General features: G+C 39.9%; 3 protein-coding genes across 3 annotated transcripts; 1 reads left to right on the top strand and 2 right to left on the bottom strand.

Moving 5' to 3' along the window:
* The first annotated feature begins 33,272 nt into the window (after window positions 1-33,272).
* LOC138873678 (uncharacterized) lies at window positions 33,273-33,740 on the top strand. The gene has a single exon (XM_070152155.1). It carries the CDS (start codon window positions 33,273-33,275, stop codon window positions 33,738-33,740), a length of 468 nt encoding a protein of 155 aa, XP_070008256.1.
* Window positions 33,741-42,903: 9,163 nt separating this feature from the next.
* On the bottom strand, window positions 42,904-43,383 carry LOC138873677 (uncharacterized). Its single transcript, XM_070152154.1, has one exon. The coding sequence runs from the start codon at window positions 43,381-43,383 to the stop codon at window positions 42,904-42,906; it is 480 nt and encodes a 159-aa protein (XP_070008255.1).
* A 22,951-nt stretch (window positions 43,384-66,334) lies between these two features.
* Window positions 66,335-67,650, bottom strand: LOC104243411 (large ribosomal subunit protein uL4c). The gene is made up of 2 exons (XM_009798590.2): window positions 66,717-67,650; window positions 66,335-66,630 (listed from the first exon to the last, which is right to left on the bottom strand). Exons 1-2 carry the CDS (start codon window positions 67,525-67,527, stop codon window positions 66,593-66,595), a joined length of 849 nt encoding a protein of 282 aa, XP_009796892.1. The 5' UTR covers window positions 67,528-67,650; the 3' UTR covers window positions 66,335-66,592.
* Between the last annotated feature and the right edge of the window lie 4,439 nt (window positions 67,651-72,089).

Here is a 72,089-nt window from a genome sequence, read left to right as displayed (position 1 = left end):
TCTCAATATTTCTTCCGGACAAACATTTCCAATTGCATATTATTCTGAGACCCATGAACATAAGACAATAATAATTCTCATGGGGAATCAAGAATATAGACACCCCTACTATTTCTATGAATAGAGTAATTTATGGAAACTATGCGTTTGCTCGTTTCTTCAGTATAATTTGGACCATGCCAAAAGAAAGAAGGGAGGACCTTAACATACCTGTTCCTGAAATTATTTGAACGGGATGAAGCTTCTGCTTCTGAATCCTTGAACGAAATTGTGGTTCAAAATTTTGGCTAAGGATTTTGGATTGTTTGGATGAAATGGTTCCTGTTCAACGTTCTTGGTTTCAAACCAAGAACAGATTGTTGGTTAGATCCTCTTTATAAGGAGGTGAGATCAAGTCTCATGGATAATTGACAGAGAATGGACCAACGTTCTATTGCAAAGTTAAGCCTTTAAGCTGAAATGAAATGGGAATTTGAAATTCAGAAAGCAACATTTTGTTGCAAGCCTTCAAAATGAAATGATTGATATCCAAAGTCTTGAAAAAATGAAAGGAATTTGTATCCATTTGACACCTAATCAAGGAATGACTCTTAGTCATTTCTTGATAATGTGTCTAGTTTCCACGTGGGGTGGGGGTGGAATATTAATTTCTTATCCACTTATTAGTTAACTGGGTAATGTCCTGTTACCCGATAATTAATCAATTACCCGTATAATTTAATAGTTACCACAAATTACTTAAAATTCTATTTATTTTTAAAATATATCATATATACTTTATATATTATACTATTGTGGTCATATGGTACCTTGCATGGTACTAGTTCATAATTATCGGGTATTATCGCTCGACCCGTATTTTATTCCAAATTGTCCACTTTCAACGAAACTCATTTTCTTTAATCTGCGTACCCCTTTATCTTTCATAACACTTACTTATTGCTTGTTATAAATAGCGTAAGTACGTTAATGTCTCATCCCCGAGTCTACGTCGGTTAACTGAAAACAAAATTTTAACGTACGAAAACGTGAGATGTAACACGGACGATGGCAAAATGGAGCACGGGAGAAACTCATTTCTCTCTCGTATAGGGAATGAAGATATGATACTGGTGGAAGTAGGGGATACATTTTTACGGTCTTCTCGAGCAAACGAAGAAGCAAACAATGAGGCATTGCTGGTGAAGATGGTTTTGCTCGATGAACGCAGGGACTTGACATACGTGAGGATAGTGGCTCAAAATAAATGGATGGAAAGATATTATGATCGGAGGGCCAATCTCTGTTACTTCAAAGTTGGAGACTTGGTTTTGAGAAAGGTCATGCATAGCACTTGGGAAATCAACATTGGGAAGTTGGGTCAAACAGGGGAAGGTCCCTACCGGGTTTCAGGTGTCAACGGAAAAGGATCATACGAGTTGGAAAATCAAGATGGAGTCAAATTTCCCAACAATTATAATGTGACTCACCTCAAAAGGTATTACTGCTAATGGATCCTATCAATACTGACAGCATGTGCTGCACTGTTTTTCCCTTCGACCAGTTTTTGTCCCAATCGGATTTTTCTGGCAAGGTTTTTAGCGAGGCATCATACTACGAAAGAAGTTCCATTGGCAAGATTAAGACCATTAAATGACAAGGCATTAAAATAATAAACTACTATGGATGGTTAAATAATCTTTATCTCGATGGCGAATTCCTAATGGGAAGAAAAACTTGCCATCGAAACAAAAACTATTTAACACTTCACAAGTTGTTTCCACAATTTAAGTAATACCTCAAGTGTTCTAATTCGCATACTTCGCATTCGAACACTAAAGGGGTATAGTATAAGATACGACTGCAAAACTGCCACGAAAACCGAGGAATGCAAGAACTAGGAACAATAATGTTCATCGCGATGGGAAACTCCATGGCTAGCCCAGAACAAAATAGACTGTGCAAGTTATCCAGATGTATTGACAATTTCTTTTTTCCTTTAGCAAACGAATGCTTATGTACTTTTAAATATAGAAGGAATAAAATAAAGTCCTTTTATTTTTATCTTGTTTCTTGTCCAAACGATGAGTTGATTTTATCATTTGAAAGTTAACAAAAAACTTCAAATGCGTGTGCCAGAATAAACACGAGACGTCCTCTTCAAGATCACCGTAAACATAATAAGGCCCATTCTTATGAAACCCCATAGTAAAGGGTTGATTTAAGAAGGATTTGTGTCCGAAATCAGAATTTATCGGATGAAAATATAGCCGAATCTCTAACTAATCTGACACAAAGAAAATGTATTTTCCACCACACTTTAAGGAAAATACGTCTATATTTATCAAAAATTCAAACTCAATGAAAAGTTTGGCATAATTACAAAGTACAAAAAAGAAAAAAGAAAAAAGGGAAAACAACTAAAGGAAAGGAAGAAAGAATCAAAGCATTATCACCGCCGGAGCCTGGAGGGAGATAGGCATATGTGCCCCCCCCCCCGGGGTGAAGGAATGCAGATCAGCTGCTGGTTCAGGGCCTGAATCTTCATCATCATCATTTTCTTCAAACTCCTCTTCGGATCCCGAATATTCGGAACTGGTGTAGTCATTGTAATAGGCCGAGCAGGAAGATTTTCTCGAGCAGTTAGCTCTAGTTCTCGCACCTTGACGATACAATCATCAATATCGATGATGCCCACTTTGGAATCTTCCAAGGTTTTTCTCCTCATACAGTACATTGCATAGTTTTCTCAAATGCCAGGGAATCCTCCTGGTACTAGAGATTTACCTTAAGTCTGTGAACCTCGGCCTGAAGACTGTCTCTCTTGAATCTCTTGGCGCCAAAGCTAGAATCAGAATCACGAGTTGTAGATAGATGAATCCGGTTTTGCTCCATGATCTTCTTAAACCTTTCTTCAATTTTGGCCCCCTTCTCATCGGCAACATTGGTTTCCTCAGTTTTGGAGCTCAAGGTTGTCTTCAAGTTATTCACTTGTTCCTCAAAGGCAGACTCACGCTCGGTAATAGTAAGTACAGTATCTTAGAGCTCGGCCCACTTAACCTTAGACTCTTGGAGTTGTTCATGTAATGAAGTGGCTTCTTGGTTGTGGGCTATCATCTATTGTTCACTTTGCTGCAACCGGGCCTCAAGCTAGCCTGCCTCAGCAACTTTTAACTCCAACACTGGGAGGCGCACAACAAGTCTGTCCCTTTCAGCCATCAGTTGATCCCACTCGAAGGCAAGTCCTTGCTTATCAAGGCAAGCCCTCGGAAGCAAGAAAGTTGTCCTGTAAATAAGGATATTAAGGTTAGAAATCCTGCTGCAGCAGATAAATAGAAAATAAGTGATAAGAAAGCAAGTATGACACCGCTGCCGCATTATGCATAGCATTATTCAACAAGCACATTGCTGAAATGGAGCGTATTTTCTTCCTATCTTTTTTGAAGCCAGTAGAATCAGGTGGTTCCCAAGCTCCACTGGCTTGGACAGCAGATGGCACTCCTTAGATACCGAAAGAGTATCACTCCTTCTCTCTCGGGGATCTGGGGAAGGGGTGAGTAATTGTGCCCCAAATTCCCATGGTCAGGAGACCATGGAGGAGAAGCACCCTCCTCTCAAACTTATATTGTCGGTGGAGGATATACAAGGGGTGCTGGTGGAGAAAGTGCAGCTGGTGTTGAGGGGTGTAAAGTTGTCGGCATTGAAGGTTGAGAAGCAGTTACGGCAGGAGCAACACTGATTATTAGTTGATCAGTGTTTGAAGGTAGAAGAGGACCGGGGTCCGAACTGCTTAGATCGGAGACAAGAACGGGGGAAGGAAACCAAGAATCATGTTTTCCACCAAATCCATCTCACCCCAAAGAGCTTGGACCTCTTCTACGGTCGGGTTTTGGAGCTCTCCCAGTTGAGCATCCGGTTGAGCTGATGAAGATATTCTTTTTCTTTGAAGGGGAGCCGCTTCATCACTAGATTCCCCATCCTATACAACGACCACTATGGCCGGCACGGTCGTTACTTTCTTTATTTTCTTGTTTGATCCCCAATCGAGGAGGATCGTCATTTTTTTAGTTGCTTGTTCTCAAGCTGACGACTTCGAGAGGAAGAACCCTCACCGGAACAAGATCTATGGGCATTGCTTCAGGCGAGGGCACTTTGTAGCACCCTCGTGACCCCCTTGCGGTCAGCCAAAAATGTCAACCTCGGGGTAGGTGACAGAGCCCTGTGGGAGTCTTGAGTCAAGCGAAAAATGGGTTTAGCAAATTTACCTATGTTCATATAAAGACAAAAGTAAGAATGACTTGGGTTACCATGGTTCTTGGCCTTCCACCCATATTTGTAAGCCATTTCCTTCCATTAGTGAGATTTTGGTGTTGCAATTTCCTAAATCTTCTGAACCCATTAGTCCAGGCCTTGAACCCATGGTGGTTCCCACCGAGTACCTGAAACAAAACAAATGAAGAGGTCAAACTTAATGAAAAATAATCTTTTCATGAGAAAGGAAATTAATTAAAAAGTTACAAAAACGGTTCCACGACTCAGTAAAAGGCAGAGTTGTGACTGAGATGATGTTCTTGGTGGAGATAATGACAAATCGCTCCATCCACCCGCATTGTTGTCATTGTCCAAACTGGTGAGAAGAACGTGATGGCCACGTTTGCTGGAGTTTATTACTCTCCCACAAAATTTTTTGGGGGAGTAGAGATTCATCATGTGTTATAGTGTTAAGGTTTGTCCAGTCTCTGTGCACAACTAGCATAGGAAAGCCACTGTTCGCCATATAGAAGGGCCTACTTGTGTTAAGCAAATCCGATATCGATAGCAAAATTCTAAAATTGCGGGTTCAAGCCCTTCATTTGACCCCAGAGAAAATAGGCCCAAGGTGAAGGGATACGTATAGGTATACATAAAACCTTCCTTGGAGAAGGTAACCCGCTCTATCATATCCATAGCAAGGATGATAAGGTTTGGGCAGTTGCAGTTCTCCTTCATAGTAGGAATACTGGAAAGGCGAATAGATGAGGGATACCTACTAACGGCCCAAGTCTATGGAGATGCAAATGGAACCTTCTCTTGGAAGTCATTAACGGTATTCATGTGTTTGGGTATGATGGTGTTTATAGTGGGAGGCTCATAATCAACGTCAGATTCTTTGTCTTTGTTTATCTTCGGGCCTCCACCGAAGAGAAGACCAGAGTTTCTAAAAGATGCAGTAGAAGAATGTAAAAGACAGTAAAACTATTAAAAAAAATTATAGAAAATGAAAGTTTTCTATGCAGGAGGAGATTGAGTGCAGAGAAGACGATTAACTTATGGAAATTTTGGAACTGAAAGATGTAAAATGATGAGTAGAAGTAAAGATATAGGCGACAAAAATCGTGGTCGAGATTATGTTGAGAATCGGAAAAAATATTGTTGAATCGTTTGGCAACACGTGTTTGGGGTATTAAATGCGAGAGGACGTGCGTCCTTTCAAGCGCCAAAGACTATTTAGGAGATTTCCCGCCAAGAAAGAGATCTTCACCAACTTTCTGGTGACACAAAGGTATGTCAGCGGGAAGCAGAGGGACTATCTCTAAGGTAATTTTTTTTTAATAAATGGTCGAATGATAGCATGACACATAAAGCCGAAGAAATGTAAAAGGCGAATCAAGTTACAACCAGTACCGGGAACAACATCTGCAATTGACATCAGAGTAAACCTCGAAGGGAGCATGGCCAACGGGGGGAGATGGTATTGCCATCGGATAGCATTCAATGAAGAATATCCTCTAACATTAAATGGGCAGGCATTGTAGAGAATACTTGCATTCATGTCCTGCCGTTACATATTCATCAATGACTCCTTTATTATCATTTAAGTGAGGCTTGATCTAAGGATCTTGTGTCCCTAGGTAAGGCTATAAATAGCAGGCACAACAGCCATTGTAAACACGAAATTCATGGCAAAACATATGTTGTATTTAATTTTTGCTCTCAATTAAACAACTTTATTTCTTCTTTTACATTGCTCTCATTTTTGTCCTCGGAGACACTACTCTCGGAGCCAGACTCGTCGTCTTCTTCAATTTCAATTGCTAAGTCTTACTTTTAATCCTATTTCATTATCAGATCTTATTAGTTCGCTTGTCTATAAACCATTTAACAAATTCAACTATACTGTTTTGCGGGTAAACGATTATAATTAACCTCATCATTTTTTCTTTTAACATATGGCATATACTTATTATAAATTCAAGTATTTATCCAAATAACCTTAGTTATATCACATTCCAAAAAAAACATAAATCTTGATTCTTTTTAAAAATAATAGTTTAACAATATATGTGTAATACTAAATATATACTATATTAAAAGCACAAGGCCCTTAGCGAAATGTCGTTCGCCTTTTTTACCCTCTAAAAATAGAATTTACATTAGACAAAAAAAGTCTTTTAGTTATTTTTCTAATATTTAGGACTTTTAAACCAACTATAATCTTTACTATTGAATCTATTTCCTTATTTAAATTATGTAAGAATCCTAAATATTTAAGAATTTAAAATCAACTAAACTTTTCCATATTAAACTTTTACTTATTCCAACTATAACCAACTATGCACTAACACGCTTTGGCCTAAGTATTCTCATACCAAATAGAAAATTTTCACTATTTCTTCCGTTTCCATTTGAAATGCTTGGACTAAAATAAATTAAAAGATAAATTAAAATTAAAGAATTTATTTAATCTATCTATACTATATTAAAAGCACGAAGGCCCTTAGCGAAATGTCGTTTGCCTTTTTTATCCTTTTAAAATAGAGCTCACACTAGACAAAATAGTCATTTAATTATTATCTTAATATTTAGGACTTTAAAAGAAACTAAAATTTGATTATTAGATTTTTCCTTATTGAATTAAATAAGAAACCCCAATATTAAGGACTTTAAAATAGATATTATTTAAGAGAATTAATTAAGAGTATTACGTTTCTTTTCCTTGTATACTCACGTGATTTCCATAGAAATATGTTTACATTGATTCCTCTTATTAGGGAACCTATAATTCTAACATTACCTAATTAAATATTTGTTCTAATTATTAAATGTAGTTTTCAATATTACATAAAATCGATAAAGAGAATAATATTATGCTCGAGTAGGAGAATAGTTTGAAAATAATTTGTATCTTCTATACTATCAAAAAAGCATAAAATCTCAACAAATAATTAAGTCTTTGAATTAATAAAGCAACGGAAAAGTCAATTCAATTTTGTTTTAAAATTATTATGTAAGTAAACTTATTTGTCAAGTTGATAAAACTCTTAAGGTACACAAATTATTTTACACAATAAGAGCAATTGCCGTGAAAGAAATAAGAAAATAGAGAAAAATTTATTATAATATAGTATTAAAAGTTAAATTGCTAAAATGTTAAGTTGAAGCAATAAGGATATAACCCAAGACAAAAAAAAATTACAAAAATTACCCTTATCATTTTTCTTTCTTTTTATATTTATTTTAATAAATGTAGCTCCCTATATTTTTCATATCGTATTACATCATTTTTTATAATTCAATATTAGCTATTTCATACTTTATATTGTTATTTATCTATGGGTTTCTAGGAGCTATAGTTCTATCTCTACGCTCACAAATTTCTAAAAGACCCAAAGATTCAAATTCTTCAATTTATTTTATTATCTTTGAATAATTATTTTAAAGTATTTTTTTGTTATTTGTTTATAGTATTTGGTAATATAATTTTTAAAAATTATATATTTATTGATATAGGTACACGCGCAAAGCGCGTACCCTAATACTAGTAATAATCAAAATTGGGTCCTTCAAAAACAATAAATTACTAATCTACTATACAAATAGTTACTAGTAATAATACAGATACTACTGAATCCCAACGAACAAGCGAAAATTATGAAGTTAAACTACAGGTGCGTGGAGGCCTTCGTTTTCTTCAGTAGCAAAAGTGTGATTTGATTTCATTTACGCAAATTCAGGGAGAAATTAATTTACTAATAGAATAAGAGTCTTTTTGGAGTCCTTAGATAGAAGACAATGCAACTGAAAAGCCCTAGTCCTCAGACCCAACTCTCTACACCAAACACACTTGCTTAATCTATGGAATGTTAGCCGTTTGGAGCTTTTTCTCGTTACCTCTTGCACATTTTTTTCCACTCAGAAAACGTTTATCAACTGAACTTGTGAGTTAAAGTTCAGGTAAAAACAAAGATCTATTGAGGAATTTTATGAAGAAAATCCCACATAAAGTTATCTGGAGAACTGGAAAAAACAAAAAGAAGTTATAAAAAATGAAGGACGCCTAAAATATGCAGATTCATACTTGACTGATCAAGAATGAAGTAAGAGCTGTTCACACTTCAAACTTACAAAGAGGTTTTTTCACGAGAAGAATTGATTTGGAGATTTCATACATCTTTTACATTCGTTGCCCAACGTAACTATAAAAAAAACATGTGATATCTCCTGTACTACTTACTTGGTCAACATATACTTCAGTTATTTTTTCTGTTTTCAGACAATTCAGTTATTTTTGCTTTTGTCTTTTTCAGGTTCTCAGTTTTCTCCCATTATGAAAATTGTGTTTTTTCCACTGCTAGATTTATGGATTTAACTTATATGCTACAAATGATTTTTACACTATCAAATATTTCATTTTAAGCTACAACTTTATTTTTGTATTTCTTATATAGTAAATTATAGAGAGTTACACATTGTCTTAAGTCATTTTAATCTGAGAGTGTAAGGAATTGTACAAAATCAGTACATCGAATTTAGAACACTATTTTGTTAGCCATATACTACCTCCGATCTTCTATCTTTTATGATTTTTGACACCTCTTAAAAATAAAAAATTAATAACCTAGTGGTTGCTACCAGCATTGAAGCTCCAACTACCATGGATTCAGAAGTGGATCCAGACTTTAAAGTTTATGGGTTCCTATAGTTATCTCAAGTTATCAATTGGGTTCACAATCAATTATTTATAGATATTTTAATGAATTTTTAATACATATACAAGAATTGTGCAAAAGCTACTGGGTTCCCGGGCCACTGCATGAATTTACACCACGTAAGACCCATTAAAGGGTGAAGCGCTCTATACCATTATTTTCATACTTAGAGTGCGAACCGGATACCTCTAGTATATAGTTAAGGGAGAAACGAAATACTCAACACGCGTTTGTAATATGAAAGTGGTTTCTGGTTGAGAACATCAAGTTAACGACCATACTAATTACTATTAACTTCTTAAAATTTTACTTGATTGGACGACTAACGGCCAAAAACAAAGTGCAATGACGATCCCATACAGTCAAGTGTTATAATTATTTTAATTAACTAAAAGTATCTCTTATATTGTTAGATATACGCTATTTTTCAGTTAACCTACTTTCTCATGGCAAAATCATTTGCTGCATTAATCCATTGATGGGGCAAGAGATCTCCATATAATGCCTCTAAGATAGGATTCTTAGTCCAAACTATGAAGTGACATCATGCACTGACTACGATGAACTATATATAAAATGAATCAGAATTTGTTACCGGATCGAACATCATATTACAAGTATTCATCGGCGATATTTCAAAGACATGCAGGAAACAGAAGAGCATGATATAGGGATAGATAGCCAGTTGGGATGTTCTTTTGTTTCAGTTCACTCTCAACTGAAAACGGACAAAGTTATCGTCAATGAGAAGGTAATTAATTTAAAAAGGAACAAACAGAGATGGCAGCTATTGTCTACCGACAGAAGATAGAAACAAGGGAATTGGGAAAAGCCTCATCATTTAAGAATTACAGCAATTCAAGAAACTAAAAAACTGAAAACTAACAATTGGTTAGTAACACATGATCCTCGTTACATGGTTAAACAAGAAAAATTCACATTTTAGACCAAGTTTTGATAAATACAGAGAAAGATTAGACAACATAAATTAATACTGACCCTATTGGAGAATGACCGGACACCAATTTCTACCCAGAAACGAACTTGAATTACACTAAGAAACACAAGACTAAATTAATACATCAAAAGAAGGTATTGTTAGAGGTTTTTTGAGGGTAGAAAGAGGATGAAACCATCTCCATTAAATCAACTTCATTGTTTCCTCCTGATGATGAGGAAGCTTGATTCATCATATTTCCATACGCGAAGCTCCCACTATAAGGTAAAGAAGTAGTAGGTGAAGTAGAAGTACGATCCAGAAGATAGGAAAGATAAAGGTCAGAACAATTATAAGACTGGTCATCAGCCATGTACATATTTGGCTCAAGATACAAATTGCAGCCATCTTGACCGTTATCGGTCTGATTGTCATTCTTTGAATAGTTAAATCCAAAGGAGTTGAAGCCATATGAGCTTGATGATGAATTATTGTCTAGGACTTTACCATTGTTTTCCATCAATGAGTTTCTTCCAAATAAATTTTGCATGAAGTTCATTTCTTCATCATATGTTTGACTAGTGAGCAAAGATGGGGAATCATCATCAGAATAGGGTGGGGTTGCATTGGTCATTGGTGTCATGGTGGTGGTAAGAGGAGAATCATCACTGAAATACTTGCTTCTAATATAATCTTGGAGAATATTGGACCGATATTTGGACTCATTTGGGCCGTCTTTTTCTTGTTTCTTCAACTTGTTTCTCCTCGAATTTTGCCTTCTTTTTGTGGCATTCCAGTGATTCTTAATTGCATTCTCGGTCCTTCCAGGAATTCGTTTTGCAATCTCTGCCCATTTGTTTCCAATTTGTTTATGTGCTTCCACTAACATCAATTCTTCTTCTTCACTCCATGTGTCTTTCTGAAACACAACAAATCAGATTAATAACATTTCCAATTAGGTGAAATCACTTTTACAACGGTTTTTTATGCTTTATAACATGAAAATAGAGGCTTGAAATCGGTGTAAGACGCAATGTGTATATATATATATATACTAAATTTATAAGTCAAGATGCACATACTAAAAATAAACCCTAGACACTTTATTGAAGGAAACTATTGTGATCAAAGAAACAGAAGAGATTTAAATGGTAAAAAAAAAAAGCATCTCTCCCCGAAAAAGAAAAAAGAGAATCACCCAGAAGTCAAGGTATATTCAGAAAACCTTGACTAGTCTCTGAAAGAGGTATTACTTCGTTCAAAAAATGGACTTTTCTCTAGACCAGTCAAAAAAAAAATCAAACATTTTGGTAAATAAAATGTAGATGCTTGCCTGGTCAAAGGATAACAGATGGGGTAAATGTTACTATTAACTTATAAAATTAATGTTCTTAGATTACCCTCGCAGTTATACATCAAAGGATATAAAAAGATGAAATAAAACATCACTCCCTGAGTAGTTCGGGAAGTGTTAGCCTTGATTAAAAAATAAAAAATAAAAGCGTATTATTAGAAGACAGTGAAGAAGAAAAAAAAAACACCTTTATATCTGGACGCAAATGGTTATGCCATCTCTCGCGACATTGTTTTCCTGCTCTTCCGACCATATTCTCAGCTATCTGAGCCCATCTCCTCATTCCAAACTGCTTTACCAACTTTACTAATTTCCTTCATAAGCCAAAAAGAGTTACAGAAAAAGTTAAGTTCAAACTGTTTTTTCGAATGTCAGAAAATCATGAAAACAGAAATGAAACTTTGGACATAACAAAGACAGAAAATAAAATAATTCTATTTTGTCTTTTGTTGCTTTAGACCAAATTAAAGATGATAACTATGCCATCATCACCTGTCTTCTTCCTCCGTCCACTGACCCTTGACCACTACAGTAGTAGAAGAAGCCCCTTCTTTTGCCTTTTTTCCGGTCTCTTTTGAATTCTTTTCAGATGATATCATCTCGTCAGCTATGCCATTCTGTTGATTATTCCAGCCAACAGAATTTTGTTCATTGAAGAAAATGCCGGGTTCTGGAAAACTTGTCCAAGAAAACACTTTTTCATGACTACTACTGCCACTTGCAGAGTCGCTATAAGATGAAAAATCATAGAAACCACCACGTTGATGTGGAAAAACGCTTTCGTTTTGTTGGGAAGAAAACTGAATTTGATTACTCCATAAGAACCTATTAATGGCTGTTAATGGAGGACCTTGTTGAAATATTGGAAGGTTATTTGGTACATTTTGAAATGGTTGATAAGCACTTCCATCTCCTCCTCCACCTTCCATGGAAGAACAAATGTAAGTAATAAGAGGAAAATGAAGTGAATTTACGCTTAAGAAAATTTCTTTGCGAAAGAGGAAAATTATTCGAGGTCTCCTCTTGGTTTAGAAAAGATGGCCATAACAAGTGCTGAAGAAAGAGCTTATAGTAAGCCTTGGAATGGGTTGAGTCAATGTCAACCGTTGATCTTAGAGCTTCCCATCCAACGGTTTAAACGAAGAGATGGATATAACTCCTGAGCTTCCTCTTAGGACAAAAGTAGAAAGAGAAGTGGAGAGATTAGGGGGTGGGTTAATAAATTCTCGATAATTATCATTTTCCGTAAATGCTTAATACATGGAGAATTTATTTTGTTAACATTGCAGACATGCCGTTGTATGAAATACATTCAAGTCCATTCACAAAAAAATTAGCTCCACAGGTAAATGATGGTAGGCTATAATTACGTATATTACTTGTGTGACGACCCGGTCAGTCATCTCATGAGTTACCGTTCCGTTTTCCCCATTTCAGCTTCTTTATGCTTCGTTATCCGTGTTTTATGTGATCGAGTTGATTAGTTCGAGTTCGGAGAGGATTTGGTAAGAAATGAGACACTTAGTCTCTTTTAAGAAGGCTTAAGTTGGAAAAGTCAACCGGATGTTAACTTATGTGTTAGAAGGCTCGGAAGTGAGTTCCGATGGTTCAGTTAGCTTCGGGAGGTGATTTGTGACTTAGGAGCGCGATCGGAATGGGTTTTGGAGTTGTAGAGAAGATTTAGGTTTGAATTGGCGAAAATGATATTTCGGCAAATTCCGGTTGTTAGGCGAGATTTTGATATAGGGTTCGGAATGGAATTCTGAGAGTTGCAGTAGCTTCATTGTGTCATTTGGAATGTGTGTGCAAACTTTCAGGCCATTCGGACGATATTTGATAGACCTTTTGATCAAAAGCATAATTTAAGAGTTCTTGGGGTTCTTAGGCTTGAATCCTATGTTAAATTGGTGATTTAATGTTGTTGTGAGCGTTCCGAAGTTTTGAGCAAGTTTGAACGATGTCATGGGATGTGTTGGTACAATTGGTTTGAAGTTCCGGGAGTTCCGGGTAGGTTCCGGGATGTTTTAGTGCAAAAATCATAGTTGTAGCAGGTCTACAGGGGTTGCAGGCCCCGGAACTCACTCACGCGGTCCGCACAAAAATATGTGCGCCCGCGTTGAGTGTTGTGCGGACCGCACAAAAGCGGTCGCGGCCGTGGTAGGTGTCGCGCGGACCGCACAAAAGCGGGCACGGCCGCGGTGAAGAACCCTCTCGCTGGTCCAACTTCGGAAGCTCATATCTTTTGATCTACAAGGAATATTGAAATGATTCAAACACAAAGTTGTAGCCCTTCGTGTCTAGTTTCCAGAAAGATAACGATGTCGCAATTTGGACATCTGTAAAAAAAGTTATGGCTAAAATACTAAAGCCTTTCACTGCAGAGGAAGGCATGTGCGGCCGCGGTTGCGTTTGCGCGGACCGCACTGGCTTGCGCGGACCGCGGTCATTTTGGTGTGGCCCGCGGTAGCTGAAACCTGAGGGATACCTATAAATACGAGGTCTTGGGTTTTATTTAATATTTTAACCTAGAGAGCTCGAATTTTGGCGATTTATCGAAGATTTTTCAGGAAATTCATCGGGGTAAGTGATTTTAACTCAGATTTGGCTAGAATACATGAATCTATCACTGAATTCAACATTTAATTCGTGATTTGAGATGGAATTTGGGAAGAAAATTGTGAAACCTTTCAAAAATGTAAAATGATGATTTGAAGGACCAAATGATATCGAAATTGGATAATTTTGGTATGGTTAGACTCGTGAAGGTATGAGGATTCTGAAAATGTAAATTTTACCCGATTCCAAGACGTGGGCTCGGGGCTCGGGTTTTGCTAATTTCGAGATTTTTGATATTTTTCGAATGTTTTTGCTTGGGCTTTGTTCCCTTAGCATATTGTGACGTATTCGTCCTGATTTTGGATAGATTCGACGCGCGTAGAGGCCAATTCGAGGGGCAAAGGCGTCGCGAGCTAGAGAATTAGCCAGTTCGTGGTGAGTAATGGTTGTAAATGATGTCATGAGGGTTTGAAACCTCGGATTGCACATCGTAGTGTTATATTGAGGCAAGATACGCGCTGGATGATGAGCGTGGGGTCTTTCACTACTGGGGATTGTGACTTGGTCCATCCCGATTGATGATTTTACAGAATATTTGACTGAAATTCATTTGTTATCATCATGATTTGGGATGATTGCCATGTTTGGGCTTCGTGCCAACTATTTGAACCCTTCGGGGATTTCTTTATCACTGTTTCCTCACTGTTTGACGTATTATTTGAACTCAGTCCTATTGATATCTACTGTGTTACAATCTCGGCCACTTTTACTCAGATTTGAAACGTAAATGATATTTCTACATCATGTTTTGGGCTGAGAACTACTGTTTTACTAATGCCCAAGGGGCTTGTGATGATTTTTGGACTGAGTGAGGCCGAGGGCCATATGTGAGGATATGCTGAGTGATATGAGGCCGAGGGCCTGAGATACTTTATATGCCACGAGGTGGCTTGAGTGATGTGAGGCCGAGTGCCGAGTGATGATGCCACGAGGTGGCTTGATATAGCGCTTGGGCCGTAAGGGGCCCCTCCGGAGTCTGCACATCCACAGTGAGCGCGGGTACCCATTGTCCTGAGTGATTCATGCTATGCCCGAGGGGCTGATATGAGTGATTGTGAGGTATCCCGAGGGGCTGATACTATTCCGAGAGTGAGCCCGAAGGGCTGATACTATTCCGAGAGTGAGCCCGAGGGGCTGATACTATGCTGAGTGATTGATACTGTGCCCGAGGGGCGGATTTCTACTTGTTATTTACCTGTTAAATTACCTATTTTACTTGTTTTAAAAAGGAATATCATTTGATTCTTCACTGATTTACTGCTTTAAGTGATTTTACTGCTTAATATGGAATTGCTTTGTGTCTTTACGTGTTTTCATACTTTCATCCATTATTTATAATTGTTACTCACTGAGTCGGAGTACTCACATTACTCCCTGCACCATGTGTGCAGATTCAAGCATTGCAGAGTCCGCTCCTGAGTGCTGATTTCTCCCAGTCTAGGCAGTGATTTGGAGACTACGAGGTAGCTGTTGGCGTTCGCAGCCCCGTGCCTTCCTTATCCTATCATTTCCATGTTTTTTTTCTTTTCTGAACTATTGTATCGGATTTTGTGTTCAGTAGACTTGTATCCGGACTTCTTAGTTGCTCATGACTTGTGACACCCCGGTTTAGGCTGTGTCGGGATGGTTCCTGCTGTTGTCAACGTTAAAATTCTGCAATTTATGAGCGTTATATTATATGTTATTACTGTTTATGATGATTAACTGTTTAAAAGAGGTATTCCGTTTTGGTCTAGCTGGCCTTGTCTTCACGAGAGGCGCCATCATGACCGGGTTCGGGGATTGAGTCGTGACAAGTTGGTATCAGAGCCTAGGTTACATAGGTCTCACGAGTTATGAGTAGGTTTAGTAGAGTCTCGTGGATCGGTATGGAGATGTCTGTATTTATCCTCGAGAGGCTGCAGAACCTTTAGGAAAAAACATCATATTCTTGAAACTCCTATCGTGCGAACTTGTTGATCTGAATGCTAAACTTCTGTTATTCGATTCTCTCGCATATGGCAAGGACTCGCGCTACTGGACGAGGTGGACGACCACCAGTGCCACCCACTGAGGCCACTAGAGGTTGTGGACGCGGTCGTGGACGTGGCAGAGGCAGAGCAGCGAGGGCAGCACCTGTTGACCCACCAGCTGCCCCAGCTCCAGATCAAGATCCAGCTATGGATGCTCCAGCAGCACCAGTTCAGGCACCAGCTGTGCCTATCGTGGTTCCGGGTCTTCAGGAGGCCTTGGCACAGATCTTATCAGTTTGCACTGGCCTGGCTTAGGCAGTTTCAGCCACTATAGCAGCAGCTACTTCACAAGCCGGTTGAGACAATCAGACCCCCGCTGCTCGCACACTTGAGCAGGTAGTGCAGGGACTACAGACACCGGGGCACCTCCAGCTCAGCGGGTTGCACCAGCTCAAGAGTTTGTTGTGCCAGTTATGCCGGATGATGAGCAGCGTCATCTTGAGAGGTTTGGTAGACTCCAGCCTCCGTCATTCAGTGGTGCCGAGGGCGAGGATGCCCAGGGTTTTCTTGATAAGTGTCAGTGGATGCTCCGTACAGCAGGGATTCTTGAGACTAGTGGTGTGGCATTTACCACCTTTCAATTTACTGGGGAAACCTTCACATGGTGGGAGGCGTATGAGAGGCGTAGGCCGGTTGGAGCAGCTCCCCTTACTTGGCAGCAGTTCTCCACTCTCTTCTTGGAGAAGTATGTGTCGCAGTCCCGCAGAAAGGAGCTGCGTAGACAGTTTGAGTGGTTGCGACAGGGGGATATGACTGTGTCACAGTATGAGTCGAGGTTTTCTGAGTTGGCTCATCATGCCATTTGGATGGTTCCGATAGATCGTGAGAGGATCAGGAGATTTGTTGATGGCCTTAACTATCACCTCCGTATTCTTATGACCCGAGAGAGGGTGTTGGGTGCTACGCTCGAGGAGGTGGTCGATATAGCTCGTGAGATTGAGACGGTTCACCGTCAGGATCGAGAGGAGAGGGAGGCCAAGAAGCCTCGAGGATCTGGCAGTTATAGTAGTGCTTCTTCGAGGGGCCAGTTTCAGCATGGTAGAGGCCGTTCTTTCAGGCATGCTTAGTCAGCCCGCCTAGAGTATCACGGGGCATCTTCGGGTCATGGTCATCATGGATCTCAGCGGGGCCAGTCATCACTCAATGCCCTTCCAGCCCAGAGTTTATCTTGTGTCGTGTCAGCTCAGGGTTCTTCTATGCCTAGTGCATTAGTTGGTCACTCCGGTGCGAGGGTTTCCCTTCAGTCCCCTTCTCCAGCACCTAGGAGTTGTTTTGAGTGTGGAGAGTTTGGGCATGTGTGGAGGCAGTGTCCTCGTCGTGTTGCTAGTTCATCCCAACAGAGGGGTCAGCCCTCGACTTCTGCTCCAGTTACTTCACCACCCGCCCAGCCAGCTAGGGGTGGAGGTCATACAGCAAGGGGTCGCCCCAGAGGGGGAGGTCGATCAGGGGGCGGTCAGGCCCGTTTCTATGCACTTCCTGGCAGGCCAGATGCTGTTGCTTCAGATGATGTCATTACAAGCATTGTTTTAGTCTGCCACAGAGATGCCTCTGTATTATTTGATCCCGGTTCCACCTTTTCTTATGTGTCATCATACTTTGCTCATTATTTGGGTACGCCCATGAGTTTCTTGCTTTACCTATTCATGTATCTACCCTAGTGGGTGATACTGTTGTTGTAGACCGTGTGTACCGGTCATGTGTGGTGACTATTAGGGGTCTGGAGACCCGAGTGGATCTATTGCTGTTGAGCATGGTGGATTTTGATGTCATTTTGGGCATGGATTGGCTATCTCCATGTCGTGCTATTCTAGACTATCATGCTAAGACAGTCACTTTGGCTATGCCGGGTGTACCGCGGATCGAGTGGCGTGGTGTGACTGATTATATCCCTAGTAGAGTGATCTCTTTCTTGAAGTCCCAGCGTATGGTTGGGAAGGGTTGCCTTTCATATCTAGTATTTGTAAGGGATGTTGGAGCTGAGACTCCTAGTATCGATTCTGTCCCAATTGTGAGGGATTTTCCCGATGTGTTTCCTGCAGACCTATCGGGCATGCCACCGGACAGGGACATTGATTTTGGTATTGACTTGGTGCTGGGCACTCAGCCTATTTCTATTCCGCCATATCGTATGGCACCAGCAGAGTTGAAAGAATTGAAAGAACAGCTTCAGGAACTCCTAGATAAGGGGTTCATTCGGACTAGTGTGTCCCCTTAGGGTGCACCGGTTTTATTTGTGAAGAAGAAGGATGGCACGATGAGAATGTGCATTGATTATAGGCAATTAAACAAAGTAACAATTAAGAACAAGTATCCTTTGCCTCGCATTGATGATTTATTTGATCAGCTTCAGGGAGCGAGGGTATTCTTCAAAATTGATCTCCGTTCGGGTTATCACCAGTTAAAGATCAGGGATTCAGATATTCTTAAGACTACTTTCAGGAACAGATATGGTCATTGTGAGTTTCTTGTTATGTCTTTCCGGCTAACCAATGCCCCAGCAGCATTCATGCATTTGATGAACAGCGTATTCCGGCCTTATCTTGATTCGTTCGTGATAGTATTCATTGATGATATCCTAGTGTACTCGCATAGTCAAGAGGAGCACGCGGAGCATTTGAGAGTTGTGTTGCAGAGATTGAGGGAGGAGAAGCTTTATGCAAAGTTCTCCAAGTGTGAGTTTTGGCTCAGTACAGTGGCTTTCTTGGGACATGTGGTGTCCAGCGAGGGTATTCAGGTTGACACAAGGAAGATAGAGGCTGTTCAGAGTTGGCCTAGACCGTCCTTAGCCACAGAGATTTCGTATCTTTCTTGGGTTGGCAGGCTATTATCGCCGGTTTGTTCAGGGATTTTCATCCATTGCATCGCCCTTGACCAAGTTGACTCAGAAGGGTGCTCCATTTGTATGGTCGGACGAGTGTGAGGAGAGCTTTCAGAAGCTCAAGACAGTCTTGACCATAGCTTTAGTGTTGGTTTTGCCATCAGCTTCGGGTTCATATACTGTGTATTGTGATGCTTCGAGAGTTGGGATTGGTTGTGTGTTGATGCAGGGGGTAGAGTTATTGCTTATGCTTCTCGTCAGTTGAAGCCCCATGAGAAGAACTACCTCGTTCATGATTTGGAGTTGGCTGCCATAGTTCATGCATTGAAGATTTGGAGGCATTACTTGTATGACGTATCTTGTGAGGTGTTCACTGATCATCGCAGTCTTCAGCATTTGTTCAAGCAAAAAGATTTTAATTTGAGGTAGCGGAGATGGTTGGAGTTGCTTAAGGATTATGATATCACTATTCTATACCATATGGGAAAGGACAATGTGGTGGCCGATGCATTGAGCCGAAAGGCAGTGAGTATCGGGAGTTTGGCATATATTCCAGCTGGGGAGAGACCCCTAGCAGTTGATGTTCAGGCCTTGGCTAATCGGTTCGTGAGATGGGATATTTCGGAGCCCAGTCGGGTGTTGGCATGTGTGGTTTCTCGGTCTTCCTTATATGATCGTATCAGAGAGTGGCAGTATGATGATCCGTATTTTCTTGTCCTTAAAGACAGAGTCCAGGATGATGATGCCAGAGATGTGACCATCGGTGATGATGGTGTGTTGAGGATACAGGGCCGGATTTGTGTGCCCAATGTGGATGGCTTAGAGAGTTGATTCTGGAGGAGGACCATAGCTCGCGGTTTTCCATTCATCCGGGTGCCGCGAAGATGTATCAGGATTTGAGGGCAGCACTATTGGTGGAGAAGAATGAAGAAAGATATTATGGGATTTGTAGTTCGGTGTCTCAATTGTCAGCAGGTGAAATATGAGCATCAGAGACCGGGTGGCTTGCTTCAGCAGATGGTTATTCCCGAGTGGAAGTGGGAGAGGGTCACCATGGATTTTGTGAGTGGTCTTCCTCGGACTTTGAAGAAGTTCGATGCTATTTGGGTGATTGTGGATCGGCTGACCAAGTCTGCGCAGTTCATCCCTGTGTGTACTACCTATTCTTCAGAGCGGTTGGCAGGGATTTATATCCGGGAGATTGTTCGGTTGCATGGTGTTCCGGTCTCCATCATCTCAGATAGAGGTACTCAGTTTACTTCGTAGTTTTGGAGAGCCGTGCAGAGAGAGTTGGGTACTCAGGTAGAGTTGAGCGCAGCATTCATCCTCAGACGGACGGACAGTCTGAGCGTACTATTCAGATATTGGAGGACATGTTGCGTGCTTGTGTTATTGACTTTTGAGGTTCATGGGATAAGTTTCTACCACTTGCAGAGTTTGCTTACAAAAACAGCTACCAGTCGAGTATTTAGATGTCTCCATATGAGGCTTTGTACGGGAGGCAGTGTAGATCTCCGGTTGGTTGGTTCGAGTCCGACGAGGCTAGACTATTGGGGACAGATTTGGTTCAGAATGCCTTAGAGAAGGTGAAGGTGATTCATGAGAGGCTTCGTACAGCGCAGTCGCGTCAAAAGAGTTATGCAGACCGGAAGGTTCGAGATGTGTCCTACATGGTCGGTGAGAAGGTCTTGCTAAAGGTTTCGCCCATGAAGGGTGTTATGAGGTTTGGGAAGAAAGGCAAGTTGAGTCCTCGGTTCATTGGGCCTTTTGAGGTGCCTCGGAGGATTGGGGAGGTGGCTTATGAGCTTGCTTTGCCACCTAGCCTGTCGAGTGTGCATCCGGTATTTCATGTTTCTATGATCCGGAAGTATATTGGGGATTCGTCTCATGTTTTGGAATTCAGCACGGTTCAGTTGGATGATAATTTGACTTTTAATGTGGAGCTAGTAGATATTTTGGGTCGCCAGGTTCCGAAGTTGAGGTCAAAGGATATAACTTCAGTGAAAGTGCAGTGGAGAGGTCGGCCCGTGGAGGAGGCTAGCGGGAGATACGGAGCAGATATCCTCATCTGTTTGAGGCTTCAGGTATGTTTCTTGACTCGTTCGAGGATGAACATTTGTTTAAGTTGGGGAGGATGTGACGACCTGGCCAGTCGTCTCATGAGTTACCGCTCCGTTTCCCCCATTTCAGCTTCTTTACGCTTCGTTATCCGTGTTTTATGTGATCGTGTTGATTAGTTCGAGTTCGAAGAGGATTTGGTAAGAAATGAGACACTTGGTCTCTTTTAAGAAGGCTTAAGTTGGAAAAGTCAACTGGATGTTGACTTATATGTTAGAAGGCTCGGAAGTGAGTTCCGATGGTTCGGTTAGCTTCGGGAGGTGATTTATGACTTAGGAGCGTGATCGGAATGGGTTTTGGAGTTGTAGAGAAGATTTAGGCTTGAATTGGCGAAATTGATATTTTGGCAAATTCCGGTTGATAGGCGAGATTTTGATATAGGGGTCGGAATGGAATTCCGAGAGTTGCAGTAGCTTCATTGTGTCATTTGGGATGTGTGTGCAAAATTTCAGGCCATTCGGGCGAGATTTGGTAGACCTTTTGATCGAAAGCATAATTTAAGAGTTCTTGGGATTCTTAGGCTTGAATCCTATGTTAAATTGGTGATTTGATGTTGTTGTGAGCATTCCGAAGTTTTGAGCAAGTTTGAACGATGTTATGGGATGTGTTGGTACAATTGGTTTGAAGTTCCGGGAGTCCCGGGTAGGTTCCGGGATGTTTTAGTGCAAAAATCATAGCTGTAGCAGGTCTACAAGGGTTGCAGGCCACGGAACTCACTCACACGGTCCACACAAAAATACGTGCGCCCGCGTTGAGTGCTGTGTGGACCGCACAAAAGCGGCCGCGGGCGCGGTAGGTGTCGCGCGGACCACACAAAAGTGGGCGCGGCCGCGGTGAAGAACCCTCCCACTGGTCCAACTTCGGAAGCTCATATCTTTTGATCTACAAGGAATTTTGATATGATTCAAAAACAAATGTTGTAGCCCTTCGTGTCTAGTTTCTAGAAAGGTAATGATGTCGCAATTTGGACATATGTAGAAAAAGTTATGGCCAAAATATGAAAGCCTATCACTGCAGAGGAAGGCCTGTGCGGCCGCGGTTGCGTTTGCGCGGACCGCACTCGCTTGCGCGGACCGCGGTCATTTTGGTGCAGCCCGCGGTAGCTGAAACCTGAGGGGTACCTATAAATACGAGGTCTTAGGTTTTATTTAATATTTTAACCTAGAGAGCTCGGAGTTTGGCGATTTTTCGAAGGTTTTTCAAGAAATTCATCGGGGTAAGTGATTTTAACTCAGATTTGGCTAGAATACATGAATCTATCACTGAATTCATCATTTAATTCGTGATTTGAGATGGAATTTGGGAAGAAAATTGTGAAACCTTTCAAAAATGTAAAATGATGATTTGAAGGACCAAATGGTATCGGAATTGGATAATTTTGGTATGGTTAGACTCGTGAGGGTATGAGGATTCTGAAAATATAAATTTTACCCGATTCCAAGATGTGGTCCCGGGGCTCGGGTTTTGCTAATTTCGAGATTTTTGATATTTTTCGAATGTTTTCGCTTGGGCTTTGTTCCCTTAGCATATTGTGACGTATTTGTCCTGATTTTGGGTAGATTCGACGCGCGTGGAGGCCAATTCGAGAAGCAAAGGCGTCGCGAGCTAGAGAATTAGCCAGTTCGAGGTGAGTAATGGTTGTAAATGCTGTCCTGAGGGTTTGAAACCTCGGATTGCACATCGTAATGCTATATTGAGGCAATATACGTGCTGGATGATGAGCGTAGGGTCTTTCACTACTGGGGATTGTGACTTGGTCCATCCCGATTGATGATTTTACCGAATATTTGACTGAAATTCATTTGTTATCATCATGATTTGGGCTGATTGTCATATTTGGGCTTCGTGCCAACTATTTGAACCCTTCGGGGATTTTTTTATCACTGTTTCCTCACTGCTTGACGTATTATTTGAACTCAGTCCTATTGATATCTACTGTTTTACAAACTCAGCCACTTTTACTCAGATTTGAAACTTAAATGATATTTCTACATCATGTTTTGGGCTAGGAACTACTGTTTTACTAATGCGCAAGGGGCTTGTGATATTTTTTGGACTGAGTGAGTCCGAGGGCCATATGTGAGGATATGCTGAGTGATATGAGGCCGAGGGCCTGAGATACTTTATATGCCACGAGGTGGCTTGAGTGATGTGAGGTCGAGTTGCGAGTGATGATGCCACGAGGTGGCTTGATATAGCGCTTGGGCCGTAAGGGGCCCCTCCGGAGTTTGCACACTCATAGTGAGTACGGGTACCCATTGTTCTAAGTGATTGATGTTATGCCCGAGGGGATGATATGAGTGATTGTGAGGTAGCCCGAGGGGCTGATACTATTCCAAAAGTGAGCCCGAGGGGTTGATACTATGCTGAGCGATTGTTACTGTGCCCGAGGGGCGGATTTCTACTTGTTATTTACCTGTTAAATTACTTGTTTTACTTATTTTAAAAAGGAATATCATTTGATTCTTCATTGATTTACTACTTTAAGTGATTTTACTGCTTAATATGGAATTGCTTTGTTTACGTGTTTTCATACTTTCAGCCATTATTTAGAATTGTTACTCACTGAGTCGGAGTACTCACATTACTCCTTGCACCATGTGTGCAGATTCAGGCATCGCAGAGTCCGCTCCTGTGTGCTGATTTCTCCCAGTCCAGGCAGTGATTTGGAGACTACGAGGTAATTGTTGGCGTTCGCAGCCCCGTGTCTCCCTTATCCTATCATTTCCATGTTTCTTTTCTTTTCTGAACTATTGTATCGGATTTTATGTTCAGTAGACTTGTATCCGGACTTCTTTGTTGCTCATGACTTGTGAAACCCCGGTTTGGGCTGTGTCGGGATGGTTCCTGCTGTTGTCATTCCGCAATTTATGAGTGTTATATTATATGTTATTACTATTTATGATGATTAACTGTTTAAAAGAGGTATTCCGTTTTGGTCTGGCTGGCCTTGTCTTCACGAGAGGCGTCATCACGACCGGGTTCAGGGATTGGGTCGTGACAACTCGCTTACCGTACTCTAATTTACTGTACTTTTATTGTGTTTGAGCTTTAATCGCTAGTGTTTTGCACTACTTATTGCATGTTTTATGCCTTTTAACAGATTTCGAGTTATGTAGATGATGTGGAACTAATTCGAGCTAATTTGGAGCTTTGAAGTATGAGTAAAAGCTCAAGGGATTAAGTCGGGATCGTATTTGAGGGTCGAGGATTAATTCTGGACATCAAAATTCAAGTTAGAAGCAACTGCTGAAGAAATGCACTAATGTGTGGCACTGTGCGACACATTAGTGCAATTTTTTGTTAGAAATTTCCAAAGTTCAGAGAATAGGTTTTTGTGGTCTGACAGGAAAAAGCACGAGTGCGACGCACAAAGCGACACATGGAAGCTCTAAGTTTGTAAGTTTTTCTATTTTGACTAGGAAAGGGACATTTTATCTAGGCCCGACCCTACTTGGTATAAATACATGTAAAATATTATTTTGGGAGATACTTTGAACTTTTGACATCCTTTAGACCTAGGGAGAACACAAACCACGCTTGGAGGATGCTTCTAACCAGTATTTCTTCTCTTCTCTTCTCTTAGTTTCATAGTTTATTAGTTCTAGAGTTGTGGGTGCTACATGAAAGTTGTAGTATGAATCTTGAATTGTTCTTATTATTTTATCGTATTGGTTTATTTATTCAATATTGCGCTTAATTATTTGATTGCTTGATCACCAATTGAATAATATCTACGAATTTAGGATTGAACTCGGGAGAGAGAATTCTAGATTGCATATAAGATTAAGTAGAACAAGATCTTCAACTCGAGTATCGGGAACGAATTTGCGGTTAGGCTAGGAATATACCTAATCGCCTTGCTTGGTTATTATAAGTGCTGACCCTTGTTTTACAAGTCGATTCTGTGTTCCGAGGCCTTAAAAACCTCTTTTTGTGTCATCTCGATTTGCGTGCGTAGTCCAGGCACGTTTCCGGAAAGCTTTTATGTAAAAACTAAGTGAAATAAGGAATTTGGCTTTTAAAATTGAATAAAGCTGACTTCGGTCACAATTCTTGGTAAACGGACCCGGACCCGTGATCCGACTGTCTCGTAGGGTTCGTAGTAAAATTTAAGACTTGGGCATATGCCCGAAATCGAATTCCGAGGTCCCAAGCCCGAGAAATGAATTTTTAAAGAAAATTATTTTCTGGAATATATAAGAGTTTTTGGAAATGAAAAGATGTTTGAAATTAATGGTATCATGGCCGTATTGTGGTTCCGGAACTCGGTACAAGTTTGAAATAATAATTAGGTTGAATCTGTAAAATTTGGTAAAGATCGGAATTGATTTGGTATAAAATGGACCTAAAGTTGAGAAATTGGAAAATTTTATGTTCTTGAGTGATTTCATGAATTTAAGGTTTAATTCATAGTTGTTGATGTTATTTTGATAATTTGATCGCACGAGCAAGTATGTATGATGTTTTTAGGCTTGCGTGTATGTTTGGTTTGTAGCCCCGAGGGCTCGGATGAGTTTTGGATAGGCCACAGAGTGAATTTAGACTTAGAGAAAATAGTTGCAGGTCTGGTGCTGGCCTCTGATCTCGCAAATGCGAAGTCTGTGAAAATGGTAATTGCGAGGGGCTCTTCACAATTGCGAAGTAAGCCCTGGCCAGCCTTGCTCACAATTGCGAGCATTTCTTCGCAAATGTGAATACCCCAGAAATCCCCAGCTATCGCAAATGCGAAAATCCCTTCGCAAATGCGAGTTTGCAATTGCGAACATCTGATCGCAAATGCGAAGATAGCATGTCCTGAAGGGGTTCGCAATTGCGACATCTGCGACCTGCTAAATCATAACTTAGCCGAAAATTTCTCATTTTTCAAACTCTCTCAAACCTTAAACATCTTTGGGCGATTTTTCAAAGGCAACTATTCTTTCAAATCGATTGTAAGTCATTTCTAACTTGTTTTCTTTAATCTATAACATCTTTTCACATGATTTCAATCCAAAATCAAGGGTTTTCATGGGAGAAATTGGGTATTTTGGGTAGAACTTAGGATTTTTAATTTTTGGGGATTTAGACCTCGATTTGTGGTCTGATTTCAAAACAAACTGTATATTTGGGTTCATGGGTGAATGGGTAATCGGGTTTTGGTTCGAACATCTGGTTTTGACCAGGTGGGCCCGGGGTCGATTTTTGACTTTTTGGGGAAATCATTGGAAAACCTATTTTCATGCATTAGAATTGATTCATTTAGCATTTATTGATATCATTAAGTAAATTGTGACTAGATACAAACGAATTGGTTGTGGAAACAAGAGGTAAAGTGATAGTTGAGGCGTGAATTGTGTTCGTGGCATTGAGATAAGTGTTTGGTCTAACCTTAGCTTGAGGGATTAGGAGTTGTGTCTTATTTGCTATATGTTAATTGTTGAGTATGACGTATAGGCATGGTGACGAGTATCTATACGTTGGTGTCAAGCATGCTCATGAGTCTTATACTATGATTAATGTGACTCTGTTTCGTATTGTTCAAGCTTTATATGATAATTTCTATTGTTGAACAAGGCTTGTGGAAGTATTATTGGTAATTGAACATTGTCGAGCGTTGGCACAAGTTGAGAATTGAGTTGTGAAGTAAATGTGGAAAAGAGAAGAGGTTTATGATATTGTCTCCCTTGCCGGGATGTTTATGTTTTTGATATTATCTCCCTTGACGGGATATTGTTGTTATGCTATTATTTCCATGCCAGGATTTTATTGTGATATTATTGATTCTCTTGCCCAAATTGCTTTGTGATTGTTGCTTGGGTGAGGAAGAGTACAAAGCACGAAGGGTGATGTCGTGCATGATTTTGAGAGTGTTAATGTACGAAGGGTGATGTCGTGCCAATATTGTGAGGTAAAAGCACGAAGGCTGATGCCGTGCCGCGCGATGTACAATTCTGTGCCATGATATGAGTGATAATGCATGAAGGATCATTTCATGCCATGATTATGTGAAGTGAAAGCACGAAGGGTGATGCCGTGCCGATTTTATTGATTTTTATGATGAGGACCAGAGTAAAAGCATGAAGGGTGTGCCGTGCACTTGTCTTTTATTTCTGATTCTTGTTGATAACTAAACTATGGTGTTCTTTACATTTATCTGCTATTTTTCTGCTGATACTAGTTGTTCCTCGCAACATGTTTCCCCCTCCTATCCTTAGTTGTAAATTTCTGCTTTTACTTTTCCGTTGTATATGATTTAACTGCACAGATTTATTTGGTAGTCATGTCCCAGCCTCGTCACTACTTTGTCGAGGTTAGGCTAGGCACTTACTAGCACATGGGGTAGGTTGTACCATTACTAAGCTCTTCACTGTGTGCAGATCCCGGTGCTGCAGCGTTTGGACCGCAGTGAGGTTGCTGCCTTCAGTCCATTCAGACGACCCAAGGTAGTCATGCAGGCGTCCGCAGACCCTGGCGTCTCCTACTATCTTTCCATTTTGTTTCTTTTATGTATTTCAGAGACAATGTTATATTTATCTTCAGACCCTTATTTGTAGTATTCCTAGATAGTTTGTGATATTGTGACACCAACTCTGGGTAGCTTATGTTATGGGTTGGCATTGGTATCATTATTAAATGGTTACGTCTCAGTCTTCCGCTTTATCATACCAGAACTAAAATTACGTAGGTATAATTTTTCAATCTCATTAAAGACTTCTCTCCTATCCTTTCTTCTCCTCCTATCTACTTGAACACTCATATCCAAAAAGGCAAAAAATTATTGCATAACTTTCTTTGAATTAAAATTCGCTATTTGGAAAACCAAGGATGAGATTTGGAAATAATTTCTTAGGGGAAATAATTAATTAAAAGGATAGTACGCAGTTATTAATTAGGTTGTATAGCCGTACTTGATATATCCCTAAAAAGAAGATGGAATTAGGGAGAACTTTAAGGGTGTGTTTGGTAAAATGAAAATGTTTTCCGTGGAAAAAATATTTTCTTGAAAAACAAGTAGTAACTTATTAATTTTTCCAGTGTTTGGTACGCAAATTAAGGAAAATAACTTCTCAAGACTATTCATAAATAATTTCGATACAATAAACATGAAGTCATAAATTTTTGAACCAGCAACCCTCCGAAAACACAAATTTTATAAACTTTCGAACCGCTAAACTTTCAAAATCGCGAACTTTCAAACCCGTAAACTTGATAATTTCTAAATTCGTAAACTTCCAAACACAAAAACCCACGAACTCATAACTTTGGAACTTGTAAAATTTCGAACCTGTAAATCGAAAGATGAAAAAACTAAAACTGAAAATATAAAAAATATTTTTTTTCGGGGAGGGGGGGGGGACAAGGGGGTTGCAGTAAAACTAAAAAACAGAAATTTGAAATTACAAAAAAGTAAAAAAAAAATGTGTGGGGTAGGGGGAAGTAGGGGTGGGTAGGTGGTGGGTGGTACAGAAAAACGAAAAAATAGAAATTTAAAAATTACAAAAAAAAAAGTAAACTTTTTTTTGTGGGGGATGGGGGGCGGGTGGCAATGGGGTTGGCGGGGAGGAGAAGCGGAAATCAGAATAGGAGCCAGAGCATGAAGAGGATCAGACTGCAGGTAATGGGAATGGTGTGAGTGAGGAGGGAACATCAAAGAAGAAGAAAAAGAAGAAGAGTAAGGAAAAAAAACCTTTTTTGAGAGAAGGGGTGGGGTGGGTAGGTGTGGGGTGGGGTTAGGGTGCGTGAGTGTGGGGGTGGGTTGGTGAGGGTGGGGAATAGGGTGGGAAAGGTTGAGAAAAAGTTTTGAAAAATATTTTCCCTTCTCTTCTCTTGATAAGGAAAACATTTTTCTCCAATTGGAGGATAAGTTCATAAGGAAAATGTTTTCCAAAATATTTAAGCCAACAAACAAGGAAAAATTGAAAAATATTTTACGGAGAACATTTTCCTTCCTACCAAACACACCCTAAGTTCCATATTAATAGCTATATTGAATGCATGCTTACCCATTTCGAATAACATAATGATTCGATCGTGTTCTTGTTACGTAATCCTTTCTCAAATAACTTTCGAGACTATTGGAAACCACACGACGTGCCAATATTCATATAACAATACTAGGTTTATGCCTGCACGAGCGTGGGCCAGGGGCGGCTCAATAAATATACTGGCCTAAAGCAAAACTTTAATAAGAGGCCTTCCTACTGATTTTCTTCGATTCGCTTACCCTCTCACATTCACGAATTTACTTATCACTTGTTTGAAATAGCATAATGCTTATAATCTCAAAATAATCTCATTCTCGAACGTCGGTAATTTATGACGAAACTTCAACGTACGAAATTGCGGGATGCAACATCTCATTTCCAAGCTTATATCAATTTACTTATTGTGTATTTCTACGTACGAAAACATGGGGTGTAACATTATTCCCACCTTCGGAACATTCTCCTCGAATGTTGACTGATGCACTTATCTTTTTCATAACCCATAGCTCTTGCGAATACTTTAGTACTCTTCTTGTCATCCAAGCAATTGTTCTTGTGAATGAATCCAAAGTCCAGGTCATTCCCCCCTAGGCATCCTTCTCACACCACGACTTGTAGTCGGAATCCTTCCAATCTTGTAACTGTTGCTACCTTTTATCATGCAGCATATACGACTCTGACCTTGTGTGTGTGCCTCTGTGACTCTTCTCTCCTTTTCCCTCCAGCTTTTATCCAATCTCTAGGCCTCATTTTGTAAACATATACAGAGCTTGACAAGATGTCCCTCTGGGCATCTATAGGTATACTTGAAGTTCTTTGCTCGGTACTTTTTTTGAACTTAAGAATATTGCTATATCTAATTTCATAGGCCTGGTTATCCATGTGCATGACTTTACTGCATCTAAGTAGGTCATAATATAACATAACTCTTACCTTGATTTATTATTACTGAGGTCTGTTATCAATAATAGGCTGGGACATCTTTTATTGAACGGGCGATCCTCATGCATATCTGTGGACCTACTGCGACAAGCTGGTCGGAGTACGAAGGAATGAAAAGTTTAGGATGAATTTATTTATAAGGAGCCTGACAGGAGACACACTCACTTGGTACACCCGTCAAGACCCTAGATATTGGAGAGAATGGCAAGACATGGCAGAACACTTCACGAAGCGTTTCCAATGTAATACCGAGATCACTCCAGATAGGTTCGCCCTAGTGAATTTACTGAAGAAACCATCAGAGTCATTTCAAAAATATGCCCGTCGTTGGAGGTCAGAGGCAACAAGGACCCAACCCCCAGATGATAATGAGCAGACCAAGTACTTTATTAGGGCTTAAGAAGGAAGCTACTTCGAAAAAATGATGGGCATGATAGGGAAAAAGCTCCCTAAGTTGGTTAAGATGGGAGAGTTTTTGGAGGAAGGCATCAAATTAGGCAAGTTACAATCAACAGCCGTGTTGCAAGCTGCCAACAAAGCAATTTAGTCTGGTTCAATAAGTAATGGAAAAAAGAAGAAGGAAGAAGTATCAGTAATCATTCTGTACTACCAATTCAGTCTACCCCACAGAAACAACTCTTACCCTATGAACATCCATCCTTCACACCAACATACAACCCAACCCGCACCTACAAAAATCCAAATCCAACACAAACCATATGGCCCCGTCCAAACCACCACCCATCAGAATCGACCCGCCTATGCACCCCGACAACATCAAAATTTTGAAGAAAAAAATCCCAAAACTACACTCTGATTGTTGAAACCTTGGCCTAGTTGTTCGAAAGGTTGAGAAGAGTCGGTTTGACATATCTAGTGGAAGAGAGAATTCTCGACCATCCTTCCAAATACTTTGATGCAACCAAACAATGTGTCTACCATTCAGGTGTACCTGGGCATGATACCGAGGACTGCTTCAAGTTGAAGAATGAGATTGGATCGCTGATCAAGAGTGGAGCCATCCAATGTACACCAGCTCTGCCAAATATGAATCGTAACCCGCTGCGGAACCACATGAATCAAAGAGCTGATATGATTGCTTTGGATGAAGATTATGATATGAAAGGGACTATCGTCATAATAAGGAATGTCGGGGCTGCAAGAGTTCCACCCCGAAGAGTTCCATTGATTACTGTACAGTTGAAATCACCGGTGATGGTCTAGACATACGAACAATAATCCATCGCTGCCGTTAGGAATGAAGAGAGTGATAATTACAATATAGTTATGTGGACATATCAGTAGAAGGGAAATGGGAAAATGACAGATTCTGCAACAGCCCACGGAAGGAACAGGCTAGGAAGATGTAAGCTCCAAAAGAGATAAACTGAGGAAATCCAAGTAGGGAACAAATTCAAAGGAGAAACATAATGGATACCGAGGCGGCAGAGTTATGGAGGAAGATGCTGGCTAAAAAATATTCTATGGGGGAATAGTTCAAGAAAAACCCTGCACATATATCGATCATGGATCAGCAAATGAGTTTTGATAGTCATAAATATGCTTTAATGAAGGTATTGAGTGGAGTAAGTGTGCCGAGCAACACCACTAGCGAGGCATTGGCAGCAATAATTGGAAAGATGATCGAGGAAAATATGATCTCCTTCCGAACAGATGAAATTCCTGCAGAAAATATGGATCATAACAGAGCCCTGAACATCATAGTCAAGTGCGGGGATAAAGTGGTGTCTCGTGTGCTTGTTGATGGAGGATCTAGAGTGAATATCTAGCCACTATCTACTCTATGGGAGTTGGGTATTCATTTGAGAGAAGTGAAGGAAAGCCATGTGAGAGTGAGATCTTTCGATGGGTCTCAGAAAGTCGTCATTGGAGAGATCTATTAAGCCTTGAAGATTGGACCAGTTGAGTACCCAATCCTGTTTCAAGTAATGGAAAATTCATCTTCATATAACCTATGATGGGAAGACCCTGGATATATATGGCAGGGGCAAATCCATTCACCCTCTATCAATGTATGAAGTTCGAGTGGGAATGCCATTCACTATGAATGGAGACGGTCAACTTATCTAGAACATGCAGTTCCATTCATAAAAATGTTTGATGGGGTTGCCTTTCAAGCAGTGGAAAGCATGCAGACCACAGAGATAGAGAAGACTTAGCAGAATCAAGGTATGCAGTCACCTTACAGACCAAATATGTTCATGAAAGAGATGATGAAGTATGGATACCAACTAGGGACCAGGCTAGGAGCCCGATCAGATGGAATAAGAGTACCGATTGAGCAAAAAGGGCAGAAGGGTACTGTTGGTTTAGGGTATCAACCTCCAACTGGAAAGACTTACACTGGTAATTTTAGGAAGAAGGATTTTAAACCAGAGCGTGTTCTGGGTCTGGGTCAAATTTCAACACCAGAAGATGACATTGTAGATGGAATGGAGAGACTGTTCGTAGCCATGATTGAGGAATGCCACAACGAAGCTGATATCAAAACATCGAACATTTGGAATGCCGAACCAGGAGAGGCTTTGCAGAATTGGATCGCCAGTCCATCTCTGGTTTACCAGGAGTCTTAAAAGTGAGGAATTGTATAATTTTAAAAAAAATACACGGTCAATTGAGGCCTTATCGACAATTGCGCGAAGCATGAGCTATATTCACTCATGGTGTATGAGGAAGATGTGGAGAAGACAATGTTCACTATACCATGAAGACCCTTTTTCATGACATGATCCACAAGGAAATTGAGGTATATATTGACAACATCCTCATCACATCTTGAAGGAGTGCTGAGCATTTGAATGATTTGAAGAAATTCTTCGAACGATTGCGGAGGTATACTTTAAAGTTGAATCCCGCAAAATGTACATTCGGAGTCCTCGCCAGAAAATTACTAGGCTTTATCGTCAGCAGGAAATGGATAGAATTTGATCATTCGAAGATCAAATCCATTCAAGACGTACCGATCAAGAAGGACGTGATGAGTTTCCTTAGCATATGAAGCTATATTAGCAAATTCATATCCCAGTCTATGGTCATCTGCAAGCCTATTTTCAAGCTATTGAAAAAGGATGCTGCTACAAAATGGACAGAAGTGTGTAAGAAAGATTTCAACAAGATCAAGGAGTATTTGTCAAATCTACTAGTGTTGGTTCCCCCTGAACCCATGAAGCTACTATTACTATAGCAATCTGTTCTGGACAATGCATATGGATGCATGTTGGGACAACACAATAAGACCGGAAGGAATGAGTAGGCCATCTATTACTTGAGCAAGAAGTTTTCACCAGACAAAGACAAATACACTTTGATAGAGCAGATATGTTGTGCTTTGACTTGGATTGCTCATAAATTAAGACACTACATGTGAGTATATACCACACACCTTATATCTTGGCTCAACCCGCTCAAGTACATCTTCCATAAGTCGATGCCTATAGGAAAGTTGGCCAAATGGCAGATTCTTCTCATCGAGTTGATACTGTGTACGTGACGAAGAAGGCAAAGAATTAGCCGACCATCTTGAAAAGAACCCAGTGGACATGGACTACGAGCCACTCACTACATACTTTTCGAATGAAGAAGTGTTTTTCACCAGGGAAGACATCGCAGAGTCATACCTTGGATGGAGAATGTTTTTCGATAGAGCAGCAAACTTCATAGGATTAGGGATCGGGGTAGTTCGAATCTCTGAGTCAGGAAAGCATTACCTAGCTTTAGCTAAGATAAGTTTCCCTTGCACCAATAATATGGTTGAGTATGAAGCGTGCATCTTTGGGATTAGAACGGTAGTCGACATGAACATCAAGGAGCTTCTGGTCATAGGAGATTCTGACCTACTCATACATCAAGTCCAAGATGAATGGACTACCAAGAATGTCAAGATCATTCTGTACCTGTATTGCGTGAAAGAGTTGTGCAAGAAATTCACCAAGATTGAGTTCAAATACATTCCTAGAATCCAAAACGAATTTGATGACGCTCTCGCAGCCTTGTCATCCATGATCTAGCATCCAGGTAAGAATTACATTGACACTATTTAGATAGAAATTTGGGATCAGCATGCATACTGTTTCCATGTAGATGAGGAGCCAGAGGGTAAGTCATGGTACTACGACATCAAAAGGTTCCTTGAAGCAAGAGAATACCCAAAGAATGCCACCAATGGTCAGAAGTGATCTCTTAGAAGGCTAGCAAATCACTTTTTCCAGGGAAGTCCTGTACAGAAGGACCCCAGACTTGGGTCTATTGAGGAGTGTATATGCTGCTGAAGCAACCAGATTATTAGATGAAATATATGCACGAACATGCGAACCCTAAATGAATGGTTTCACCTTGTCAAAAAAGATCTTAAGAGCCGGATATTTTTGGATGACCATGGAAACGATAATATCTCTACATACAGAAGTGTCACCAATGCCAGATTCATGTGGATTTTATCTGGGTTCCACATAACGAGATGAATGTAATGGGTTCTCCTTGGTTGTTCACCTCTTGGGACAAGGACGTGATTAGACCTATAGAGCCCGCCGCATCAAATGACACTGTTTCATCTTGGTAGTCATTGACTACTTCGCTAAATGGGTCGAGGCTTCTACATACAAGGTCGTTATGAAGAAAGTGGTAGCAGATTTTGTCCGTAACAACATAGTTTGCCGATTCTGAACACTATAGTCAATCACTGACAATGCAGCCAACCTCAACAGTGATCTCATAAGGGAATTTGTGAGAAGTTCATAATTGTCCATCATAATTCCATGGCATAACATGAACCTATTCGAGGCTTCTACAATGGGCTCGTATTTCCTCTACTTGGTGCCTATCAACTCAATAAAATGTTGAGGAATTCCTTCTAAAGTTTCTCCCAACTATCAATAGAATCGGGCTCCAAGTTAATATACCAATCAAATGTGTTCCATTTTTACGAATGAACAAACTATTTTACCAAAAGATCGCCATGAGTTCTAGCATTGCTATAAGTCTCAATAAAGTGGGCAATATGTTGCCTAAGGCTTGATTTGACATCAAATTGAGGCAGATTTGGTGGTTGATAATTGGTTGGCATGGTTAGACAATCAATCCTCTTATTATAAGGCTTAGAGTATTACAACGAACTTTGCGATGGTCCGCCATATTGAGCTCTAATGGTTTTTGTTATCATGTCTTACAATTGTTGGACAGACCGTAACTGAATTGGATTGTTTTTCCTTTTGAATGTTGAACTTGGCAAGCGATTCCTCAACAGCCATTTTTTTTCTAGGTGAAGCCATGTGAACGAGGAGGGATGTGGCTTGACTCTCCAGGTGCATAGGCCTCTAATTTGTTCATGAGTTGAGTGATTTGAAGGACTTTGTCTTCAACAAATTTCTTCATGACTTCTATAGTCTGTTCCATCATGGCATATTTTTTATCAACGTTAGTTGCGTCAGTTTTTAAGGTGTCGACTTTCATTAAAACTGGAGAATCCACCAAGGTTGGAGCCTATTTGAGAAAGTTCGTCAAATAGCGAGAATCGGGTGTTGGCCCCAGATATTGTGGTTGCGGACATCATGTGAGATCTACATTTCTTTGCCATCCCCAAGGAGGCGAAGTATTCAGGTCCATCCAAGCCACTATACTTGTACTTGCTTCGATTGATTAGGCTAATATGACCGAGCTCAACAGATGCGGTAGCAGTAGTATCTTTGCATGGAACATCATCATCATTCTAGAAGTCCATTGCAGCAGTAGATCTGAAGCTTCTAGTTTTCAACTTGCAAGAGGAAGAGATGAAGGGTAAAACTAGTCCCATTGGGCGTGCCAAAATTTGTTCGAAACAAATTTTCATAGTACGAAAAATAAACTGCAACAAAATAAATATAAAAAAAGAAATTTTATTAATGAATATTTGTGGGTACAATTTTATGTATCCCTTGATTCTCCTCTCTAAAACTCTTCGTAATTCAAGGGCTTGAGAAGCATCTTTATCGAATGTAGGATGATGTAGAAATTCTTGTGATGTATTTAATCGCCAAGAACGTCGAGCAGCACTTTGTTATTTCGGGTTGATCTCCAAGAAGAATTCTGTTTATCCCTCTTTTATTGAAGAACTATGTACTTGATGATTGATCTCTCTGTTTGCTGATACTTTCACCAATTGTGGATTGCTCTTCTCAATTCTAAATATCCCTAGAGAGTTATATAACCCCCTATATTTATAGTTGTAGAGGATGGACAGTCCAGCTATATATGAGCTCTCCTGCTTGACTCTGATTAACTCATGTGAGTCATCAAACTTATCACATAAGCTATGTGATGAGCTTGCTTGTGATTGGCCAAGACATGTCATTTTAGACACTTGAAAACTCTTGATTGGTCATTGCTTTGGACTAGGATTGCCACATTATTTAACATGTGGCGTCATCTTGTTGGTTTTGAGTTTGACTGAATATGCGATGTCACTTGACATACAACATGAGTTTGGGCCTTAAGATGAAATAGACATTAGGCTTGAAAATAATAAAATGGGACATATTTAATTTGCAAAGTCAGGATTAATTATTTAACACAAATAAATTAAAGATATAATTCAAATGTTGTATGGACTAAACCCAATAAATTTTATATGTCTACAACCATGATGACGCTTAAGCTCTTCATCTCTACCACCATTAATGGATCTATGCATCACTTTTAGTTCAGCTAGTTCCTAAAACAAAACTTGTCCTTTTTTTGTTTTAAAGTTTTTCGATTGTGCTCACATTCTCTTTAGATTTTTCATCTGGTGTCTAATTCTTTTTCGATTTCTCCACACTGATTCCTTTGAAAGACGGGGAAGAAGAAGGAGAAATAAGGAGAAAGCCTGCAATTTTCTATAGAAGGAGGAAAAAATGGAGAAGTTCTAACAGTGCTCTATATTTGAATTATTTTTTAAAATAGAGTTAAATATTAAATGGGACCACGGGAACAAACACAAACATGATTAAAAGTTAAATGGATATCACATGGAAGAATATACTGCAACTTGCTAAAAACACTATACCATTGCGAATAGCCAAAATACATAACTTACCCCTGAATTATGGACCAAATCCCTATGGCACGTTATATGAATGAAAATCACTTTGCATACTCAATATTTCTAGAGTGTATCTATGACACGCCATTTCTTTTACCAGTTTCTCCAAACATATGTTATGTCACACACCAATAAAGTTGTGACACATGTAATTATTTTTTATTTTGAATTATAACTATTCTCCTTAATCATCTTCTCCCTTTCTCTCTCTTTGTAACGACCCGACCGATTGTTTCATGATTTACCACTCTGTTTCTCCCATTTCTGCTTATTTATGTGTTGTTCAGCTATATTTCATCGCATTATATTGGTTGGTTTGGGCTCGGAGTGGTTTTGTATAGGAATGAGACACTTAGTCTCTTTTGAGTAGGTTAAGTTGGAAAAGTCAACCGGATGTTGACTTATGGGTAGAAGGTTTTGGATGTGGATTCTGATGGTTTAGATAGCTTTGTTAGGTGATTTGGGACTTAGGAGCGTGATTGGAATATATTTTGGAAGTCCGTGGTAGATTTACGCTTGCATTGGCGAAATTGAAAATTTGGCATTTTTCGGTTGGCAGTGGAAATTTTGATATTGAGGTCAGATTGGATTTCCGAAAGTTAGAGTAGGTCTATTATGTCATTTGGGACATGTGTAAAATTTCAGGTCATTCGGACGACATTTGATAGGTTTTGGATCTGTTGCGTAATTTGGAAGTTTGGAAATCCTTAGGCTTGAACTCGAGGATGATTTGGTGCTTCGGTGTTGTTTTGAGTGTTCTGAAGGTTAGAATAAGTTGAAATAATGGTATGTGACATGTTCATATTTTTGGTTGGGGTCCCGGGGGCCTCGAGATGATTTCGGATGGTGTTCGGAAAAGTTTAGACTTGAGGAAATGCAGCTGGTGTGCTGCTTCTGTCATATCCGCACCTGCAGATTGGGGACCGCAGGTGCGAACTTCGCAGGAGTGGTCTTGAGGTGCAGGCGCGTAGAGGAATTGCAGGTGCGACTAGGTCCCTTCATCTGCGTGACCGCAGGTGCGGTTAGGCGACCACAGAAGTGGAGTTTGGCTGGTTAATAAAAATCCGCATAAGCGGAGATTTGTCCGCAGGTGCGAACCACAGATGCGACATTGGTAGTTGTAGGTGCGGTTTTGCTGGGCAGAAAGTATAAATAGAGGCCTTCACGAAGTTTGGTCATTTTTCCACCATTTGTGTTCGAACTTGGAGCTTTTTGAGAGGAATTGAAGAGGGATTCAAGGTGTAACACATGGAGGTAAGGTTTTTGAATTCAATACTCGATTCTATGGACATTTCTAACTAATTATACATGAAATTAGTGGGATTTAAGGGTTAAAATTGAAGGCTAGGGCTTGAGTTTTGGAGGGCTTTGTGTGAGGATTTGAGGGGCCATTTGAGGTCTGATTTCGATGTTTTTGGTGTGTAGGGACTCGTGGGAGGATAAGGATTCTAGTGAAGTGATTTTTATCGAATTCCGAGATGTGGGCTCGAGGGTAGGCTTTGTCCAATTTTGGGATTTTTGAGTTAATTTAATTATTTTCGTTTGGGCTTTGTTCCTTTACCGTGTATTAATGATGTGATACTGATTTTGGTAAGATTCAGAGCATTTGGAGGCCGATTCGAGAGGCAAGGGCATCGCGGGCTAGATTTTGTCCGATTTGAGGTAAGTAATGATTGTAAATGTTATCCTGAGGGTATGAAATCCTGGATTTCACATCATTGTGCTACTTTGAGGTGACGCACACGCTATATGACGAGCGTGGGGCGTGTACCATTGGGGATTGTGACTTGGTCTGTCTCGTATGACTATTAAGTCGTGTATTTGATTTAAAACTATTTGATATTATTGTGTTTTGGAAAGTATTACTATATTTTGGGCTGAATGCCATATTTGGGCCTTGTGCCAACTGTTTGTGCCCTTAGGGCTTTTTACTACTATTCCTCACTGTTTAGACTTAAGATTTGTACTCGGTCATGCTGTGTTTTACTAATTTCACAACTCAGTAGTATTTACTCTGTTTTGATACTTTAAATGATATTTTGGGCTGAGCATCCTGTTTTACTGTTGCCCGAGTGGCTTGAGAGGTTTATAACTGAGTGAGGCCGAGGGCCTGTGTTGTGAGTATATCATGGGATCGGGCTGCGCGCTGTAGCATGTTGTACTGATTTGTGATATATTAGAGGCCGAGGGCCTGATTTATTATGCCAAATGGCTTGTGATAGCGCTTGGTCTGTAAGAGCCCTCTAAAGTCTGAACACACCCAGTGAGCGCGGGTACCCAATGTGAGTGATGTGATGTTGCCCGATGGGCTATTGTTTATTCATGTTGTTGTCTGAGGGGCTGATTACGAGTGACTGTGAGGTAGCCCGAGGGGCTGGTTCTATTGATATTTGTCTGAGGGGCGGTTTATGGTACTTGTTATGCCCGAGGCGCTATTTACGTTTCTATCAATTTTACTCACTGTTTTATCCCTTGATGAAACTATTGAAAGATATTTTTAAAAGAAAAGGTTTTACTGAAACTGAGTTGTTTTACGAGATAATTGATTTCAGTATTGTTTTGGAAATATGTAGTATTTGTTGTGGTGCTATGACGTGAAATTACCTATTTTCTTACTACTCAGCTTTTATTTACTTTTATTACTTACTGAGTTGGCGTACTCACATTACTCACTGCACCTTGTGTACAGATCCAGGAGTTGCGAGTCCCAATAGTGAGTGCTGATCATTTTTCCAGCAGGTCTTCGGAGTCGGCAAGGTAGTTATCTGGCGTTCGCAGCCCTGCACTTCTCCTTCTTATCTTACTCAGACTGTTCCTAGTATTTTATTTCCAGACTACGGTAGTTTTCCTTGTACTTAGACATATCTTGTAGTTGCTCGTGACTTGTAACACCCCGATGTTGGGCTTGTGTTATTTTGTCATGACCCAGATTTCCCACCCTCGAGAGTCGTGATGGCGCCTACTCATGAAAGCTAGGCAAGCTGAGTATTATAAATTCATTACCGTTTTTTACTTAGCATTTTATCAGTTCAATATAATAGGTGATTGACAGCGGAAGAATTATAATAAACAGAAATGCGGAAGCCTAAAACTAATAGTTTAACCATATACTAGTGCAGAATCCAACATACAACTCTACCCAAAATTTGGATTCACAATGTCACGGACTATCTACGAATACTACAAACAATGATCTGAAAGATAAATATAAAGTTGTCTCTGAAATACATAAAAGAAACAGAATGGAAAGATAGAAGGAGACGCCTACTGGACTACCTCGGGTCTCCGCCACTGGACTGAAGGCAGCAACGTCACTGTGGTCCAAAAGCTGCAGCATCGGGATCTGCAAACAGTGCAAAGTGTAGTATCAGCACAACCGACCCCATGTACTGGTAAGTGCCTAGCCTAACCTCGGCGAAGTAGTGACGAGGCTAGGATAAGACTACCAAATAAACCTGTGCATTTATATCATATACATCAAGTAATAATGACAGAAACTAGCAGTTAAAGATGGTAAGGCGAAAACATGCTCGGGGGAAATATCATATACAAACAGAAATTTAGTAAGGAAACATATGGAACACCAAAAATTCAACTATAAGCAAAAATAAGGAAATCAATGACAAGTGCACGGCATCACCCTTCGAGCTTTTACTCTCGTCCTCACCATAAGAATCAATATAATCGGCACGGCATCACCATTCGTGCTTTTACCTCACATAATCATGGCACGAAATTATCCTTCGTGCATTTTCACTCGTATCATGGCACGACATTGTACATCATGCGGCATGGCATCACCCTTTGTTCTTTTACCTTACAATATCGGCACGGCATCACCCTTCGTGCATTAACACTCTCACAAATATCATGCACGGCCACGGGATCACACTTCGTGCATTAACACTCTCTCACAAATATCATGCACGGCATCACCCTTCGTGCTGTTACGCTCTTCCTTACCCAAGCAATAATCACAAGGAAATATGGTCAAGGGAATCAATAAAATCACAATAGAATCCCGGCAAGGGAACTATAGCATAAAAAATTATCCTGGCAAGGGAAAACAATATCATGAGTAATAACATCCCAGCAAGGGAGATACTATCAAAAGCAATAACATCCCGGCAAGGGAGACAATATCATAAACCTCTTCTCTTTTCCACAATTACTTCACAACTCAATTCTCAACTTGAGCCAACACTTAACAATGTTCAATTACCAATAATACTCCCACAAGCCTTGTTCAATAATATAAATCATCATATAAAGCATGAACAATATGAAACAGAGTCACATCGATCATAGCATAAGACTCACAAGCATGCTCGACACCGACGTATAGATACTCATCACCACACCTATACGTTTTACTCAAAAATTAACACGTAGCAAATAAGACACAACTCCTAATCCCTCAAGCTAAGGCTAGACCAAACACTTACCTCAATGCCACCAACATAATTCAAGCCTCAACAACCCTTTTATCTCTTGTTTTCACCACCAATTTGCTTGTATCTTGCCACAATTTACTTAACGATATCAATAAATGCTAAATGAAACAATTCTAATGCATGAAAATAGGTTTTCTAAAGATTTCCCCAAAAAGTCAAGAATCGACCCCGGGGCCACATGGTGAAAACTCGAGGTTCGAACAAAAACCCGATTACCCATTCACCCATGACTCAAATATATAATTTGTTTTGAAATCAGACCTCAAATCGAGGTCCAAATCCTCAAAATTTGAAAATCTTAAGTTCTACCTAAAACACCCAATTTCCCCTATGAAAACCCTTGATTTTGAATTGAAATCATGTGAAAAGATGCTATAGATTAAAGAAAATGAGTTGGAAATGACTTACTAATGATTTGGAAATGACTTACTAATGATTTGGAGAAGTTGATGTCTTTGAAAAATGCCAAGATGTTTTTAGGGTTTGAAGAGTTGTAAAAATGGATAAAATCCCGTCAAAATCCAAATTAACTTGTCTCAAATATCGCAATTGCAACCAGGGTTCGCAATTGCAAACCCCTTTAGAACTGGTTGCCTTCGCATTTGCGACACAGCCCTTTTCGCATTTTCGATAAAAGGGTCGCATTTGCAACCAAGGCCTACCTAGGCTAGGTTCGCATTTGCGATGCCTGGGTCGCAATTCCCATGCCTGAGGACTTCGCAATTGAGAAGCCTGATCTCGCAATTATGAGATCAGAGGTCTGGGCAAAAATACCAGATACCAACATCTTTTCCTAAGTCCAATTTCACTCCGTGGCCTATCCAAAACTCATCCGATCCCTCGGGGCTCCAAACCAAACATGCACGCAAGTCCAAAAACATTACGGACTTGCTCGTGCAATCAAATCATCAAAATAACATCAACAACTATGAATTAAACCTCAAATTCATGAAATCACTCAAGAACATTGAAATTACTATTTTCTCAAATAAAGGTCCAATTTATACCAAACGAACTCCGATTCTTACCAAACTTCATAGATTCAACTTAATTATTATTTCAAACTTGTACCGGGCTCTGGAACCAAGATACGGGCCCAATAACATCAAGAAGTTACATCAATTCACTTCTAAAAGACTTTATATTTTCCAGAAAATAATTTTCTTTAAGAATTTATTTCTCGGGCTTAGGACCTCGGAATTCGATTCTGGGCATGCGCCCAAATCCCATATTTTACTATGGACCCTACAAGACCGTCGGATCACGGGTCCGGGTCCGTTTATAAAGAATGTTGACCAAAGTCAACTTTAATCAATTTTAAAGGTCATTTTTCCTTATTTTTCTTAGATTTCACATAAAAGCTTTCCGAAAATGCGCTTGGACTACGCACGCAAATCGAGGTAAGACAAAAAGAGGTTTTTAAGGCCTCGAAACACATAATTTACTTGTAAATCAAGTGAGAAGTGATGAACTTTTGGGTTATCACATCCTCCACCTCTAAAACAACCATTCGTCCTCGAACGAACATAGAAAGGAAGTACCTGAGTCGAGGAAAAGATGGGGATATCGGCTTCGCATATCGGACTCGAACTCCCAGGTAGCTGCCTCGGCAGGCTGACCTCTCCAGTGAACACGAATAGAAGGGAAACTCTTCGATCTCATCTAACGAACTTGTCTGTCTAGAATAGCTATCGGCTCCTCCTCATAGGACAAGTCCTTGTCCAACTGGACAGTGCTGAAGTCTAACACGTGGAATGGTTCGCCGTGATAATTCTGAAGCATGGACACATGAAATATTGGATGCACGGCTGATAAACTTGGCGGTAACGGAAGTCTGTAAGACACATCTCCCACTCGATCAAGAATCTCAAAAGGACGAATGAACCTAGGGTTTAGCTTGACCTTCTTCCCAAATCTCATCACGGCCTTCAATGGCGACACTCGGAGCAACACCCGCTCTCTGACCATAAATGCCACATCACGAATCTTGTAGTCGGCATAACTCTTTTGTCTGGACTGAGCTGTACAAAGCCTATACTGAATGATCTTAACCTTATCCAAGGCATCCTGTACTAGATCGTACCCAACAACCAAACCTCTCCCGCTCAAACCACCCAACCGGCGACCAACACCGCCTACCATATAAAGCCTCATAAGGAGCGATCTGGATGCTTGACTGGTAACTATTGTTGTAGGCAAACTCTGCTAAAGGCAAGAACTGATCCCACAAGCCTCCAAAGGGAATGACACAAGCTCGGAGCATATCCTCCAAAATCTAAATAGTACGCTCGGACTGCCTGTCCGTCTGAGGATGAAATGTTGTGCTCAACTCGACCCACGTGCCCAACTCATGCTGAACTGCCCTCCAGAAATGTGAGGTAAACTCTGTACCTCGATCCAAAATGATAGACACGAGCACACCATAAAGACGAACAATCTTCCAGATATAGATCTCGGCTAACCTCTTAGAAGAATAGGAAACTGCCACGGGAATGAAATGTGCTGACTTGGTCAGCCTATCAACAATAACCCACACTGCATCGAACTTTCTCTGAGTCTGTGGGAGTCCAACAACAAAGTCCATAGTGATACGCTCCCACTTCCACTCAAGAATCTCAATCTTCAGGAACAAACCTCCGGGTCTCTAATGCTCGTACTTTACCTGCTGACAATTCAAACATTGAGCCACATATGCAACAATATCCTTCTCCATCCTCCTCCACCAATAATGTTGTCGTACGTCCTAATACATCTTAGCGGTGCCCGGATGAATGGAATACTAGGAACTATGGGCCTCCTCTAGAATCAACTCTCGAAGTCCATCCACATTAGGCATACAAACTCGACCCTGCATCCTCAAAACTCCATCATCTCCCAATGTAACCTGATTGGCATCACTGTTCCGCACCATGTCCCTAAGGACAAGCAAATGAAGATCATCATACTGCCAATCTCAGATATGCTCAAATAATGAAGAACGAGTGACTGTTCAAGCTACCACACGGCTGGGCTCAGAAACTTCCAATCATACAAATTGATTGGCCAAGGCCTGAACATCCAAAGCAAGCGGCCTCTCACCGACCGGAATATACGCAAGACTCCCCATACTAGCTGACTTTCTACTCAAAGCATCAGCCACTACATTGGCCTTCCCGAATGATATAAGATGGTAATATCATAGTCCTTCAATAGCTCCAACCACCTTCTCTGCCTCAAATTTAGCTCCTTCTGCTTGAACAAATATTGTAGACTCTTGTGATCCGTGAACACCTCACATGACATGCCATATAATAGTGCCTCCAAATCTTCAGCACGTGAACAATGGATGTTAACTCCAAATCATGAACTCAATAATTTTTCTCATGAATCTTCAAATGTCGCGAAGCATAAGCAATGACCTTGCAATCCTGCATCAACACCGCACCAAGCCCAATACGAGATGCGTCACAATAAACTGTATATGGCCCTGAACCTGTGGGCAAAACCAACACTGGCGCCGTATTCAAAGTTGTCTTGAGCTTCTGAAATCTCGCCTCACACTCGTCCGACCACCTGAACTAGGCACCCTTCTGGGTCAACCTGGTCATCGGGGTTGCAATAGATGAAAACCCTTCCATAAGTTGATGGTAATAGCCTGCCAAACCCAATAAACTCCAGATCTCCGTAGCCGATGCGGATCTAGGCCAGTTCTTGACTACCTCTATCTTCTTAGGATCCACCTGAATACCCTCTACTGAAACAACGTGACCTAAGAATGCAACTGAACTCAACCAGAACTCACACTTTGAAAACTTAGCATACAACTGACTATCTCTCAAAATTTGAAGAATAACTCTTAGATGTTGATCATGCTCCTCACGACTGCGGGAATATATCAAAATATCATCAATGAAGACTATCATGAATCAATCCAAGTAAGTCTTGAACACTCGGTTCATCAAATCCATGAAAGCTGCTGGGGCATTGTCAACCCAAATGACATCACCAAAAACTCATAATGCCTATACCGAGTGCGAAAAGTTGTCTTAGGGACATCGGATGCCCTAATCCTCAATTGATGGTAGCCAGATCTCAAGTCAATTTTCAAAAATACATTAGCACCCTGAAGCTGATCAAACAAATCATCAATCCTCGGCAATGGATACTTATTCTTGATTGTGACCTTGTTTAACTGCTGATAATCTATACACATCCTCATCGATCCATCGTTCTTCTTAACAAACAATATCGGCGCACCCCAAGGCGAGACACTAGGTATAATAAAGCCCTTATCAAGCAAGTCTTGCAACTACTCCTTCAATTCTTTCAACTCAGGCGGGGCCATATGATATGGAGGGATAGAAATGGGCTGAGTGCCCGGAGCAAAATCAATGCAAAAGTCAATATCCATGTCGAGTGGCATACCCGACAGGTTTGAAGGAAATACCTCAGGAAACTCACGAACAGCAGGCACATAATCCATTGAAGGAACCTCAGCACTAGAATCACGAACATACGCCAAATAGGCCAAACATACCTTACCAACCATACGTCGAGCCTTAATATATGAGATAACCCTATGGGTAGAATGACCAGGAGTCCCTCTCCACTCTAAACGAGGTAAACCCGGCAAGGCTAAGGTCACAGTCTTGGCAAGAAAGTCCAAGATATTATGGTAAGGTGATAACCAGTCCATCCCCAATATGACATAAAAATCAACCATGTCCAAAAGTAATAAATCTACTCGAGTCTCAAGACCCCCAATCATAACTACACATAAACGATGGACACGATCTACCATGATAGAATCACCCACCGGTGTAGACACATATACAGGAGCACTCAAGGAATCACTAGGCATGACCGGATATGGTGCAAAATAAGATGACACAAAGGAGTATGTAGATCCTGGATCAAATAGAACTGAAGCATCTCTACTACAACCCAGAATAGTACCTGTGATAACTGCATCAGAGGCCTCAGCCTCAAGGCTGGCTAGAAGAGTATAACATCGGTGCTGGGCCCTACCACTCTGAACTACATCTTTGGGATGGCCTCCTGTTCACCTCTAGCGGGGTGACCTTCACCTCTAATACCTCTACTTCCACATCTAGCACCTTTACCTCCACCTCTAGCTGGTTAAGCAGGCGGTAGAACACTCGGTGCCTGAACTATGGCACGGGAACCCTATTGAGAGCTGCTCGGTGCTCAAGAGCAAAATCTAGCAATATGCCTCGTATTGCCACAAGTATAGCAAGCCCTCGGCTGCTGAGACTGCTGACCCTGACGGCCTGAATAACCACTTAAAAAACTCTAGAGCGGAGGTGCATTGATAGGAGATGACGGTGCACTATAGGGCAGCTGATCAGAATATTGCATATGAGAACCACAGCCACCTGGAGTACCGTGAGAAGCCTGAAGTGCCGAATGAAATGGCCTGGAAGAATGGCCCCTACCAAAAGAATCCTTGCCTCCAAATGAGGTCTTACTGAACGGGCCCGAATGACGAGGCCTTTTATCAGACCCCGAACCACTTCCTTGTGATAGAACCATCTCAACTCTCCTAACCACATTGGCCGCATCCTAAAAAGAAACCTCGCTCCCCGTCTCTTATCCATCTACAATAGAATAGGCTGAACGAGTCCCTAAATGAATCTCCCCTCTCTCTCTCTTAGTGGGAAGTATAAGAAAAGCATGACGGGCCAAGTCAATAAATCTTGTCTCGTACTGAGTAATAGTCATAGAACCCTGCGGGAGATGCTTGAACTGCCTCCGATAGTTCTCCCTTTGAGTGATAGGAAGAAACTTTTCCATAAATAGCTGAGAGAACTAATCCCAAGTCAAAGCTGATGACCCAGCTGGTCTAGCCAAACAATAATCTCACCACCAAGTCTTGGCAGATCCAGACAAATGAAAAGCAGCAAAGTCGACCCCATTGGTCTCCACTATCCCCATGTTCTGTACAACCTCATGACAGTTGTCCAAAAAATCCTGGGGATCCTTAGAAGATGTACCACCAAAAGTAGTAGTAAAAATCTTGGTGAACCTGTCCAACCTCCACAAGGCATCAGCAGACATGGCTGCCCCCTCACCGGTCTGTGCCACAATACTAGGTTGAACTGCTGGAGTTTGAAACTGGGAGCCACCTACTTAGGAGTGCGAGTAGCAAGAGTCTGGGCTCCTCCTCCAGCCTGAGAGATAGCTGGTGCTACAAGAATCAAGCCTGCTTGGGAGACACTCTCCATAAGGCCCACTAGACGGATCAGAGCATCCTGAAGTAAGGGGGTGGCGATGAACCTCTCTAGGACCTGAGCTAGTTCTGCTACAACTGTCTGGGCTGGAACTTCATCGTCAAACTCAACCTGAGGCTCCGCCGCTGATGTTGTTGCTCGAGCTCTAGGCTGAGCTCTGTCTCTGCCTCAGGCCCTAGCTCGGCCTCTGCCCCTTGTAGGAGCTGCTACTGGGGGCTCGGGCTGCTGGTCAACTGATGAAGTGGTACGTGTTCTCACCATCTGCGAAAGAATAGAGTGGAAGTTCAATTAGCATTGAGAAATCAAGTCGCACAACAAGAAATAATAGATGTGAAGTTTTTCCTAACTCTGTAGCCTATGGGGGATAAATACAAACGTCTCCGTACCGATCCCTCAGACTCTACTAAATTTGTCCCTGAATTGTGAGACCTAAGCAACCTAGAGCTCTGATACCAACTTGTCACGACCCGGATTTCTCACCCTCGGTAATCGTGATGGCGCCTACTCATAAAATCTAGGCAAGCTGAGTATTATAGATTTATTACCCTATTTTACTTAACCTATTTAACAGTTCAATATAACAGGTGATCGACAATAGAAGAATTATAATAAACAGAAATGTTGAAGACCAAAACTAATAGTTTAACCATATACTAGTGCAGAATCCAACATACAACTCTACCCAAAATTTGGTGTCACAATGTCACAAACTATCTACGAATACTACAAACAGTGGTCTGAAAGATAAATACAAAGTTGTCTCTGAAATACATAAAAGAAACAGAATGGAAAGATAGAAGGAGAAGTCAAGGCATACGGACGCCTACTGGACTACCTCGGGTCTCCGCTATTGGACTAAAGACAGCAACGTCACTGTGGTCCAAAAGTTGCAGCATTAGGATCTGCACGCAGTGCAGAGTGTAGTATCAGCACAACCAACCCCATGTGCTGGTAAGTGCTTAGTCTAACGTCAGCGAAGTAGTGATGAGGCTAGGACAAGACTACCAAATAAACTTGTGCATTTATATCATATACATTAAGTAATAATGATAGAAACTAGCAGTTAAAGATGGCAAGGGGAAAACATGCTCGGGGGAAATATCATGTACAAACAGAAATCTAGTAAGGAAACATACGGAACACTAAAAATTCAACTGTAAGCAAAAATAAGGAAATCAATGATAAGTGCACGGCATCACCCTTCGTGCTTTTACTCTCGTCCTCACTATAAGAATCAATATAATCGGCACGGCATCACCCTTCATGTTTTTACCTAACATAATCATGGCACGAAATTATCCTTCTTGCATTTTCACTCATATCATGGCACGATATTGTACATCGTGCGGTACGACATCACCCTTCGTGTTTTTACCTCACAATATTGGCACGACATCACCCTTCGTGCATTAACACTCTATCACAAATATCATACACGGCATCACCCTTCATGGTTTTACACTCTTCCTTACCCAAGCAATAATAACAAGGCAATACGGGCAAGGGAATCAATAAAATCACAATAGAATTCCAGCAAGGGAACAATAGCATAATAACAATATCCCGGCAAGGAAAAACAATATCATGAGTAATAACATCCCGTCAAGGGAGATCTATCAAAAGCAATAACATCTCGGCAAGGGAGATAATATCATAAACCTCTTCTCTTTTCCACAATTACTTCAAACTCAATTCTCAACATGAGCCAATAATCTATAATGTTCAATCACCAATAATACTCCAATAAGCCTTGTCAACAATAGAAATCATCATATAAAGCATGAACAATACGAAACAGAGTCACATCGATCATAGTATAAGACTCACGGGCATACTCAACACCGATGTATAGATACTCGTCACCACACCTATACGTCGTACTCAAGAATTAACACATAGCAAATAAGACACAACTCCTAATCCCTCAAGCTAAGGTTAGACCAAACACTTACATCAATGCCACAAATACAATTCAAGCCTCAACTACCGCTTTACCGCTTATTTCCACCACCAATTTGCTTGCATCTAGCCACAATTTACTTAACGATATCATAAAATGCTAAATAAATAAATTCTAATGCATGAAAATAGGTTTTCTAAAACTTTTCCGAAAAAGTCAGGAATCAACCCCGGGCCCACATGGTCAAAACCTGAGGTTCGAACCAAAACCCGATTACCCATTCACCCACGAACTCAAATATATATATATTTTTTTTGAAATCAGATCTCAAATCGAGGTCCAAATCCCCAAAATTTGAAAATTCTAAGTTCTACCCAAAACACCCACTTTCCCCCATAAAAACCCTTGATTTTGAATTGAAATCATGTGAAAAGATGTTATAGATTAAAGAAAATGAGTTGGAAATGACTTACTAATGGTTTGGAGAAGTTGATGTCTTTGAAAAATTGCCTAAGATGTTTTTAGGGTTTGAAGAGTTGTAAAAATGACTGAAATCCCGTCAAAATCAAAATTAACTAGTCTCAGATGTCACAATTGCGACCAGGGTTCGCAATTGCGAACCCCTTTAGAACTTGTTGCCTTCGTATTTGCGAGGGGTTAGTCGCATTTGCGACACAACCCTTTTCGCATTTGCAATAACAGGGTCGCATTTGCGACCAAGGACTGCCTAGGCTAGGTTCATATTTGCGACACTTGGGTCGCAATTCCCTTGCCTAAGAACTTCGCAATTGCGAAGCCTGATCTCGCAATTGCGAGATCAGAGGCCTGGGCAAAAATACCAGATACTAGCAACTTTTCCTAAGTCCAGTTTCACTTTGTTGCCTATCCAAAACTTACCCGAGCCCTCGGGGCTCCAAACCAAACATGCACGCAAGTCCAAAAACATTATACGGACTTGCTCTTGCAATTAAATCATCAAAATAGCATCAACAACTATGAATTAAACCTCAAATTCATGAAATCACTCAAGAACATTGAAATTACTGTTTTCTCAAATAAAGGTCCGATTTATACCAAACGAACTCCGATTCTTACCAAACTTCACAGATTCAACTTAATTATTATTCAAACTTGTACCATGATCCGGAACCAAGATATGGGCTCGATAACATCAAGAATTTACATCAATTCACTTCTAAAAGCCTTTATATTTTTCCAGAAAATAATTTTCTTTAAAAATTTATTTATCGGTCTTGGGACCTCGAAATTTGATTTCGGGCATACGCCCAAGTCTCATATTTTACTAAAGACCCTACGAGACCGTTGGATCACGGGTCCAGGTCCGTTTACCAAGCATGTTGACCAAAGTCAACTTTATTAAATTTTAAAGGTCATTTTCCTTATTTTTCTTTGATTTCATATAACAGCTTTCCAGAAATGCGCCTGGACTGTGCATGCAAATCGAGGTGGGACAAAAAGAGGTTTTAAGGCCTCAAAATACAGAATTTACTTGTATGAAATGCCTTTTATGAAATACTGGTTGAGTTTTGGGGTTTGTGTCGGCTGGCCTAGTTTCACAATAGGCGCCATCACGACCGGGTCGGTTTTAGGGTCATGACATGTTGGTATCAGAGACTAGGTTACATAGGTCTCACGAGTCATGAGCAGGTTTAGTAGAGTGTCGCGGATCGGTACGGAGACGTCTGTAGTTATCCTCGGGAGGCTGTAGAACCTTTAGGAAAAATTTCACATTCTTGAATTCCTGTCGTGCGAAGCTATTGATTCTGGTAAATAAACTTCTGTTATTCCATTCTCTCACAGATGATGAGGACACGTGCTACCGGTTAGGATGTACGACCACCAGTACCACCAGTTGGGGCCACTAGAGGACGGGGATGCGGTCGAGGCCGTGGTAGGGGCAAGGGTGTAACTCGCACAGCAGTTAGGGTAGTACCTGTAGATCCACCAGCCGCCCTAGTTCATGATCAGGTCCAAGTTGCGGACGCTACAACAGTCCCATCTCAAGCACCAGCTGTGCCTATTGTTAAACCAGGCCTTTAGAAGGCCCTGACCCAGATTCTATCAGTGTGCACTGGCCTAGCTCAGGCGATCTTAGTTACTACAGCCACAACTACTTCTCAGGACAGGAGAGGCAATCAAACTGCTGCCGCTCGCACACCTGAGCAGGTTGTGCAGGGACTTCAGACACCGAGGGAACCTCTAGTTTAGCCAGTTGCAATTGCTCAGGACTATGCAGCTCCAGTTATGCCAGAGGACGAGCAACGCAGATTGGAGAGTTTTGGGAGACTTCAGCCTTCAACTTTCAGTGGTGCAGAGGGCGAGGATGCCTAGGGTTTCTTAGACAAGTGCAAAGGATGCTTCAGACCACGGGTATTTTGGAGACCAGTGGGGTCTCGTTCACTACTTTCCAGTTCTCCAGGGCTGCACTTAGTTGGTGGTAGCTTACAAGAGGCATAGACCGGTTGGCGCAGCGCCCCTTTTTTGATAGTAGTTCTCCGTTCTCTTTTTGGAGAAGTTTGTACTCGAGTCTCGCCGAGAGGAGCTGTGCAGGCAGTTTGAGTAGCTTCGTCAGGGTGACAGATCTATTACATAGTATGAGATGCGGTTCTCCAAGTTGGCTTGTCATGTGGTCTGGTTGGTTCCCACAGACCGAGAGAGGATCAAGAGGTTTATAGATGGACTCGGTTTTCAGCTTCGGTTGCTCATGACTAGAGAAAGTATCTGGTGCTACCTTTGATGAGGTTGTTGACATAGCTCGACAGATTGAGATAGTTTGTGGTCAGAAGAGGGTTGAGAGGGAGGATTATAGGCGTCGTGGTCAGGGTGGATTCAGTGGTTCTTCTCATGAAGGTTAGTTTCAGCACGGTAGAGGCCGTCCATTCAGGCATGCTCAGTCAGCATGCCCAGTTTATCGTGGGGCATCATTGGGCCATGGTTCTCACAGTTCTCATCAGGGCCATTCATAACTTTGTGCCCTTCCATGCCAGAGTTCATCCCGTGCTCCATCAGTTTAGGGCTCTTCCATGCCAGGTTCTTCTACTAGTCATCGTAATTCTAGGGGTTCCCTTCAGTCCCTGTCTCCAGCACCTAGGGTTTGTTATGAGTGTGGAGAGTTGGGGCATATGTGGAGACAGTGTCCTCGTCATCTTGGGGGTTCGTCTTAGCAGAGGAGTCAGCCATCGACTTCAGCACTAGTTACTTCACTACCCACCCACCCATGTAGGGGTAGAGGACAGTTAGCTAGGGGGGAGGTCGATCAGGTGGTAGTCAGGCCCGTTTCTATGTAGTCCCAGCTAGACCCGATGTTATTGCTTCAGATGTTGTGATTACAGGTATTGTCTCAGTTTGCCACAGAGATACCTCTGTGTTATTTGATCCTGGTTACACTTTTTCATATGTGTCATCATATTTTGCTCGTTATTTGGATATAGACATGTGATTTTTGACCCTCCCTAAGATTTTTCATATTTTAGCACGTAAATATTTAATTTAGGCCTAATATAGCTATTTCAACTAATTTTTACACCGTCACTTTATTTTAATTACAAGAAAATGAAAATTACAAAAATAGTTTCATTAATATTTTGTAATCATTTTTAATCTTGAAAAATACCAAAAAAAGTTTTATTTTAACGGTCAATCTTATTTTAACAGTTATTTTACTTAAGTAGGACTAATAATAAATGAGATCGTATTTTAATCTCATTCGCAGGGAAAGAATAAAACTTGGGCTCGAGCAACCCGTTTTTAGGCCAAATTTTTTAACCTAGCCCATAACTCCTAAGCCCATAATTTCTAGGCCCATACCCCTAACCTAATTCCTACCCCTTACAAAATAACACTAACACCTTAGACTCTACACACAACCCAATCCGCCACTTCTCTGAAAAAATGGAAGAAAAGAAAAAAAACGAAAAATGAAAGACCTATCTTCACACAAATGATAATCAGCCAAAAAAAAGGAAACAAAAAAGAACGAAAACCTAGGGAAAAGCTAAAGGATCAACGCTGTTTTCTTAAAAAATTTCGTCAGCTGTAATTCCAAACAAAGAGAAGCCTTCCCCCATTTTTTCAACCAAACACAATAGACCTCCCCATTTTCTAAAAGCTTCAGCCGATTCCAAAATTGCAAAATCTCAAAGCTTCATTCTCGCAATTTACGGAAGCTCACACACACAAACATAACAAAAAAAAGATGAGAAAAGCAGGTGGCGAAACAGAAACGGAAAATACAAAGAGGAGATGAATTGATAGTGAGAGACAACACTTTGGAACAGAGGATTCCATTAATTTTCTCATTATTAAAACCATTAGAACAAAGGGCCTCCAAGGTCTTTCTTAAAGTGAGAAATCAATTCAACGATGAGCAACAAAAAAAAATACGATTTGGTTGAGAGATCCGATTTTTGAAAAATCTGGTAGTCGAGTTCCTATTCGAGGCCGTAGGTTTGTTGGTTCCGTCGATTGTTCGCGGTTTTTGTTGCCAATTTGGAGTATTTTTAGTCGAGTTAGCGGCATCAAATTCATTTGTAGCTGTTGGATTTTCTCTTGTTTAATAAAGAAGTCTCGCACCAGAGGTTTCACTCTTATCCTTCCCTTATTTCAAGTTTAACTCCATGTGTTGTTATGTGACATTAAACATGATATTGACCCATAGTCTTCTAATTCTTCTGGGTTAAAATTCTTGATGAAGTCATTAGAAATTTGGAGTATCATACAAAGTTATAAAAAACTGTTTTCCTTATGAGTTTTAATTTATAAGAAATTTCAAAGATTTTCTCTAGGTGAAGCTTTGGTCAAGGATATCTTGATTTATTTAGTTCTGGCCATTTTACTCCATAGTATTTATTTTTATTTTTTGGATTTCTATTAAAAGTTAATTTGGTTCCTATTATTTCGAAAATCGTTTTCTCACTGCCAAAGGGAATGATAGGGAATGATAAGTAGTGTATTGAATTTTGTTCGTAAATTGGAATTTAAAATTCACATAGTTATGATGCCTAATTTCCAAAATTCGGGGGTGCATTTCATGTGACTCGATTATAACAACTTCGAATAATAAAATCTTTTGAAATAAATTGAGGCGTGCCATGCCAAATAAAATCCCTAAGTCCACGGCCCTCATAAAACTAGCTAGCTTTTATAGAAAATTTGAGGTGTGCCATTTTCATTATATAACTCATGGCCCTCATGTAATTAATACTAACTCTTTTCAAAATCGAGGTGCGCCGTCAAATTTTTCATGGCCCTCGCAAACGTTGTTATTAATTTGAACCTTCGTAGTTGCTTTAGGCGCGTTCTTTAAATTGATTTTCTTTTAATTACTAAATTTGGGTGTACATTTCATGTGACCCAATTTCAATTTTAACAATATTAAATAGAGCGTGTCGCTAACCGCGGGTGCATTTCAAGTGGCATCGTTCAAGGCATGTTTTAAATAAAGTTGAATCTTCCTAAAAGTGTTTTAAAATAATTAAAAGTGGTTAATAAGCTAAAAATGCACAATAGGTTAAAACATGTAATAAATCAGATAATAGGCCAATTTTAATAGTTTAAGCGACCGTGCTAGAACCACGGAACCCGAAAATGCCTAACACCTTCTCCCGGGTTAACAGAATTCCTTATCTAGAATTTCTGGTTCACAGACTTTAAAAATAAAAGTCGAATTTCCTCGATTTGGGATTTTAAACTAAACCGGTGACTTGGGACACCAAATAAACTATTCCAAGTGGCGACTCTGATAAACAAAATAATCCCATTTTGAATAATGTCACTTTAATTGGAAAACTCTCTTATATACCCTTCGGGTGTGTAAAAAAGGAGGTGTGACATGCCCCGTGAGTCTCTTGTTTCATCTAGTCGTGTATCAACTCCGGTGAGTGATAATGTTGTCGTGGACCGCGTATATCGATCGTGTGTGGTGACTAATAGGGGCTTGGAGACCCGAGTGGACCTTTTGTTGCTTTGTATGGTGGACTTTGATTTGATATTAGGCATGGACTGGTTATCTTTGTGTCGTGCTATTTTAGACAGTAACGTTGGCTTTGACGGGTGTGCCACGGATTGAGTGGCGAGGTTCGACTGATTTTGTCTCCAGTAGGGTGATCTCATTTTTGAAGGCCCGGTGGATGGTTGGGAAGGGTTGTCTCTCTTACTTAGCCTTTGTGAGGGAAGTCAGTGCAGAGACTCCTACCATTGATTCAGTCCCGATAGTGAGGGAATTCCAAGATGTGTTTCCTGCAAGCCTGTCGGGCATGCCATCAGACAGGGATATCGATTTTGGTAATGATTTGGTGTCGGACACTCATCCCATTTCTATTCCACCGTATCGTATGACACCGGCGGAGTTGAAGGAGTTGAAGGAGCAGCTTCACGAACTCCTTGCTAAGGGGTTTATTTGACCTAGTGTGTCGCCGTAGGGTGCGCCTATTCTATTCGTGAAGAAGAAGGATGACACTATGAGGATATGCATTGATTATAGGTAGCTAAACAAAGTTACAATGAATAACAAGTATTATTTGCCTCGTATTGATGGTTTATTTGACCAGCTTCAGAGAGCGAGAGTGTTCTCCAAGATTGATCTCCATTCAAGGTATCACCAGTTGAATATTAGGGACTCGGATATTCTTAAGAAAGCTTTCAGGACTCGATATGGTCATTATGAGTTCCTTGTTATGTCTTTTAGGCTAACCAATGCCCCAGCAACGTTCATGCAATTGGTTAAACACCGTGTTTTGGCCTTAGCTCGACTCGTTTATTATTGTACTCATTGATGATATTCTGGTATATTCGCGTAGTCAGGAGGAGCATACAGAGCATTTGAGTGTGGCATTGCAGTAGTTGATGGAGGAGAAGCTTTATGCAAAGTTCTCCAAGTGTGAGTTTTGGCTCAGTTCAGTGGCTTTCTTGGGGCACGTGGTGTCCATTGAGGATATTCAGGTTGATCCGAAGAAGATAGAGGTGGTCCAGAATTGACCCAGACCATCCTCAGCTATAGAGATTCACAGATTTCTTGGTTTGGCGGGTTATTACCATCGGTTCGTTCAGGGATTTTCATCTACTGCATCACCCTTGACCAAATTGACTCAAAAGGGTGCGCCTTTCATGTGGTCGAATGAGTGTGAGGCGAGCTTTCAGAAGCTCAAGACTGCCTTGACCACATCTCCCGTGTTAGTTTTTCCATTAGCTTTAGGTTCATATACAGTGTATTGTGATGCTTTGAGAGTTGGTATTGGGTGTGTGTTGATGCAGGAGGGTAGAGTGATTGCTTATGCTTCTCGTCAGTTGAATCCCCATAAGAAGAACTACCTTGTTCATGATCAAGAGTTGGCTGCCATTGTTCACACGTTGAAGATCTAGAGGCATTATCTCTATGGTGTGTCTTGCGATGTGTCTACTGATCATCGTATCCTCCAGCACATGTTCAAGTAGAAGGATCTCAATTTGAGGCAGCGGAGATGGTTGGAGCTGCTAAATAGCTATGACATCACTATCTTGTACTATCCGGAGAAGGCCAATGTAGTGGTCGATGCTTTGAGTAGGAAGGCGGTAAGTATGGGCAGTTTGGCATATATTCCTGCTCGGAAAAGACATCTTGTAATTTATATTCAAGCCTTGGCCAATCGGTTTGTAAGGTTGGATATTTCGGAGCCCAATCGGGTCTTAGATTGTATGGTTTCTCAGTCTTCTTTGTTTGATCGCAGAGAGTGCAAATATAATGATCCTCATTTGCTTGTTCTTAAGGATAGAGTTCAGCACAACGATGCTAGAGATGTGACTATTAGTGATGATGGGGTATTGAGGATGCAGGGCCGGATATGTGTGCCCACTGTAGATGGGCTTCAAGAGTTAATTCTGGAGGAGGCCCATAGCTCGCGGTATTCCATCCATTCGGGTGCCGCGAAGATGTATCGGTATTTGAGACATCATTATTGGGGGAGAAGAATGAAGAAGGATATTGTGGGATACATAGCTCGGTGTCTCAAATGTCAGCAGGTGAAGTATGAGCATCAGAGATCGGGTGGCTTGCTTCAGCAGTTAGATATTCCAGAGTGCAAGTGGGAGCAGATCACCATGGATTTTGTAGTTAAACTCCCATGGACCTTGAAGAAGTTTGATGCTATTTGGGTGATTGTGGATCAGCTGACCAAGTCTGCGCACTTCATTCGGGTGTGTACTACCTATTCTTTAGAGCGGTTAGCAGAGATTTATATCTGAGAGATTGTTCGCTTGCATGATGTCTCAGTTTCCATCATTTTAGATAGAGGTACTCAGTTTACTTCATAGTTTTGGAGGGTCGTGCAGCGAGAGTTGAGTACTCAGGTTGAGTTGAGCATAACTTTTTACCCTCAGACGGACGGGCAGTCCGAGCAAACTATTCAGATATTGGAGGACATGTTGCATGCTTGTGTCATTGATTTTGGGGGTTTATGGGATCAGTTTCTACCACTTGCGGAGTTTGCATATAACAACAGTTATCAGTCAAGTATTCAGATGGCTCCATATGAGGCTTTATATGGGAGTCGGTGTATATCTCCAGTTGGTTGGTTTGAGCCACGCGAGGCTAGGCTTTTGGGTACAGACTTGGTGCAGGATGCTTTGGACAAGGTGAAAGTGATTCAGGAGCGGCTTCGTGCAGCTCAATCGAGACAAAAGACTTATGCTGACAAGAAGGCCCGTGATGTGTCTTACATGGTTGGGGAGAAGGTTCTACTGAAGGTTTCACCCATGAAGGGTGTTATGAGATTTGGGAAGAAGGGTAAATTGAGTCCTCGATTTATTGGGCCTTTTGAGGTGCTTCAGAGGATTGGGGAGGTGGCTTATGAGTTGGCCTTGCCACCTAGCTTGTCGAGTATGCATCCGGTATTTCATGTTTCTATGCTCCGAAAGTATATTGGTGACCCGTCTCATGTCTTGGATTTCAGCACGATTTAGTTAGACAGTGATTTAACTTATGATGTGGAGCCAGTGGCTATTTTGGAGCGGCAAGTCCAAAAGTTGAGATCAAAATATATAGCTTCAGTGAAAGTGCAGTGGAGAGGTCGGCCCATGGAGGAGGCTACCTGGGAGACCGAGCGGGAGATGCGGAGCAGATATCCCCACCTGTTTGAGGCTTTAGGTATATTTATTGACTCGTTCGAGGACAAATGTTTTTTTAAGAGGGGGATGATGTAACGACCTAGCCGGTTGTTTCATGAGTTACCGCTCTGTTTCCCCCATTTCTGCTTCTTTATGTGTTGTTTCATTGTATTTCATCGTATTGTGTTGGTTGGTTTAGGTTCAGTGTGGTTTTGTAGAGGAATGAGACATTTAGTCTCTTTTGAGTAAGCTTAAGTTTGAAAAGTCAACCGGATGTTGGATTATGGGTAGAAGGTCTCGGATATGAATTTTGATGGTTCGGATAGCTTCTTTAGGTGATTTGGGACTTAGGAGTATGATCAGGATGTATTTTGGAGGTCCGTGGTAGATTTAGGCTAGAATTGGCGAAATTGGAAATTTGGTGTTTTCCGATCGGTAGTGAAAATTTTGATATCGGGGTTAGATTGGAATTCCGAAAGTTGGAGTAGGTCTTGTGTCATTTATGACATGTGTGCAGAATTTCGTGTCATTCAGATGAGGTTTGATAGGTTTTTGGATCAGTTACGGAATTTGGAAGTTTGGAAATCCTTAGGCTTGAATCCGAGAGTGATTTGGTGTTTCAATGTTGTTTTGGGTGTTTCGGTGTTGTTTTGAATGTTCCGAAGGTTAGAATAAGTTGGAATAATAGTTTGTGACTTGCTCGTATTTTTGGTTGGGGTCCCGGGGGCCTCAGGATGATTTCGGATGGTTTTTGAAAAAGTTTAGACTTGAGGAAATGCAACTGGTGTGCTGCTTCTGTCATATCCGCACCTGCGGATTAGGGACCGCAGGTGCGAGCTTCGCAGGAGAGATATTGAGGCACAGGCGCGCAGAGGAATCGCAGGTGCGGTTAGGTCCCCGCATATGCGGTTAGGCGACCGCAGAAGCAGAGTTTGGCTAGTTAATGAAAATCCGCAGAAGTGGAGATTTGTCTGCAAGTGCAGACCACAGATGCGACATTGGTATTGCATGTGCGATTTTGCTGGGCAGAAAGTATAAATAGAGGTCTTCACAAAATTTGGTCATTTTTCCACCATTTGTGTTCGGACTTGGAGCTTTTTGAGAGGAATTGAAGAGGGATTCAATGGGTAACACATGGAGGCAAAATTTTTGAATTCAATACTCGATTCTATGGTGATTTCTACCTAATTAGACATAAAATTAGTGGGATTTAAGGGTTAAAATAGAAGGCTAGGGCTTGAGTTTTGGAGAACTTTGAGTGGGGATTTGAGGGGCCATTTGAGGTCCGATTTTGATGTTTTTGGTGTGTATGGACTCGTGGGAGGAAAAGGATTCTAGTGATGTGATTTTTATTGGATTTTGAGACGTGGGCCCGAGGGACGGGTTTGGCCAATTTCGGGATTTTTGAGTGAATTTGATTATTTTTGCTTGGGCTTTGTTCCTTTAGTGTGTATTAATGATGTGATACTGATTTTGGTTAGATTCGGAGCATTTGAAGGCCAATTCAAGAGGCAAGGGCATCGCGGGCTAGAGTTTTGTCCTGTTTGAGGTAAGTAATGATTGTAAATGTTGTCCTAAGGGTATGATACCCCGAATTTTACATCGTTGTGCTACTTTGATGTGACACACATGCTAGATAACGAGCATGTGGGCATGCACCGTTAGATATTGTGAGTTGGTCCATCCCGTACGACTATTAAGTCATGTATTTGATTGAAAACTATTTGATACTATTGTGTTTTGGAAAGTATTACTATCTTTTGGGCTGAATGCCATATTTGGGCCTCGTGCCAACTGTTTGGACCCATAGGGCTTTTAACTATTATTCCTCACTATTTTGACTTAAGATCTGTACTCAGTCATGTTGTGTTTTACTGATTTCACAACTCAGCCGTATTTACTCCGTTTTGATACTTTAAATGATATTTTGGGCTGAGCATCCTGTTTTACTGTTGCCCAAGTGGCTTGAGAGGTTTCTGATTGAGTGAGGTTGAGGGCCTGTGTTGTAAGGATATCAGGGGATCGGGCTGCGTGTCACAGCATGTTGTACTGATTTGTAATATATGAGAGGCCGAGGGCCTGATTTATTATGCCATGAGATGGCTTGTGATAGCGCTTGGGCTGTAGGAGCCCCTCCTAAGTCTGAACACCCCAATGAGTGTGGGTACCTAGTGTGAGTGATGTGATGTTGCCTGAGGGGCTGTTGTTGATTCATGTTATTGCCCGAGGGGCCGATTACGAGTGATTGTGAGATAGCCCGAGGGGCTGGTTTTGTTGATATTTTGCCCGAGGGACGGTTTATGATACATGTTATGCCCGAGGGGTTGTTTACGTTTCTATCATTTTTACTCACTGCTTCATCCCTTGTTTGAAACTATTGAAAGATGTTTTTAAAAGAAAAAGTTTTACTGAAATTGCATTGTTTTATGGGATAATTGATTTCGATACTATTTTGGAAATATGTTGTATTAGCTATGGTGCTATGACGTGGAATTATCTATTTTTTTACTGCTCAGCTTTCATTTACTTTTATTACTTACTGAGTTGGCGTACTCACATTACTCATTGCACCTTGTGTGCAGATCCAGGAGTTGCGGGTCGCGATAGTGAGTGTTGATCATTGTTCCAGCAGGTCTTCGGAGTTGGCAAGGTAGCTGACTGGTGTTCGCAACCCTGCACTTCTCCTTCTTACCTTTCTTAGACTGTTTTTAGTATTTTATTTCCGGACTATGGTAGTTTTTCTTGTACTTAGACAGATTTTGTAGTTGCTCGTGACTTGTGACACCCCAATATCGGGCTTGTGTTATTTTTCCGCATTGGTTATCTAGATTTATGTTATGAGATTCTGTTAATTAATAGCTTAAAAATAATTTTTATAAAATACTAGTTAAGTTTTAGGATTTGTGTCGGCTGACCTAATTTCATGATAGGCGTCATCACGATCTGGTCGGTTTTGGGGCCGTGACACTCTTTCTCTTCTCCAGCAAAATAATATCCCTGTCGCCGACCATCCAAAAAATCCAGACCTCTACCTTCCAATTTAGAAGAACAAAAAAAAATTAGTAGCCCCAATCAAAAGCCCTAATTAATTGCTCCTGGAAACTATAAAATACTTTTTTGCTCCAATAGAATTTCAGAGCCTCGTGCAATTCTGGATTAAGATTACAAACAGTTGAAGTTCGATTTTTTTTACCATTTAAAATCCACGAATAATGTATGGACTACATAACAAGTGTCGTGTCACGACCCAAACCGATACGCCGCGACGGACACCCGGTACATTGCTCAACCGAGTACCAACGTAACGTATCTTTCTTATTACAACATCATATACACATGACATACGGGCCTAATAGGCCAACATGATCCTTTATAAACTTTGACAAAAATTTGTTTTCTTAGATTTGCTCCCCCTTTCACCTTCATGAATTTACTAATTATTTGTGAAATAGAATAATCCTTATAATCCCCAAATAATCTTTTCTTTGGACTGATGTCAATTACCTTACGACAAATTCAACGTAAAATACTGCAGGGTGCAACATTGTCGTAACTTACTACTCGAAGTGTAACATCACAGTAATGTAATACTTCTGTTGTCCATCCTATTATTGCCGGAATGAAATTTGAAATTCCCATGATGCCAAATACTTTTCAATCATTCAGTCCCTAATTCATATTTAGTTTATCTTGTTTACCAATCCATACTGATTTCTGTTACTATGTGGATTAACTCTCCCCTCTGGTAGTTGCGTTGGAGTCACAAACTTATTTCTCGAAATGAGGATATAACCTTATGGCCTATACTCTATCATTGTCTTGAGGCCCATTACTTTTCGTCTCTTCCTTCATTTGACTATAGGTTCTGTAACACTCTACCATTTTTATCCATGTATCACACCTTATTCATAATGCTTCCTTATCTCTCTTCTCATTACTTTGCTAATATTTCTGCATATCCTTTTTTTTTTGTGAAAACTTCAATACGACATTCTTTCGCTTTTAGCTCCTCTTTGCCCCATTCACTTGCTCTTTCAATTGCCTAACAATCTTTCTTTACTAGGGGCGGGAGCCACACTAAAGAAATATTTATTACTTCAAGGCTTCCAGTGCTCATATCTAGCTTTAATATTTTAGGGTGCGCCATCTAGGTGTCTCACGAGGAGATCTACTAGCACACTTGCAATGTCCTTCGGAAATGTCAACTAACACAAATAATACATTCACCATTTTGGTTTACTCTAACCCCAGCCAGGTCCTGATGTTCCGTCCTTTTCTTAAATTACACCTATTAGCCACCATAGGGCATAACTGAGATGGGTACGACCAATTTTACATACCTCTGTTACTGTTGAATATAACTTAAAAAATGTATGTTCCTCTGCCTCAATTATAAACGTTGTTAACCTTCATTAAACTGGGCGCCTCGTACCCTTATTCATCTTGCTTCTTTTGCTTGTTGAAACTTGTATTTATCTTCTTAATCTCTCATTGTCTTTCACCATAAAGGTGGATATGTATTCTTGCCTTAAGGCTCCTTATCAAGAGGCTTACACCTTTCAGTACGCACATGATCTGCTGAAGACCTCATATTTACTTATCATAAGCATGATACAAAGTCGAGTTCCTCTAATTCAACACTTTCACAGCTATATCTCTTATCGATCATCTTTTTGAACGTAGGCATTGTCTTAGTACGAATAAAAATAGAAGCTCGGGACTTGAATTCTTATAAGTGAGCTCTACCACACGATATAAAGTAAGAAGAAAGAGTGACAGTCTTAAATGCCCGGTAGCCTCCTGCTTATAAGTGTGGTGCACGACACACCCATAAACAAGACTCTACTAGACATGGCTTGTAGACTCTCTAGGACAGAACTGCTCGGATACCACTTTTGTCACGACCCAAACCGATGGGCCGCGATGGGCACCCGGTACCTTACTCAACCGAGTACCAATATAACGTATCTTTCTTATTACATCATCATATACACATGACATACGGGCCTAATAGGCCAACATGATCCTTTATAAACTCAAAATATAGGCTGACAAGTCCGTACAATCATTTACGTACACGATATATGTCTACAAGCCTCTAAGAATACATAAATGTCATAAAGGTCGGGACAGGGTCCCGCTATACCAAACAATACACATCTAAATCATACTAACTAAACGAGCAACTCCGAAGCAAATGGAGCGCACCAACATCTTCTGCTGAGCTGATAACCTAATTGGAGGGCTCTCAACCTGTCTATCGGGACCTGCGGGCATGAAGCGCAGCGTCCCCAGGCAAAAGGGACGTCAATACGAATAATGTACCGAGTATGTAAGGCACATAAATAAATACATAAAAGACATGGAAGACATATAGAGTACATGACTCAACCTGTAAGTCTGAATAACCTTGTAAATCATAAATTACTTTTAGCGTCATGCGTATGCGTATGAATGTCATGTCGTGCATAGGTACATTTTTCATAACATCATTAGCCTCTGAGGGCATCCCATCATATCATATCGGCCACTGTGGGCAAAATCATCATCGTATACCACTTGATCAGGTGGTGGTGCATATATAATGTCATAATCTTTCCCATATCCCATATATATATATATATATACATACATATATACGCGTATATAACGCCGTTTGAATCATATTTCAGGCACTGTGGGCAATATCATCATCATATACCAGCTGATCAGGTGGTGGTGCGTATATAACACCGTAACCTTTTCCCATATCCCATATACATATATTTACATACATATATACGCGTATATAACGCCATCTGGTCATGGGTCAATGCACATGAATGCAATGCATAAAAAGTACGTTAATAAAATCTTTCGGAGCTTCATAAGACCATTTTGCCTTTGAGTAATATCATAAAGTAAACTCTTTTTAACTTTCGTATTTTTTTGAGACCCATGAACAGATGATAGAATATTATGACACATGAAAATTCAAGAACATAGATATCTCTAATACTTCTATGGATAGAGTCGTTTATGGAATTTGAGCATTTACACGTTTCGTTCGTATCGTATGGATCATGCCAAAAGAAAGAAGGGATAGTCTTAACATACCTGGAGTAGGAAAAACTCCGTATAATATTCCGTTGGAAAACCTTCATTGATTGATCGAAATTTGCCCCTGCTTCTTAGAAATTCATGGACGAAATTGCTTCTGGTTCCTAAAAATTTTGGAGTGAAATAACGTTTTTTGTTTCCTTGAAATTTCCGAAAGGAGTAAAGTTCTGCATACTTAAAATCTTGGAAGGAATATGTGTTTGGTTCCTTGAGATTGAAAGGAATTTCTTGGAATCATTGAGAGGAGTAACGTTCTGTTACTTTAAATCTTGGAAGGAATATGTGTTTGGTTCCTTGAGATTGAAAGAAATTTCTTGGAAGTTTTTTAGACTAATCTTTGATTCATTTGGATTGTCACCAGACAATGATAGTCATCCATATACTTTTATGCCTAGGTTGCCACCTAGGCAAATAAGACCATTAATTATTTCTTAAATTGTGGCTTCTAGCCACGTGTATATCCTATCCACTTATTAGTTAATTAGGTAATATCCTGTTACCCGGTAATTAATCAATTATCCGTATAATTTAAAAAATTATCTCAACTTAATTAAATACTATTCTCTTTTAACATACCTTGTACACCTTACTATCATGGTCATGTAGTACCTTGTATGACACTAGTCCATAAATACCAGGTATTTTAGCTCGGACCGTATTTTATCCCAAAATGCCAAACTTTGATAAAAATTCGTTTTCTTAGACTTGCTCCCCCTTCCACCTTCATGGATTTACTAATCATTTGTGAAATAGCATAATCCTTATAATCCCCAAATAATCTTTTCTTTGGTCTGATGTCAATTACCTTACGACAAATTCAACGTAAAATACTGCAGGGTGCAACATTGTCGTAACTTACTATTGCGAAGTGTAACATCAATGTGATACTGCTGGGTGCAACACTGCCGTAACTTAATATTGCAGAGCGTGACATCACCGTAATATTTTACTGCAGGACGTAATATTGCGGGGCATAACATTCCGGAACCAAATGACCCCTACAAATTGTTACCTATTGTATTGTACTGTATCGTATTGTAACTTTAAGTGGAATGTTTATATTTATTGTTACTTAAATTATATTATATTGTATCGTTAAATTTGTCGTTACATGACGACGAAAAATACCACTTTATGGAACGACCAATTTAGTGTGGTCATGTCGTTACCTTATTTTTTCCTCATCTTGTTCTTCCTTATTATTAAATAATCATATTTTATCCTTTACCCTACCTTTTTATATAATAATAATTCTACCTCGTACCTTATTTTTTGTTTATAATATTGCAAGTTTATTTTTTTTAATCATATTGTTGGTGCATGACTTAATGAAATAACGACAAACAATATAATCTATCAAAATATTGTGTATATTAAAATGATACAGTACAATATAATGCAACACTATAAAATACATTATGAAAGGATACATAACAACGATGAAAACAAGATGTTAGATAACAAAAAATGAAAGGCTTGCCAGAAACTCACAAAGTTCTTGCAATGTAGTGGATCACATAGACCAATTCAAGGGACTATAATGTTAAAGTAATTCTCCATGCCTATTCAGAGTATCAATTAGACACAAACAATCATTAAGAGAGTTCTCAAGAACACAATGTTGGCACATATACCAGTATCGTTTGGAGAGAGATATAAGTGTCAGAGTAGAACAAATGAAGCAGCGTAAAACAACAGCAAGCAGGAAGGGAAATGGTATTATAATTTTCCTCTTAGAAAAAACAATTTATGAAAGAATGGAAGATACTTGTAAATGAATGCATTAAAATTAAGCTGAGTTGCCGGAAACGAGGGAGAAACAAAAATTAGGACAAAAATAAGGCAAGGTAAATGCACAACTATCCATAAAGACGGTGCTTGGATCAACCAAAATCCCCTAGTTTTATCATACAATTAAAAGTGAAATATGCAAACTCCCTGTAAGATTTAAGATAAAGCCATTGCCATTTGCGGACACCCCCCTCTAAAATGGAACAGACCCTTTCTTTCTGCCGCAATATTATTACTCAGAACTTTCAGTGCTCTCCTCCGCCTCACCACCTGAATTCAAAATTAACGAGTTAGGAAAAAGAAGAGATCTTTAAAGGAAATTTTCAGATTCCAAAATTCGAAAAAGAGAAACTAACCATCATTATCTTCTTGGTCGTCTTCTTCCTCATCCTCCCATTCATTTTCATCGCCGTACCGCTCATTCAAGAAATCCACAGCCGATTTAGTTAAAACCAGCTTCTCAGAATCCAATATGTCAAACAGATTCAACGTTCTTGGAGTCAACATTTTCAAAGTCCCAATGTTTCTGCTGGACAGAATCACATTGTCTGAAACATCCGTCATCAAAAACAAAGATTTCTCTTTAGGGTCCAAACCCCACCTCCTCATCAAATCAATAAATTCCTTAGTCTTTGGCTTTTCAAACTTATCATTAAACTCTTCTACAACGATAGTATTCTCCGAAGCACTTGAAAGCGCCGTAGAAATGGCCAGTCTCTTTTCCTTTTTGTTGATTTTAACTGACCAGTCCTTGGGCTTCGGCCCAAACACAACCCCACCACCCGGCCGCAAAGGAGTTCGATTTGAACCGCGGCGAGCTCGGCCCGTTTTCTTTTGAGGGTAAGGTTTGATACCACCGCCCCGGACTTCTGAGCGTGTGAGAGTGGAGGCAGTGCCGCGGCGTTGGTTGCGGAGGTCGGTGGTGAGCCCACGATGGACGACGGCGCGTGCGGTATCTAGAGGGGCAGATTTTAGATTGAGAGTGGTGGAGCCCACCTCGGCACCATCGAAGGACAGAATTGGAATAGTGGCGACCTCTGAACGGATGGTGGCAATGGCAGCGACGGAAAGTTGTTTGGGGGATCTGAAAAGGAGGTGCTTTGAAGATTGGATGTTGGGGTTAGAGAGGAAAATGGAGGAAGAAAAGAATGAGAGGGAAGCAGCCATTGTTTGAGTGAAGGAGCAAAACCTTTGGAGGTGATGAAAAGTGTTATCTACAAATTTTGCTGGTTTATCGGTTTCCACTCTTTTCTTTCTTCAATTGGGTCATTCGGGTTATGGATCCCCTTCGTCTAAAACCGGTTACCTGATTGCGAAGTATTATTGTTTTTTTACCCTTCGTAAGTGCACTTTAAAATGAATAAATTATTTAAAAATGGAAAAACAAAATAATTATTCCTGAGTAAATTTTGTAGGTGGTCATTTGACTTTGTGTTTATAATTCAAAAGTCACTTCTCTTTCTTTTGTTACGTAAAAGTCATTCAATTTTGTGTTCATTACCTAGAAGTTATTTTTCTTTCTTTTGTTATACAAAAATCATTTTACGATGTTGTAATTATCATAATAATAATCACTTTGACCAAATTTTGCAAACCTTTTACCTGAAAACTCTATTACGCCCTTGTCATTAAAAATCCTCTCATATATGTAATACTTTCTATATAATATACTTTTATACATATATTTTGCTTATAATTAAAATAACTTAATATTATTTTATTTATTATTTTTATAATATATTCGTAAATTTATTTATTTTTAATATTAATTTTCAAGATATATAAGTAGCATTATTAAATTTGTCAGTAACATTACCATGAACAAATCTCAAGTCCACATTATTAATCATGCTTAATGAAATATGTTTAATAAAAATTAAAAAATCAAAGCTCATTCATTTATCAGCCAAGCCATACCCATTAATTAATAAATAAAATACCTACATTTAAAAAAAATAACACATCAGATTAACACTTTTAAATAAATAATATTAATAGATAAAACTTTAAAAACTTAATATTAAACAAATATCTTTGAAACTTCTTTTGAAATTTTTATTGACTATAAAAAACTATCATTTGGTAAACAAATTTATTTTTAATATTTTAAATAAATATTTAAAATATAAATATTTTTTTTATTATTTTTATATTTAAAGTATGTTCATGTTTGAATATGATTAAACAAATTGAGTGCCATGGAAAAATTAAATATATGAATATATTATAAAAATTATAAATAAAATAATTTAAAGTTATTTTAATTATAAGTAAAATAACTAGGTAAAAATATATTATATAGTACATAATATAGAAAGTATTACATATATAAGAGGATTTATAATGTCAAGGACATAATAGACTTTTCAAATAAAAGTAGTATAATATGGCCAAGGTTATTTTTGTGATAAATAGAGCAAAGTAAAATAATTTTTGTGTAACAAAAGAAAGAAAAATGAGTTTTGGATAATAAATACAAAATTGAATAATTTTTACGTAACAAAAAGAAGAAAAGTGATATTTGCATAATGAACACAAAATTGTATGAGCACCCATGAAATTTACTCTACTTAAAGTTCGCAGTTTTCAACTTCAAAAATAATGAAATCAATTATATATAAGTCCTTTTCTATGTTTGCTATGTGATCTTATCATCCTCCAAAACTAGATGTTTCTCTCATCTACGAAATTACTTCAAGATAAGAGTTAGAGAAGAAGCGAGGATAGCTAACGTACGCCATCCGCCATGACAAAGCAACGAAAGAAGCTTCCTAACCCTAATTCTCATGGGGATGAAGAAGCCATGGAAATACCTGCCCCTTCTCAAATGGGGCGTTGGCTCACAGGTATGGGTAGTGCACCAACAATTGTTCAGCACCATCCATCGACAGAAGAGGAATCGAAGATCACTCCGGCCACAGGACTTTAACCATTGACCTTTGGTAGCTTTCTACTGTTGATACCCCAATTTTTCCCTATAATATTTTTAAAGTACATATATACCTTCAAAACTATGCATTAGCATCAGTTGATATTTTTTCATAATTTTTTATATTTTTAAATTAATTTGTTTTAATATTTTATTTATATAAATAATTATAAAAATGGATCTATAACATTTCATTGATTTAATTTTGCTATTTATAGCCATATTAAGTTCAAATTATTTCACGAATGGCCAGATTTACACCTTTTGGTTACAATTGCAATAACTTTGCAATCATAGCACAAGCATGCATTATTACATTATTTTACTAGAAAATAGCCTTTTATGTTTTTAATCTTAAGATATTATTTTAAAACATTTCTAGGCATGAAAAGCATTTTTTATAATCTATTAATTATTTTTAAATATTGTTTTATCAATTGAATGAGAATTTAATAAATAGCCCTCTTATTTTTGGATCTAACCTAATTAAACAGCCCAATTTCAACCTCCAGGTCCTAACCCATTAAGACCAGGATCAAAACCCGGCCCCAAACACTCTAAATCCTGGCCGTTGATCACAGAGTTCAACGGTCATTATCACTCTTACCATTTTTAACCAAATGACCCCCCTAACCTAATTCATTTTGATACAAACAGCCGCCCTAATACTCCTCTCCTCTCCGTCTCTCTGAGACCCCAACCCTAACCCTAGCCGCCGCCACCCAAACCAACCCTAACCCCTCCGATTCCCACTTGATCCATAGATTCTCATAGTTGTTTGAGACTTCTACTTGTCTCATACGTCTCTTGCTTACTCGTTTTTTGTGATTTCATGGAAAGATCTTGAAGAGATATAGTCCAGATCTTGTTCAATACCCTCTGAGAGTCCGTCGATGTCCTGTGAGTGTTTTCTCTATCAATGTTTTACGGTTCAAATCTCTGGTTCAAGACCAAATTTCCCTTTACCCTTCCCTTTTTCTGCAAAAAACATAATGTTTGACCTTGAATAGGTTCAGATCTTTGAAGATCTGGAGCGATTCTGAGTTCATCACTGATTTTCTTTAAGGTTCTCTTACTTCCTTACTATTAATCGATTTTCAGCACTATATTATTCTAGGCTTTTTGGTTTCTTCGTTATTTGTTGTCTGAATCCCTGCCTATTTGAAATGTTTCAAGTTTCCGTGGTTGTTTTCTATAAGGGTCCTTTGATTTCTATATTGTCAATCAACCTTAAGTGTTTTCAAGTTAGGGTTTTCTACCTCTTCTATTTTTGCAAAAGGTTTTCTGAGATCCTCATGTTTTGTTTAATCTTTCTCACATAATTATGTTTCTGGTTCAATTGACTAACTATTCATTGTTTTGTCAACCTCTTGTCAGTTATTGTTGGAATAATTAACTGATTAGCCTAATTATCTAGGGTTTCATTAGTTTACTGAAGTAATTTACTGATTTCTATTTGTTTCCCTTAATCATGAGGCTCTTAATTTACATCTCTTGCCTATTTATGGGTTAACTAACCTTTGATTGGTCTTTAATTACCTATGATTGTCTTATTCATGTGATTGATTGATTGATTGATTTATGGGCTCTAACCCTAACTAACTATTAAACCCACTCATTGCCTTATTTGAAACTCAATTCGAGTCATTTATGAGAATAATTTCTTGATTTTCTGTCCCTTGTAAAGATTGATTGATTATTTGATTACTTTCTTTACCTTATTTGCAATATTTATCTGCCTCGCCTTAATACACTATTCGCATGGTTTTATGGATTTTTACTTATTCATTTATATGGTATGATTGAGATTCTTTCCTTAATTAGACCCTTGTTATTACCATTTGATCAATTACCCCTAATTAAGGTGTATATTCTAAACTCCTTTACGTGATTGGATTTTGTGATCCTATGATTTCCTTAATTGAATGAATGTTGATTCCTTTACCTTAGTTTGGCTCTACTCTTGAACTGCTATATAAGCACTATCATTCTGCTCCATTCAATAGACGAACACACAGATCAGAATACACACACATACATTCAAACTCTCTCTTCTTTCTTTGCTATTTGTGCTAATTGTGGGTCTAGCCGGCTGAAAGTCAAGGCTAGATAGTGGAATTGCACCTGTTCTTTTCACATTCTGCATTTCCTTCTTTAACTGGTATGTCTCTAGTTAGATTTTGAAACTCAACTTTATGTGTTCCATGTCTATACATCCATGCTTGTTCATGTACTAGTTATTCAATTTGTTTCCATGTTTACCGCTTTAGTCATCATGTTTAAATTCTGCCTTCTCTTGTTAAATGTGTAGTCAGCATGCCTAAGTCTTACTTGACTATTTTATATTCTACCAACATGTTTATTCAGTCCCTGTTTACTCTCTTTAATTGGTGTAATCATGTTGATAATTTAGTTTTCTAGTGTATTTGGTTGATCCTAATGAGCACACACTTTGTCTTCAACATGACTATGTTTTAATTGCTTCTTATCATGACTAGTTTGTTAAGTGTCTGAACTATTAGACTCTTGTTTGTTCTATACAGTTGTTGCTCCATAGCTCCCCTAGACCCTATTGTATGTTTGAACTCTCTGTCCCAACCCTCTTGACCCCTATTTGTAAAGCTAATTGCTAAATGATTGTGATTGCTCTTCTCAGAACCGATCTCAAACTATTTTTCACTCTTAGTATTTTTTCTAAACTGTATCTATTCCTTAAAACCCGTTTCACTCTTGAAAGTTTATTTCAACATTGTTTTATGTCAAGCATTCTCACTTCTACACTTAGATTATTTAAGTCCTA

The sequence above is a fragment of the Nicotiana sylvestris genome, chromosome 7 (assembly GCF_000393655.2).
Source record: "Nicotiana sylvestris chromosome 7, ASM39365v2, whole genome shotgun sequence".
Taxonomy (NCBI): domain Eukaryota; kingdom Viridiplantae; phylum Streptophyta; class Magnoliopsida; order Solanales; family Solanaceae; genus Nicotiana; species Nicotiana sylvestris.
Note: the sequence above shows the minus strand (reverse complement) of the source record. Positions and strands in the feature narration are given on the sequence as shown.

Coding starts and splice junctions, on each gene's coding strand:
- LOC138873678 (XM_070152155.1), top strand. CDS start 33,273: ATGGACTACGAGCCACTCACTACATACTTTTCGAATGAAGAAGTGTTT.
- LOC138873677 (XM_070152154.1), bottom strand. CDS start 43,383: ATGGTAGGCGGTGTTGGTCGCCGGTTGGGTGGTTTGAGCGGGAGAGGT.
- LOC104243411 (XM_009798590.2), bottom strand. CDS start 67,527: ATGGCTGCTTCCCTCTCATTCTTTTCTTCCTCCATTTTCCTCTCTAAC. Junction 66,631..66,716: donor CGACCAAGAAGATAATGATG/GTTAGTTTCTCT, acceptor TTTTGAATTCAG/GTGGTGAGGCGGAGGAGAGC.